Source organism: Phoxinus phoxinus (genome assembly GCF_949152265.1).
Source record: "Phoxinus phoxinus genome assembly, chromosome: 5".
NCBI lineage: Eukaryota > Metazoa > Chordata > Actinopteri > Cypriniformes > Leuciscidae > Phoxinus > Phoxinus phoxinus.
Window position 1 is genome coordinate 11196924 of NC_136880.1, and position 69520 is coordinate 11266443.

General features: G+C 41.2%; 2 protein-coding genes and 1 long non-coding RNA gene across 3 annotated transcripts; 1 reads left to right on the top strand and 2 right to left on the bottom strand.

The window, feature by feature from the left end:
• Positions 1 to 19232: 19232 nt before the first annotated feature.
• Positions 19233 to 25962, bottom strand: LOC306998816 (uncharacterized protein). Its single transcript, XM_079613161.1, has 3 exons — positions 25601 to 25962; positions 23649 to 24919; positions 19233 to 19688 (listed from the first exon to the last, which is right to left on the bottom strand). Exon 2 carries the CDS (start codon positions 24693 to 24695, stop codon positions 23667 to 23669), a length of 1029 nt encoding a protein of 342 aa, XP_079469287.1. The 5' UTR covers positions 24696 to 24919; positions 25601 to 25962; the 3' UTR covers positions 19233 to 19688; positions 23649 to 23666.
• A 38541-nt stretch (positions 25963 to 64503) lies between these two features.
• On the top strand, positions 64504 to 65559 carry LOC306998948 (uncharacterized protein; the record flags this gene model as incomplete). Its single annotated transcript, XM_079613347.1, has 1 exon — positions 64504 to 65559. One exon carries the CDS (start codon positions 64504 to 64506, stop codon positions 65557 to 65559), a length of 1056 nt encoding a protein of 351 aa, XP_079469473.1.
• A 1129-nt stretch (positions 65560 to 66688) lies between these two features.
• On the bottom strand, positions 66689 to 67707 carry LOC306999157. The gene is made up of 3 exons (XR_013797752.1): positions 67565 to 67707; positions 67246 to 67357; positions 66689 to 66801 (listed from the first exon to the last, which is right to left on the bottom strand). It is a non-coding gene; the product is annotated as an uncharacterized lncRNA (long non-coding RNA).
• Between the last annotated feature and the right edge of the window lie 1813 nt (positions 67708 to 69520).

The following is a 69520-nucleotide window of genomic DNA, read 5'->3' on the forward strand; positions in this document are numbered from 1 at the left end:
TAAGATCCTGAACCCCTGCACTGCTTTGTGAGCATACACCAAATGAAGCAGCCTCATTAATGTCCACAATTTCATCTACATCTCTTTCAGACTCAGTTGCCCCAGATGTAGATACTACGCCAAACTTAAAGTCACTTAATGAATGAGGGGTGTGTTTTCTGTTTTTGTGGGACCTAAAGGTACCATAAACATTTGTCTGAAAATCACAGCTAGAGAACATACACCCAATGACCTCATTTTTCTTTAAATGTGTACCTATGCTTGTCTGAGGGGACAAGCATATGACGGTGCCAGAACCATGTCAGGGCAGTTAACGGGGCTGCAAGCCAGAGTCAAGCAAAATTTCTCAGACAAGGCATTTTATGTCCACTGCTGCGCACACAACCTCAATCTGATTATTATGGATGCTGCGTGTTGCTTGTGTAGCGCAAAAGTTTTTTCGGCACACTTGAGACCTTGTACTGCTTTTTAACTTCAAGCCTTCCGAGATTTAAAATACTGGAGGAGGAGCAGGAAAACATGCAACTGGAAAGAACTATTCTTACGCTTAAAACCCTTTCTGACACAAGGTGGGCCTCCAGGAAGCAGGCCACAGAAGCGGTGATACAAAGCCTCCCAGCTATTCTCAAAGCTCTGAACCGTATCCAACAGCACCACAACAGCACACCCAAGGCGGCCTCTGAAGCTGATGGCCTGCTGTCAAAACTCAGCACATTTGAATTCATTTTCATGTTGGTGTTTTGGAACGATTTGTTGAAGAGGATATACATCCTGTCGAATTACCTCCAAAAAGAATCACTGGATGTCAACACTGCAGTGGATCTTCTTGACAGTACTGTGGCTCAGATCAGGGAGTTACGCACGGAGAAGGCCTTTGACAGTATGGAGAACACAGCAAGAAATATGGCCAAAGAAAGCAGAGGGTTCACAAAAGAAAAAGGCATTTTGACGAGGACGCAGAGGATGACCAGATCGAGGACAGCAGACGCCGCTTCAAAGCGGATATTTATATTTACATTCTCGATGTTTTTGTGGGGCAGTTTGAAAGTCGATTTTCAGACTTAAAAAAAATGGCCAAACTGTTCGCAGTACTCTGCCCAAAGCGATTTGAGCACCCTGATGCTGAGGAGAAAATGCTTGAGCTGGCCCGGTTTTACTCAGAAGACATGCCCAAGCCAGAAGACGCAGTGGAGGAGTTTCGCTCTTTTCGCGCATTGTATTCTGACGCCGTCCTGCCATTCCTCATTGCCAACGACATGGATAGAGCCTACCCACACCTGACCATTCTCCACAAGATTTATAAAACCCTTCCCATCAGCAGTGCCAGTGCCGAACGAAGTTTCAGCCGTCTGCGGCTCATTAAGACATACTTGCGTTCGTGCATGGATGAGGCTAGACTGTCAAATCTCACCTTGCTGTGTGTGGAGCAGGACATATTGACAAGGACAAAGTGGTTGGCAGATTTGCCACCATGAAGGAGAGGAGGATGAAGATTTAATAATAAGGGACCATGATATGTATATAGTTTTGTTAGATTTAAGGATTGTTAAAAACAAAATGGTAAGAAAAAAAATCGTCTTTAAAAATGTATATTTTAGTTATGAATAAGTCTGTGTTATAATGTTATAAATCAGTTGTTTTTCTCAAAGTTTTCATGCCGCTGTCCGTGGTGCTGTGGTGCAAAACAATTTTTTACTTGACTGGCAAACTGTTTTCTTTGTTCGTCAATACAAATTTGTCAAAAAATGTGGCTTTTCTTTGTGTTTTATTTAACATATAAGCTTACTTGGCTCAACAAGTGCCACATTATTACATATGCATTCATCAGATATTTTACGTTTTTTTAACGGTTTTAATTAGGGGTGTAACAATATATCGTGCCACAATATATCGCAATACAAAAATGCAACAATACGTATCGTGGATAGTGACAATATGTATCGTGGATAGTTCACCCAAAATAGAAATGACTGTATAAGAAAAAAATCATGTTTTCAGAGTTTTAGTGTCAGTACTACATTAAACTACTATATAATGTTGATTATAATGTATAATAATGCAATGGTCAGCTTCAGAATCATGAATATTTTTATTCTGGTGTCACCATTGTCCTTGAATTACAAGCACCAAGTCCAAACCTGTTCATTTAAACCCACAATGTAATATCAAAGTTAGCATTTTAATCAACAGTACATTTTTTGTTAACCTTTTATCATATGTCTTGGTAGTATCGCAATAATATCGTATCGTGAGTTCAGTATCGTGATATATATCGAATCGTGAAATGAAGGTATCGTTACACCCCTAGTTTTAATTTTAAAATGACTTGGTAGCAGAAGGCCCCATGATGAAGCTCCGCCCCCACTGTACTGAGAGACTAGCTCCGCCCCTGCGAATAACGTTAACGTTAGCTTTACCTTACACAACCCTGTAACGGTAACTTGAACGAAAGCATGGCTACGACAGTACTCACAAAATTACTCCATAAAGTGTTAATGCACAAGACAGGATTAATATTTAATTAACTCTTACTAGCTGGACACTTACCACGGTTTGTAGTTTCCCAGGTGCTGCTTATGTCGGTGTGTTCTCCTTCTACGGCAGGCTGCCACTTGTTGCCAAGCAGAGACGAGGCAGATTTCCCATGAGGCCGCACGATTAGCGTCAATTTGGCGCGTAACTTACTCAACATCTTAAGTAGTTGATTAAGTTGAAATAATATTAAATTGGAATGAGTAATAATTGTAGTTCTTGAAACTAATAAGTATAATTAATCCATTCTCAAATATTTTAATTGAAATTTACCAAATATATTAACAATATCTAAAAAAAATAATTTGTTAGGCAAATACTAATTTATTTTGTGAAATAAACCTAAATGATAATTGTAAATTGAACACAAAATTAACTGTTGAATTTCTAGGCATTTATTTTGATATGTACAACTCAAACAATCACTTAAATGATATTCAGAGATTTTATTAAGTTAGTATGGCTATTTATTACTATGATATTTACTAAGCCTGTGAATCATTTTTTAGAGTGTACAGTTCTGGACGATTACATGTACCGTTACACCCCTATTGTGACACATTAGCTGGATTTCTAATTAGATCTAATTAGTTTCCTATTTGTCAGCTGACATTTTCCCCCTATTTTCTTCCCCAGACTGCCTGACAATTTGGGAGTTTTGTTTTGACTGGAGCAAATCTTAAATGTGCCTTTGGGTCATTAAGGTATGTGGAAGTGTAAGACCTGTGAGTTTTCAGCATCTACTAGATCTGAGTTGTTGAAACATTACAAATTGAAACACAAACATTTTGGCTGTAGCCACTTATACCCATGCATGTATTCAAGTTGTCCTTGTACATATAAGACATGGAATGCTCTATTGATCCACTTAAGTAGAGTGCATGCATCTCACCTGCAATATCCTCAGCAACCAAAACTGACTACCTTCTGTTGTCATTTGTGTACAAACAACATTATTGGTTGTGAGAAGGATTATTTAATATCTTTCACATCTACTGCAGTCAGATTCACTCGTGTTCACTCTGAAGGAATCACTCAACATGGCTGGGCACTTGTATGCCACATCAAGGATGATAAGAGAAATAAAAGCAGGTTTAAAATTAGACCCCATTGAAGTCAATAGGGTGCAAATTTTAAAAAGAGGATAACACAGTGTAGGCAACACCGGTTTTTGTCGTTGTTCTCTGTATTGACAGCACTCCAAATTTACTAAAAATTGAGCTCAATGTTAAAATTGACCGGAGTTCTCCTTTAAGGTTGGTGTTATTCAAGAGTCTTTTCACCTAAAACTGGCAAACAATGTGACGTTTCAGTGTCACCATGTGTTTGCCTCCCACAAAATATGCTGTCATGGGATATGTGTCACCAAGTTCATTATGCTGCACCAGGGTCATTTTTCCAGTGTGGTTCAACACAAATGCCCTGAAATGTTCGTCATACCAGCTGTTAAGTAATTTCACAATAAAACCAATATTACTGTCAACAATTACAATCTGTGAAATCTCAACAAAATCAGGAAGACCACCAGTTGACCCATAAGGCAAAACCATCCCAGCAGCATATTTATTTCCATGGTATATCACTACATTGGTTCACAGAGGTTTGTGTTGGATAAAAAGACTGCTGTATTTCCATATCAAGTAGCTCTAATGGAAGATATGTTATTTTAGTGACACATATTTTCGATTTTAAAGCATTTGCTTGTGAATGGTATGCCATCATCATTTGGTGCTTTGAAGCAAGTGACATCAATACATTTCTGAAGCTGTGTGTGTATCGAATAACTCTCTTAAAGAAGCTATGTTTTGCCTCAAACCGCATAGTCCAGAGGCTAACTAAAGGACCAAACTCTCTTAAAAAAAATGGTGTTTTGGAATTAATTTTTGCTCTGGGAAAACTTCCAACAGCCTGTGGCGATGTTCTGAAATCAGTGTGTCTAGGTAGCAAGTACTTTCCTCAGTATGAATAGGAGATACTACAAGCTCAGTAATATCTTTTAAACTCATGAGAACTTGCCATGCTGGATCATTCAATGGTATCTTCACCCCAATGATAAATGATAATAATCTTAATAATGTCCAGTTCTCATGTGCGTTCCCACCTATACTTTTGCGAGAGGCAAAATTTGTTGGGATTGGTTGGGGTTGATCACTTTTTTCAGTCCATCTGTATGGAAACTGTGTTATGGACTTGTTAAGTTCGGTCAAAGTAAAATATTTTTTGTGGATGAACACATTAAGACACAGTGCCAATTCCAAAGGAATTATGCCTTCAAAAAGATCATGTAGAACATCTGGTGGGTACCCCGTTACAAAATGAAAATAACTTAATTTTCTGGTTATGGGACAACCTTACTTAACACCATAACAGTGTACCAGCGCAGGATTTTCCTTTATAGACTGAACATGTAAATTATAGTTCTCTTTTGTTCTTGGTGGAAAAGCTCCTGAACGCACTTCCTTTTGCTGATAGTCCGAATGGTGTCCAATACAAAATCTACATATGTAATGTCCAGAAAAGGTTTCTACAAGCCCACCCAAAGAATGAGCACCAAGATTGTCTGCTGAAATGCAAAAAACAGTGCCTTTGATATTTGTACCAACCTGAGGCAAAAAAATACCTTTCTTCTCAAATATTGTGAGATCTTTTAAAAGAGGCTCCAGAACAGCTTCATAGCCACATTTTTTTTACATCATTTGCCTTACAAAGGAAAGTCAACTGAATAGATGTTAGCTGTGATCTCAGATCAGACGGTACATCTGCAAGTACCCAGTACACTGCTGTGACTTTATGTTTTTTGCGTGAAGTTCCAAGAGGATTGCAGATTTCAAAATCATCTATGTAGAGTATAAGTGAAATACTGAACTCTTCATTAGCATGAAGTTCATTTTGCTTGAAATATTGACCATCATGGAAGGATGCCAAATATGAAACATTTGAATGTTTAGTCAAAACATTGTTAACGATGTCTTCATTATTCAACAATTGCTGTAAGGACTCTAGAACCGGCACATACTGAAAGCTGCAATTCCCCTCTGGATCTAAAATATACTCTACCGGCTCAATTACACTGAAGTTTTCTTTAAAATATTTTCCCCTCTTATACCTTATCTGATATATCTTATATCAGATAAGGTTATATCTTATCTGATATAACATCATTAAAAATGATGTTATATCAGCCAGCGCACATACCTGTATTTAGTTCCTGTTTTCGGTCGAAGTCCAAAGTAGTCGATTGTCGAGTTCACGCGCATAGGTTTAGTTACCAATGATCACGAGCGTGAACTCGACAATCGACTACTTTGGACTTCGACCGAAAACAGGAACTAAATACAGGTATGTGCACTGGCTGATATAACATCATTTTTATTAATATCTTTCACATCTACTGCAGTCAGATTCACTCGTGTTCACTCTGAAGGAATCACTCAACATGGCTGGGCACTTGTATGCCACATCAAGGATGATAAGAGAAATAAAAGCAGGTTTAAAATTAGACCCCATTGAAGTCAATAGGGTGCAAATTTTAAAAAGAGGATAACACGGTGTAGGCAAAACCTATTTTTGTCGTTGTTCTCTGTATTGACAGCACTCCAAATTTACTAAAAATTGAGCTCAATGTTAAAATTGACCGGAGTTCTCTTTTAATTTAGGTTGTTTATTTTTCTGTTTTGGTCCAGATGGATTTCATTGCCTTGAAAGTTATTATAGAACACCAGAGTGAGAAGCTTACACTATCCTCAGGAATACCCAGCACTGTGGAGCAGTTACATGACACTGTGAAGGATACATTTGGAATCATTGAGGATTTTACCCTCCATTACTTGGATGAGGACTTTGGTGATTACTTCACACTCCATTCTACCAACCAGATTAAACACAAGGGGACAATAAAAGTCGTGATCATTCCCTCACTCGTGCTTACATTTACTCCGACTGAAAACCAGACTGATGTAAGCAATCAGAATGACAGTTCAAGCACTGCTACTGATACAAGGGCAGATTACCAGACTAGTGGCACATCATTTTCTTCCCAAGACACTGTTATACTAACCTCTCCTGGAAGCCCTCATTGATCATTGTGGCCTGATTATATTATCATTCCACTTTTCTCTGTGGCAACAGAGGCAGTGCTGAATAATGCCAATGAAGAATTTGACAAAAATGGCACTTTGTTGAACAATCATCGGATCAAGTCTGAGATTCTGGAAAAATTAGCAGACTACATGTACGGCTACACAGCCTACCCTACAGGCCTTCAGATCGGTGAGGTGGCCGAGGCTTTAGTCAAAAGGTACCCATGTCTGACTGAACCAGGGAGTCGTAATGGCTGGAATGGATGGATGTATTGTCTCAAATACAAAATGGGAAATTATAGGACAAAGCTCAGAAGTCTTGGATTTCCTGATGTTACCTGCAATTCCCTTAAAAACAAGCACCCTGATGACAGGGCACCTGCAAAGAATATAAAGAAAGCAAGAAAAGGAGAAGTGGCGTTTCTCCCACTCTATCCTGCAGGAGACAGCAGGGAACAACAAGAGCTAGACCGACAACTGCTAATTGCCGAGTCACAGAAGAAAGATAGCACCGCCATCAAGAACTTGAAGTGCAAAACCTTTGCACATAGAAGACAAGATATCATCAGCTTACAGATTAGCATCAAAGATCTCATGGACAGATGGCCTGCCTTGTTTGACATCTCGCAAGTGAGTAAATCGAATTTGTGTAGCGGTTAACAAAGAAAATACAGACAGAAAACCTGCATGTGTTACTTTTTGCTGAATTGAAAAGACAATAGATTGTTACCAGTTCTGTCTTTGTCTTTTCTCACCTTTGTGTTTCAGGTCAGCGCAGAGTTCCAAAGGATCACCACACGGAATCTTGAGCCAAAATTCATGTCAATGTTGGACTTGTATTCCTCCAAATTGCTGTCCCTGTTCCAAGCAAAGAAAGGTGCTGCAGGCCAGCGACATCGGGCACAAATGAGTATTCCACTTCAGGTATCCTAGCATTAACATTTCTTGCTTTTTCTGTACTTCACTCTCTCATCTTTTAGACACCCCACAATCACATCCATTTATAGTTGTGCATCTGTCTGTTCTTCTGCACCATGACTGAGTTTACCATGTTTTGTTTTATTCTTGCTACTTGCATCTACTTAGCATCCCTCCACAAATACTAGCTATTCTATTCTACCAATGTTATAAGTATTTGTTGATTTGATTGAAATTTAAGTACAGGTTTTATTTGTTATTTAAAGATTTTCTGTTCTGCAGAGTGGAGTATCCATTCAGCAAAAACGAGAGGTCATCATTCGATGTCTTATTGACCATCTGGGAGAAGATGCAAGATCCTTGATGAAGGACTTTAAGGTTAGTAAAATAGTTTTTAGGATTTTTAAGTGCTGCTTTGGAAGTTTTAACTAATGTATTCATTGATGACTGAGATGAGATTACAAACATGCAAATTAGAAGCATAGTGAGTTAGCAGGGAGCGATTGCTCTTTGTGTGTCCCTTTCTTGTAACATGCAGTTTGAAAGTTATGGAATCAGATCAGCCTGCAAATCACCCACCCAAACAAGCAGTGGAGGGAGGCTTCAGCAGACTACTTGGATGTTTTTTTATTTTTGGGTGAACTATCCCTTTAAGGACAAGCGGCCGCAAGCTTACTATTTGGGCTACTGTCTCTTTAAGACCTGCGGGCGCCGCGCGTCTAATATACACGCATTTAACAAACTTGAAAGATAACTTAGTCCAGTAACCAGGTGCCTTTAGTGCATGTACGCGTCGAGTGTTCGCGCTCAGATAAGCGCATGTTAGAACAGCACATCAGCAGCGAATGACGTGTTTAACCGGCAAGGCTTTAAAGCACATGCAAATAATTAACTTTCGAGAACTGCAGTGTCCCGTTCCCCTGCGTTAACATTTGATGTGAGTATTTGTCGCGTTGTACACTAGGCTGTTGCTTGGAGCAAGGATCACAGCGCAAATTTTAACTGTATCGATATATGCGATATTGTCTAATTCCATATCCCATTAAAAAATATATATCAATATATTTTTTATATCAATATATCGCCCAGCCCTACCTGATAGGCCTTCATATAGTTTTGCGGAGATGGTCTGCCATGCGAATTCCCTCCTGTTGATGTCCTATTTAGTAAACGGTAATAGATTCTGGAAACTCACAAACAGCTAGATCAGTCTCTCTTCCAATGACACGTACAAAAAGTTCAAGATAATTAAATTTGGCAGCGCAAGAAAATTAATGTGATTAATCACGATTAAAAAATGTAATCGTTGCGCAGCACTAGTGTGTGTGTATATATTAGGGCTGTCAAAAGATTAATCGCGATTAATCGCATCCAAAATAAAAGTTTGTGTTTACATAATATACGTGTGTGTACTGTGTATAATTATTTATATATGTAAAAACACACACAATCATGTATACATTTAAGAAAAATTGGTTATATTTATATATAATATAAATTATATAAATGTATATACAGTATATAAATGCAAATATTTCTTAAATATATACACGAATTTGTGTGTATTTATACATAATAATTATACACAGTACACACACATACAGTCATGGCCAAAATTGTTGGCCCCCTGGTAAATATGATCAAAACTGGCTGTAAAAAATAAATCTGCATTGTTTATATTATTTATATTTCAAAAAATTGCCAAAATTCTAACCTTTCATTGAAGCAAGAGAATTGAAAGTGGGGCTAAATCACATTATGAAATAAAAGTTTTTCTCCAAAACACGTTGGCCACAATTATTGGCACCCTTTTATTAAATACTTTTTGCAACCTCCTTTTGCCAAGATAACAGCTCTGAGTTTTCTCCTATCATGCCGGATGAGTTTGGAGAACACCTGACAAGAGATCAGAGCCCATTCCTCCATACAGAATCTCTCCAGATCCTGCAGATTCCCAGATCCATGTTGGCTTCAGTTCAGCCCACTCATTTTCTATAGGGTTCAGGCCAGGGACTGGGATGGCCATTGCAGATCTTGGTTTTGTGCTCAGTGACCCATTTTTGTTTTGATTTTGATATTTGTTTTTGGATCACTGTCCTGTTGGAAGATCCAAACATGGCCCGTTATAAGATTTCTAGCCCCGGCTGTTAGGTTTCGATTTTTTATCTGTTGGTATTTGATCCAATCCATGATGCCATGTATCTGAACAAGATGTCCAGGACCTCAGGCAGAAAATTAGGCCCACAGCAGTAAAGATACAGCAGAGTATTTCATTTTACACATGGGGTACTTTTTTATCCCTGTGTGCACCAAACCCATCTTAAGTGTTTGCTGCCAAAAAAAGCAATTTTTTTGTTTCATCTGACCATAGAACCCGTCCCGTTTGAAGTGCCAGTAGTATCAGGTACTTTTCAAACGTTCTATGGACATTTCCGGGGGGGATGCGTGTGATTTCCCCCTTTCTGGTCAATGGATCCCTGCCTCTGCTTAATTATTTTTATCCCCGGCGGGGATAAATTTATCCTCCCCTCAAAGTGATCATAGAGCTACTACATAGTGGCGAGACGGATCACAAAACTTATCACGGATCCGTAGTTTGATTAAGTCTATTTTATTTTAAAATGATTACTCACTCACTCTTGAGCGTCTGGCGGGAGTGATTTCAATGTTAAGTCAATGTAACGCGCGTCTAGAGGTCCTGCGGTGCGGTGTTTAGCGCGGCAGACGCGAGCCTAATTCGCGCGTCCAGTTTGCGCGAATGAGACGAATTGCTATCACAGATAATGTCTTTTCTATCATTTCACTGTAGCTCAGCATCGCGATGTAAAGTTAACGTTATTGCATGATCACAGTTTATATGTGTGGGGAAAGATAAGCTATTAGAGTAAAAATATTGTATTAGGCTACTTCAGTTAATAAGAAAAAAGATTTTACAATTCCTGCAAATGCAGTGATGATCATCATTCGATGATTCACTTCGAAGTTCATGTTCTCATGATTTATTTTTATGAATAAAAATGTTTCAAAACATCCCCCCCGCTGTTTTTTTCACAAATCGCACCCTCCTACCTAACATCCATGATGGGAGCAGAATATTAGACGCCTCCGAATATAATGTAGTCCAGTACAACACCATCACCAATGACCTTAATGCTAAAAACATGTTAACATCTGTGTGACAGTTAACAAATCATTAACATGAAATGCATCACAAAAGTAGATTTTATAGCAGAGCAGCTGTATTAAATTGCAATCGAGAATTTGAGGTGTGCCTAATGAATTTGTCTGTCAGTGTACATCTACAGAATTGTGGACATTGTTACATATGTCATTTAAACATATTTTGACAAATAAATGTCTAATTAAAATGTAATATTTGTGCAGTTGCTTTATTTAGGCTATCTAGATATATTGATGTCAAGTGTTTTCTAGTCTTGAAGATAAAGTGTAAATGTAGTTAAAAAAATTAAGTACATGTAACATATTTATTTTGATAATTGATAGTAAAATATAATTCAGGTAAAACATTAAGTAAATATAACACATTTCTTTTGTTAAATTATAGTATTGTTTCCAGTTATATCTTCTTAGCATTTTGGTAATATTTACACAATTTTATTATTGTTTTTCACCAAGGGTTAGCCTACTTTTACATTGACTTAAGATTTTAATTAGATCTACTCAATTTTATTATTGGTTTTCACCAAGGGTTAGCCTACTATTACATTGACTTAAGATTTTAATTAGATCTACTCAATTTTATTATTGGTTTTCACCAAGGGTTACTATTACATTGACTTAAGATTTTAATTAGATCTACTCAATTTTATCTGTCAGGATACTAAATTTAGTTATTCAGATCTACTCAATTTTATCTGTCAGGATACTAAATTTAGTTATTCAGATCTACTTAATTTTTTTTACCTATATTTACTAAATTCATGAGTTATATTTACTTAATTTTATTGGTGAAACATTTTTACACTTAAACATATTGAGTAAATTTAAAAGCTGTGAAATCAAGTTTATCCCAGTACTAGTTTTTAGAGTGTACGGAAGTCATGGTTCGGCGGACACAATCAGACGACGAATATAGTCAGTCACGGGCGATCGAAACTTCTCACATAGCACGCGCAAGTTCTCTTGCGCTTGATTACTTTTATTGGCAAGAATTTAATATATTATACTGTACAAGAGTAATATATTTCTATTGCAGTTTCTTCAAGTTAAAACCAAACTTTTATTTTTGACGGGTTGCCGTTTAGACCTTTTTTCTCTCAGATCAAAGTGAGAACATTAAAGCGCAAAGGGACTATTTAAATCCTGTAACAATATAGGGAATCATTCGTTATAAATCAGGTAACAGTTCATGTTTTACTTTGTTTTCTGGGTCCTGGAGGTGTTCTGACATGCTCTAACATTTGTGCTTATTTCTGTTACTTGTGACATTTTCATGACTAAAGTCTTATTACACTGCATTCATCACAAACTCTGCTACAATAATATGTCAGCAGCATGTATGTAAAAGTTTGTAGTTTTGAGATAATAACATTTATGCGTGGTTTGTGAAAATGACCAAAAAAAAAGTCACTGAAATAATGTCATGAAACACAAACTAATTATTTCTTCGCAAGGCTTTTGAAAATTGTATCACGTAGCCTAGAATATTTGCTCCAAAACTATGTGAAAATCATCCTGAATACTCATTCAGATAAGACAATATATTGATTTAAAATTTGTATGACATGTTTTGTGTAAGAAAGCTTTATGCGAGGAGGCGTTGACCACCATGAATATTGAGTGTTTCACACCTGAGAGAGACAAAGAGCCTCCCATAATGGCCCTATTAGGAGCTCTCAGGCACTATCATTACATTACCTTGCACAAAGAATGAGGAGATTTAAAAAAGAATGGCTTTTTGATTGTTTGAATTTATTTACAACACAACATCATCCAAAGATACACAACAAATGGCAAAAAAGCACATTATTTAACACACTGAACTAAAGACAGAGACTTATCCAGTCACACACCTTTCCTTTCCTGAAACATAGTGCATACCTGTCATTTCCAAGGTGTTTGATTTTTCACTTTACCTCCTCATGCTAATGTTGAAGTCAGCAGGACGGGTAGCTACCTAAAAAAAATATATATATATATATAAAAAAAAGCTGTGAACATGCTGATATCAAGAAGAAACCAGGGATGCATGATTGTGGGAATACATTTTAGATTTCTGGTGAAAATTCCTTTTTAAAATTTACAAAATACACACACACACACACACACACACATATACATACATATATATATATATATATATATATATATATATATATATATATATATATATATACATATATATATATATATATATATATATTTGTTGTGCCTTGTAGGCATATACCTGCAGGGCTGAATCAAATAATAAGAACAATAGTATAGCAGGCATAGTTAAAAAGGAACACTTCAGTAACACTACACTTGAGAAAAACATATTGATTACAATATGTTACTTCAAATGTTTACATCGATATGACGTTATGAAATGAGATTGGAGTAAAATCATGGTGCGTTTTGCTTTTCAAACGCACGTCGCGCGACTGCGTTTTCAAACTCTCACAGCGCGTGCAGGGAACATTCACTGAAGCATCGAGCAACAGTTCAATGGCAATATGAAGTTTATGCAAAAATAACACTAACTAATATAATTCAGGATTATTTCTTACCTTAAAATCGTTCTTGTCTTCAAATCGCGATCTTCTTCTTCAGATGTAAACCCAATAATCTCACAGCATGTCTTCCAAACTCGACGACTGCAGAGAGGACTGATAAAGTTTGCCGCTTTGTTGTTGAGGTAATGGGGGCGTTCGCGCGACACATGGACGATTTGTATGTCTATATGTTTTGCGCGTGTGGGTGTGGTCACATTAAAACTAATGAGGAAGGGTTAGAGAACTTGGATATCTTGTTGGTTTTATACAAATTACTTAAACAGAGAATATTTGTTTTCGTTTTGAATCAGATAATTTAAAACTACACACTTAAATGATTATAAATATATAGAGCTCACAAATGTGTGACAAGTATTCGCTGAGTTTTTTTTATGTTTAGAGACGTGCACGCCGGCGTGATTGCCGACCCCAGGGGGTTAAATCCAAATTACACGCACATTGAATACTGAATTGAATTCTCTTTCACATCTTGTGTTTGTACGGACGAATGCACACAAAATTATGTAAAAACTCCCGTCTTGGCGAGTATCCTAGTAAACAAAGTTATATCTCAAGTAAATGTAGACAGTATATTCAAATGGAATCCATGCATTCGGTCTTAAAGGCCGCAGCAGTCTAATAGAACTGCTGCTGTTTTAATGTTAATCAAACAAAGGACTAAGAAATCATTCACTGCTCTTGACTAAATAGGCTACCTTTCGTAACTTTACAAAAATTCATCTACATTTACATTTATTCATTTAGCAGACGCTTTTATCCAAAGCGACTTACAAATGAGAAACAATAGAAGCAATTAAACTAGCAGTTGGACAACAGTATGTAAGTGCTATAACTGTTAACTGTGTCAAAGGCAGCAGACAGATCCAGCAGGATGAGAACTGAGGACTTGGAAGCTGCCCGTGCCAATCTCAGAGCTTCAATTACTGAGAGCAGAGCAGTCTCAGTTGAGTGTCCGCTTTTGAAGCCAGACTGATTGTTGTCCAAGAGGTTGTTCTGCGTAAGAAAAGAGGAGATCTGGTTGAAAACAACTCGTTCAAGTGTTTTTGCGACGAATGGAAGAAGGGATACCGGTCTGTAATTCTCTAGGTGTGCTGGATTTAGAGTGGGTTTCTTAAGCAGTGGGGTTACCCGAGCCTGCTTGAATGCTGTGGGAAATGTACCAGTGTGAAGAGATGTGTTTATGATGTGTGTGAGTGTGGGTATAACAGAAGAAGAAATAGCTTGAAGTAGGTTAGTGGGAATAGGATCAAGCGGACAGGTAGTAGGGCGATTGGAAAGGAGGAGTTTGGAGACTTCGGTCTCTGAAAGCAAGGAGAAAGATGGTAGAATGTGTGTGTTAGCTGGTAAAATGTGTGTGTTAATTTGTGGATTAGTAAATTGGGCGCTGATTGTGGTAGTTTTGTTTATGAAGAATGTGGCAAAATCATCAGCTGTTTGGGTTGATGAAGGAGGAGGAGGGGGAGGGTTAAGAAGTGAGGAGAAGGTTTTGAAAAGCATGCGAGAGTCAGAAGAATTGTTAATTTTGTTGTGATAGTAAGTCATTTTAGCAGTAGATATGTTAGCAGAGAAGGAAGAGAGGAGGGATTGATAAAGACCAAGGTCAGTATGATTCCTTGGATTTGCACCACTTCCTCTCTGCACCCCTGAGTTTAGCACGATGTTCACGGAGAACATCAGATAACCAGGGGGCAGAGGGAGTGGTGCGGGCTGGCCTGGAGGAAAGGGGGCAGAAGTTGTCCAAGCAGGATGTTAAAGTGGAGAAAAGAGTATCAGTTGCACTGTTAGTATCTATGGCTGAGAGCTGGTCTGGTGGAGGAAGTGTGGACGAGACCAAAGAGGATAGGCAAGAGGGTGAGAGTGAGCGTAGGTGAAGCGTACGCCGAAAGGTGACCTGTGGAGGAGTGTGTGCTGTGTTCTGAGGCAGATTGAGGTTGAGAGTGAGGAGGAAGTGATCTGAGGTGTGCAGTGGAGTGACAAGAGTATGGTCAGTGGAGCAGTAGCGTGTGTAAATAAGGTCCAGTTTGTTACCCGATTTGTGAGTAGCCGAAGTCGATACTCGTTTGAGATCGAATGAGGCAAGCAGAGTGTGGAAATCAGCAGCTTGAGGTTTATCAAGGTGGATGTTGAAGTCTCCAAGAACTATGAGAGGAGTGCCATCCTCTGGGAAGGATGAGAGTAGCACATCAAGCTCCTCTAAGAAACTGCCAAGCTGACCTGGGGGACGATATACAACTACACAATGAATTTTAATAGGACTAGTGATGGTAATAGAATGTGATTCAAATGAGTTGTTGTTACACAGAGGTGGTAAATTATTAAATTTCCAATCGTTTGAGATGAGCAGACCGGTACCTCCACCCCTTCCAGTCAGACGAGGGGTGTGTGAGAAAGTGAAGTTAGTGGAGAGCGCAGCTGGTGTGGCAGTGTCCTCAGGTCTGATCCAGGTCTCAGTCAGGGCCAGAAGGCTGAGACCTGAATGACTAGAAATAGATGTAATGAAATCAGCTTTGTTAACTGCAGACTGGCAATTCCAGAGACCAATAGGAAAAAAGAAGATAGTACTAGAAGACATGGGAAGGGTACGCAGGTTGTTAGGATTGTGCCGCCTCCGACGTGTGACATTGGATTTACGAATGTTAGTAATAGTAGGGATTATAAAACACATGGTGTAAGAGCTCACGAACAGAAAGATCTGTTGACAGTTGAGTAGAAAAGAGAGGAAATTACAATAAGATAAAACAGAGATATAAATTAATACTCAAGTGCCTTGTCGGTGTCCTTGCCATCTATATTTGATTTATACAGTTATGAATATGTAAGGAATAATTGATGACAGGCCGTTGAATTATTAGAAAAATAATGCACACCAGAGGTGGTAATGCGGTCACGACACGAAGTGGAGTCAATTATTCTGCTTATACTAGTTACCACACCTTGAAACATTGTTCAGATTATGTATTTCAAGATGTTTGTCATTAAAACACTCTTGTATGTAGGTCTAATTTCTTACGCATCTAATCGCATGCCTCCGTTGCTAATTCCAAACCGTCATTTTAGAGTTAGTAATGGAGGTTTGAGCCACTGATAACAGACTAATGCAGTTACAATATCCGATACAATATCGGATCCAAATCTGATATTGTGCGTGCGTATACTATTCTGTCATTGTTAAGCCTCACAAAAGGCACAAATACATTATAAACACCATAAAGTTTTCGTGCACTCTATTAAGTGTTCAGAAGCCATTCTATAGTCTAATAGAGCTCGGGCGTAGATGTTATGGAACGCTGTATTGTGGGTAATGGCGACCATTTTAGAGGTAACGCAAAGGCCGGTTTGGAATAAGATACTAGCGTAATATCGTAGCCGCCCGGTCTCCGCCGGGAAAGAGTTATGGACCGTGACAAAAAAAAGTTGGCTATACCCTATACAGACAAACTTAACAGTGAAGCAAAACAACGCTACTTAAAAAAAATAGAGGTTATAGGTGGAATCGATCCCTATGAACATGGAGTATGGTGTAATAATTATGAAAGTTTACCAAGCCTCAGTTTCCCTGATATTTTCTCATACCTGGTCTGTGGAGTGAGCGCTTACACCTCCGATCAATTTAAAAACTTCAAATCACTGGAGGCTCACCTGCAGTTCACAAACGGATGGGTGCAAGATCTGCAGATCTACAAAGTAAACGCAGAAAAAACAATCGTGGTGATGCACACTTGTCAGATTCTGTGAGCTATGAAGCTTTTCTATTCGGGTTTGAAACACTTCAGGAGTAATTACTCACCTATCATATGTGCAATAATCCACTGTTTTCGTCCGGTAGTTCTGTAATCCGCAATAATATTGACGAACGTTCACCAAAACAAGCGCTTCACGTCGACCTCGCCTGATTGGTGGACGGCGGTGAACTAATTTAAAGGGAAATTAATTAATTAAAATCAATTTAAAACCTAGTGGAATATCAATGTAGTAAAATATATTCCTGATTCCTGATTTTGTAAATGGCTTTAGTTAAAATCATGTGCTAAATTAATTAATTTAAAGGAGGGAGTGTGGCAGCAGTTGTGTCATCACCCCATCCATCCTGCAGCCAATCTTTAAGATGTTTAGAGTAGAATTTGATTGTTTTGTCTTCACTGAAATTGGTAAAAAATTAAAATATTTTGATGTAATTTTTGGAGCCCCTGTTACCAATTGATGCCACACTTTGTTTTTTAATATTGTATGCTATGCTATATTTGTTACTTGTTCTGTCTTCAATAAAAAAATTTTTTTAAAACCACTTGTGTGCTGTAATTGTCCAACATCTGGAGGATACATTCCCTCTCACTCTTATCGAATGCGCTGCTTCAATTCTTTTTTAGGTTATGCACTCCCAGCGGCTGAATGAACCTCCACTTCAGCCATGGGTTATCCTCAGCTCTTGTGGCAAGGTCGATAATGGGCATTGCACATGCATGGCTGGCATTGCTGAGTCTTGCACCCACGTTGGGGCTTTGCTGTTCAAAATTGAGGCAGCAGTGAGGATACAGGGGACCAAGACAGTAACAGATGTTCCAGCATACTGGATGATGCCCTCTAATGTGGACAAGGTTCGAGCGCAGGTGGCCCACAAAATTGATTTCTCATCTGGTGCTGCTCAACGGAAAGAACTGGACCGGCGCATCAGTGGAGAAAAGGGCAGGCCGGGTATTCGTACGCGTGCTGGTAACATGAGTTCATGTGAACACAACCCCACACTTTCTGACCTGTCACCTCTTTTAAGCATTTTGCACACACACAGCAAGGCTGTTTGTCTGACGGGAATGGAGGACTATTATCAACATTATAAAGACCCTGTCTCCCCTCGCATACTGCCAAAGTCCTTGCTGCGGCTTCATGATACAGGCAAGTATGGATGTGAGTTGTCTCTCCTCCAACAGCACTGTGAAGGCCTTGCTGACATGACTGCAGTAAATGATGCACAGGCTGCTCTGGTGGAAACAAAACGGCAATACCTATCACCGGCCTGGTACGCCCTGAGAGCAGGTAGGATAACCGCATCTAACATCCATGCCATTGTGTCCACCAGTGTTTCCAAACCTGCCATCTCCACTGTGAGGAAGGTCTGCTACCCAAATAAATCAGCCACCACAGCTGCCATCAGATGGGGGATAGAACATGAGGAAGAGGCAAGACAGGCCTATGTCACTGTTATGGCACCGCAGCATGAAAACCTGAAGGTGGAGCAATGTGGGTTCATATTAAATCCATCCTTTCCAGAAGTTGGGGCCTCACCTGATGGGCTTATCCACTGCACTTGTTGTGGAAAAGGCTGTCTGGAAGTCAAGTGCACGTTTAAGCACTGCAACACCACCATCCTACAAGCCTGTGCGGATGACATGAATTTCTACCTCCAGGTAACTGATGGTAAAATTAGCTTGAAGAAGACACATCAATACTACAGTCAAGTGCAAACACAAATCTTTGTGACCGAGTCAAAGTTCTGTGACTTTGTAGTGTGGACTGTGATGGACTGTGTTGTAGTTAGAATTTTACCTGATGCGGGTTTTTGGAGCATGTGTTTAGCTAAAGCCCGGGAGTTCTTTCTTATAGTGTGTCTGCCGGAGCTTGTGGCTCACCATTACACTAGGGCAGCCTCCACAACACCACATGCCAAGCCTTTAACAGGAGTCTCGGAGACATCTCGCACAGATCCCCCTATGACATCTAGGCCAAGGAAACAGGCTCTACAGAAGAAAAAACAAACTATGGTGCCTCTGTAGAGGTGCTGAAGGACTGGATGACATGGTAGCGTGTGACAATGAGAACTGTGTAGTTCAGTGGTTCCATCTCCAGTGTGTGGGGCTTAGTGAGGCACCTTCAGTCAGCGAACCGTGGCTCTGTGCTACCTTCACACAGACAGGCTAACATAAACACACTATGATGAGTTTTTATTCATTTGGTTTTATATTATTTATGTTTTACTTGTTTACTTACATGTTCTGCACTTGTTCTTATTGTTAACTAATCCATGTTTTGTACACATGTTCTTATTGTGTATGTATACATCAATTTCATATTGCACAATATATTGTTACTGTGAATTTTTATAAAATAACTGATGAAATTTTATTCATTGATTTAATATTTATGTTATACTTGTTTACTTGCATGTTCTGCACTTGTTCTTATTGTTTACTAATCCATGTTTTGTAAACATGTTCTTATTGTGTATGTATATACATCAATTTCATATTGCACAATATATTGTTACTGTGAATTTTAATAAAATAACTGATGAAATTTTATTAATTTGATTCAATATTATTTATTTTTATCTAAACAACTGCCATAATATATTCACCAAACTTCTAACAACAATATGAACAGCAGTCTTCATAAAGCAATATAGCAGTAACAATGACAATAATAAATATAGCTGCAAGCAGCAATCACCGGGGCCAAGCGCAAGCAAGACGACAAGACGTGCCAAAGTGGCTGGGAGTGAGAGACCAACTGCAGCAAGGAGCAATTGAAGACATTTAAAGATGAATTTTGGCAAAATGGTTGAAAAATCACATACAATAACTAAAAATATGATTATCACTTTCGACCGATAGGTGGCGCAGTTACGAAACTGATGTGATGTGGTCAGAGTGAAGTGACAATGACACATACAAAGTTTGGTGTCAATATGTCAAGGCATTGCATATATAAAGCCTGAATAGTCATTTTGGCATCATGCCTCAACTTTGCCACTGCGGTATACGAAAACGGTTTCGTCTATCGACACGAAATCCATAACTTTTACTTGGCACGGTCTGGAGATGACACGATCCAATTTTGGTGAAAATCGGACGTTCGGTCTAGGAGGAGTTCGAAAAAGTAGGTTTTAAAAGAAAATAAAGATGGCGGAATGGAAGTTTGACTGACTATGGCAAAAATGGTATCTATGTTTTCAGCATAACCCAAGGAATCTATTGAGATCAGTGTCATTACTATAGGCAAATGTATTCAAAAGTTATTAGCATTTTTGGAAATTTCATTTTAACTTTTGACCAAAAGGTGGCGCTGTCTCATAATCTTTTGAGTACCTTTAGGGCCTTGTACTGATGACCCATACTGAGTTTCGTAACGATACGTTCATGCGTTCGTAAAATACAGCATTTTAGCACATAATTCAAAATGGCCAGTATGGGAAAATTGGATATCAGTCAACTCAGCACGACGCCCTGAATCTAACGAGACCACTTTTGTGATTTTTGGACAAACTGTTTTGAAGTTATAAGCAAAAACATAAATTATTCATATCTCTGGACCAGTAGGTGGCGCTGCGCCGAAACGCAGCATGTAGCCTCAGGTCATGCTTGTGATGACATGTACCAAATTTGGTCTGAATCCGATAAAGCGTTGCGGAGATACAGCCTTACGTCTGTTTTCGCAAGCGCTACGTAAAATTTATTTGCGCGGTATTCGAGAACGGTAATTCGAATCAACTTGAATTCCATAACTTTTGGTCGTCAAGGTCTGGAGATGATCTGGTTCATTTTTCGTGAAATTCAGAGCAACGGCCTAGGAGGAGTTCGAAAAAGTAGGAAAATTATGACGGAAAATGACATCATATGGTGCAGTCGAATCGTCATGAGCTCAGGAATCAGAGGAAAAAATCATTTTGTTTCTAGCCCTTGTGGTTATTAGCATAAACATGAGTGAAACTTTGGACAGCTGGTGGCGCTAGAGGGAATGAGTTGGAGACTCCAAATTTGCTATGGTGATAGATCAGGCTGTCCTCTATCACTGTGCCAATTTTCATAAGTTTCCCGCAAACGGTTCTATAGGCTGCCATAGACGCCCAGTCGGAAGAAAAAGAAAAAGAAGAATAAGAACCGGAACAGATACAATAGGTGCCCGCACCTTCAGTGCTTGGCCCCTAATAATAGTTCAGGGGCCTGTTTCAGAAAGGAGGTTAAGTGAAATCTCTGAGTATGTTAACCCTGAAATGAGGGAAACTCTGGGTTTTCCATTTCAGAATGGGAGGTATATCAAACCCGAGAAAGCAGAGTAAGTCAAGCCTGTTTCTGAAAGAGAGGTAACTTATACTCAGAGTCAGTTACCATGGCAACTTACTCTGTGAACCTAACCTGGGGTGCGTTTCCCGTACAACTATATAGCTCACTGCTTAACTACCGTAGTACGATGCATCGTTGGAGAAATCAACTAGCTAGTCACGACTGTTTCCCGAAACCGTATGTCGCAAAGTATCGTTCAACCACGTTGGTTTATGACGTCTCGCACGTGGTGGACTAATAACTTATTTTAATTCATCTGTTTGAGATCGAATTAACGCTAGATTTTGTCATATAAGTTACAGACATGGCATCTGAAGACCATTTCTGATTGTTCTCAGTTATTTTGCTTTATTACCAGACTCAATATTTGGCTCGTTCTTACATAGTAGAGCACGTTCTCACATGCGCAGTCTTCAAAAACGGTGCTTTAAATCTCTTGACAAACTAAAAGACGTAAATTACATTTGTATGTATTCTAAATAAATAACACGGGTTGTACTGAATGTCAGCTTGCTTATTTTGCTAAAGATAAGGATTTATTCAGTCTACATCTCATGTAAACTAGAAACTATGCTTCTAACCACAGCTCGAGAGGGAAACACCAAATCGTTTAACTATGCTGATAACGACGGAACTTGCGACCATAGTTGGCTAACGATGCTTTCGGGAAACGCACCCCTGGTCGGGAGCAGGTTTTCTTCAGTAAACCCAGAGTTTCTTGCGGTCTCCTCCCCTTTTTTAAAGAGGAAGCGGTGTTTAAACACTTCATTCATTCTTTCTGTACATTTATTTATTGCTGTTTTTTCCGCTGTTTTAAAAAAGAAATTTATAAGATGAAGTATATTTAACGTTAACTCCTTAACTGGCAACTGAAAATACAGTACATTAGAGTTACATCATGTAGTTCTAAACAAATTCTACAGAATTAAACTGTGGCATTTACTGAAAATCACTTGGGGGATAAGAATGTCCTTTTATACTTAGATATAAACTTCGATTCTATAGGCTACGCCACATACAAATGTGAATGTGTAGATTGTCTGATGTGTAGACACATAATATTAACATTACCCTGTAGGCCTCTCTGTGGCGCAGAAACTGTTTCTTCATACCCATCATCCAGTGAAGATGAGCATTTGTACACTTTATAACACTATTTGTCATCATTTCTGGTGTATTGAGTAGGCAGCTTACAACTGTCTGGGGTTCTGTTGGGACAGGAGGCTCAAAAAGACAGATATTAGTCTCTAGATAGATATTAGTCCCAATAGATATCAGAATCTATAGGGAGTGGGACCAACGAAAAACCCAACCCAAAGTAAAATAAATGGACCTCTTACATTTTATGAAGGCCCTTGGATCTCCGGGAGTGACTGGCTCTGATGAAGGAATTCCCTTAGCCAAAAATGCTGCTGCACTGCTAGACACTGGATGCTATTTAGTTATGTAATATGTCAAATGTTTGTAAAGTCAGATAGCCTACACCCATGATATGCTCAAGCCTTACCTGATTGAATTATGTTTTTATATATTTTTTATTTTCAGCTGCTGCCACATTCTTTTAATGCCTGCAGTCATGAAAATTAAAATTAGGTTGAATAACTGTTCTTCCAGTTTCACCTGATATTATAACAGTTACTCTAAAATAGTTATTAATTACTACCTACAAATGACATCTTCAACAGTGTAATTAGATTAATGTAATAATTACTATCTTTAGAAAGTATTGGTCTACTTATTATTAATTCTCATATCAACCTCAACCACTTGAACAATACAAGGAGGAGAGACAAGAAACTGCACTTTTAATGCTTTCAAAATGAACAATATGCAAGTGCATAAATTATTTTTGAATTGACCAAAGTGTGTAGATGGAGAAGGTTACATTCAAAATATACCTTTTAAAAATGTATGTTAAATCCACTGTTGTTTTATACAGAATTGTTCTATAGTCTATGCAGTAGCCTATTTAATGTAATTACATCATATTTTATTTTAAATTACAGAAGAATTAAGAGTAATCCCTTTAATTAAATTACAATATCTAGATTACATGGTAATTAATTACACCAAACACTGTATAACAGGTAATTCCTCTTTGTGTCTGGCGCTGTTGCCATGGTGACTCATAATATCTGCGCTCCATTGATAATGGCTTTTTATAGTTGTGGTGCACGCGCTTAACTCAGAGTCAGTCAACTTAGAGTTGATTGAACTAACTAATTTCAGCTGATCTGAAACCGAAAACTCAGAGTTCCCATCTCAGGGTAAGTCAACTCAGAGTTCAAGTTTTAACTCAGAGTTGGTTGAACCTCCTTATTGAAACAGGCCTCTGCTTTCCTGTTACATTATGGTTTCATAACAACACTGGGGCACATATTAATCAAAGCACAGCACACGCACACAATTTTGTCTAGTAAGACCATGTTTTCGCCTTCACAGGGAACCACCATGCTTAGTGGAATTGTGTCGTTCAATATGCTGTACTTTCCGCGAACACAACCAATTACCCTCTCCACGTGAACCCTAAGGTGCGCTATCTTCCTGGTGTCTTTCACGTCTTTCGCATCCAACTGACAGCGGCCTGGTGTGAAGGCGGGCGTTTTCACTTCAGCACACATCAGTCCAACGCTGTCCCTGATGTCAAACCCACGATCTGCGAGCACCAAGTCTCCAGGGAGCAGATGATTAAGAACACCACAGTCCTCTGTCACCTGTTTGTCACTCACGCGACCACCCCACCCTTTTGAAATGAAAGATATTGCTCCCTGTGGTGTAATGCCGATTAGGTATTTCAGTGTGTGTTTGTGCTTGTAGTGGGAAAATGTTTGTGCCCTAGCTTTAAGATTGGATGCCCTTTCTATGCCAATCTCGAAACAGTCCACAATAACTGCTACACGATCCCCGAAAGCCTCCACAAACTGATGTGGCATGGTACCTCGCAGACAATGCCTCTCTGGCCAGTGCACCAGTGGCTTGAAATGTGAAAACATTACTGCTATGGTGTCCCTGAAAGAAACTGAGACTGTCTTCCTGTCTAAGCCAAATAGATGTGCTACATGTTGAATTGGCAGGTTCAGTCTCAGCCGCATCAAAGTTAAAAGGACCATCTGAAAAGGTGAAAGTTTTCGACTCGTTTGTAGGCATGGAAGGAGCTGTGTCAGCACACCCATCAAAACAGCGAAGCAAGGCAGACCAGTGTAGTACTTCACCTTAATTTCATTGCCTTCAAAGAAGCGCTCATCAAAATTTTTCTTGGAGATCTCTTCCTTCAGTTGCCTGTTCTCCTCTAGCAAACGGTTGATCTCATCTTGCCTTTGCCCACAAAAGCTGCACTCTTGTTGTTCCCCAGAGTCAGAGGGTGTGTCATCGGCCATCGGTGTGTCAACAGGTGGGTCATTGGATGTGTCAACAGGTGTGACACAACAAGTATCATCAGATGTGGTGGCAGAATGTGTGATAAAGGGTGACACAACCGCAGCTTGCTGCCGTTAAATCCTTCGCTGATATCTGTCAGAATTTCCACTGATCCCTTTGTGGCCAAGGTGTAGAGACGGTGCCCAATCAGGGTCGCACTGCAACATTTCATATGCTGGCTTGCCTGAAAACAACAACAAAAAAACAGAATTTCTGTTATGTAGCTGGCAGCAATTGTGTGATTTACATGTATTCATTTGGCAGAGATGTTTAAATCCAAAGATACTTACAACAATGTAATAACTTTAAGCTATTAACAATTAAACTACAGAGCTCCAGCAATAGAATAATATGTAAGCTATTAATAATAATAAAGCATTTTAGCATTTTCACATTTAAGCTACAGATCTACAGCTTCAGCAACATAATACCTAATGAGGTCCAGTGCAAAAGATACTATAGCTAGGAATTAACACTGCATTTGTGTCTATTGGCTGATGCTTTCTAGGCATGTAAGGTACAAATTATGCCATAGCCTGTCAGTATTACACTAACCTAGTCTATCCATCAAAATCTAGATGAATAAACGAGGTGACATTGCAAATTGCAAACATTTTAATATTTAACAGCTTGCTCCCAAAACACAGCAACGTACTTACTGCTTTAATCTGAACAGCATAACTTTAGTTAACTGCTAAATGAATACACTCAATGTAAATGTAGCTAGCTAGTTAACTCTGGCAGCTGAAGACCATGTCATAAAAATATCAGTTAGCCTAACGGCAAATCGCAATTAGCCGCGATGCTTACGGAGTTGACTAGAAAACAAAGCAAAAAGACCACAGCTTTGATAATAATATCTTACCTTTGTGAAAGTGCCGTGAGCACAACAAGCATGTGTTTGGAAACATTATCGAAAGTGATGGTTTTCCTCCGTACAGCGGCAACCCAAGCCATCCGACGCCTCTTAGTAACGTCAGACACCAAATCTCCTTGTGTTTTTTTTCCAAGTAGGAAAATGGTGAAAACTAAGCTTATTTGTAAGGCGTTTGCCCTGTCAATCGTGAGACCGATTACGGCAGCCCACAATGCAACAACACTGAACCATTGTTAATAAAATAACTTACAAATTTCAAATGACCAACGTTACAACCTACTGTTTACTATCTGTCTATGTGTTTACTATACAGTGCATCTACTTCCGTACCGTGATTCCCACAATGCATTGCGACGTGACGACACGATCCCGAGCTCTATTTATTCCTGTGATCAAAGCTACATTTTCAGCATCATTAACTTACTTCAGTCTTTTCAATGTCATATGATCCTTCAGAAATCATTATAATATTATGATTTGATGCTCAAAAAACATTTCTATTACATTCTAACATATCCAGTCATTCTAGATCAGTGGCTCCGTGTAACGTTAAGTGACGTCATCGATAAACAGCAAATACTAATTTATATATTGGATAATTTATCAGTTGGTTAAATTAGCCATTTTCCACTCACCCATTCAACTGCCAGCAAATCCTTTACAAAACAAACAAAAAAATCTCACCTACACATAAAGTTGTGATTAAAAGCCTAAACTTTTATAAACAAGAGCTTAGGTTAGCCTAACAGAGCTAAGAGCTCTTCTGAAAACGGTTGAGATGCTAACGGACTTTTTCGAAGACACTAAACTATTTCTATGAAGTAAATATTCAACAGATGTGTGTCAATAACACGTAAGAAAAATGTTAGGAACAGTTGTGTGTATTATTTGTGTGATTTTAGACTTAACTCACCTGAAAGTAGTGAAAACAACAGCGAAAGATGGATGTAGCAGCCCTTGGAGCCAAAGAAGAGAGTCTCGACTGATGCATAGGATGTTCTTTATTTTTGTTCGCCAAACCAGCATGACGTTTAAATTCATCATCACCTTAGCACCTTGAAAACTGCATTGAAAACATAAATACAACAAACATTTCACACACTTGGTTTCACGGCTACCAACGTCATTACATGAACATACATTTTAAAGGACAAACATTAATTACACAGCAAAATACACCATACACGTACAAACAATTTTATAAATTATTTATGAATGAAAACATATCATACCTCGCTGCGCTCACCAAGGAATGCAAACAATATAATACAATAGTCCTTTCTTCCGTCATGAAACGTGCGTCAAGTTCTTTAAAGTCTCAGAATAAAAATCATGTAGGCTCAAACCCGGCTGTGTACCATTCACCCGCACCAGCTACCTCTTAAAGCTCATCTTCCCTTGTGCAAAACTACGGTGCCACCAAAGGGACAAATTTCAATATCACAGGTGCACAGAATTTCCGGTCAATCACATACAATCAACGTTAAAGCACATACAAAAGATAAAATGATTAAATAAGTTATGAACATTTATACAAATATTTTACCAATAACCCAACTCATACTTAATTTAATCAACAGCATACATAAACTCTAAAGTGGTCATTTACACTCCCACCAATCATGTCATGATAATTGCAACACCAAATAAATCATACATGATTCTTAAGGTCATATAAACCACTCACTATCCCAATATTGGATGATTGTAGAAATAAGCAGAGTTATGTTAATATGGGTTATATCTGTATATATGTGGACGTATACTTTATGACTACTCACTTTCAAGAAGCAGCACTAACTTTTGAATGGGTCTCTCTAAAACAGAAGGTTTAAATGGGAACTGATGCTTTCCTGATTTCTGTTCACCAACTCGTATTTTGACTCGTCGCACTAAGCCATCACTATCCATAAAGGTTTCCACTACTCGCCCCAACTGCCACTGGTTTCTCGGGAGGATGTCTTCCTTTACAATGACCACATCATTCACTTTGAGATTGCGCCGGGCCACGTGCCACTTCTGTCGTGTGGCAATATTCTGAAGGTATTCCCTCTTCCATCGACTCCAGAACTGCTCGATCAAATATTGGACTCGGCGCCATCGCTTTGTACAGTATACATCCTCCTTCTCAAATTTCCCAGGAGGTGGGAGAGCAATTTTTGATTTCATTAGGATTAGATGATTAGGTGTTAAAGGTTCAAGAGAATTGGGATCATTTATTCCATCCACTGTCAGTGGACGGCTATTAACGATGGCCATGGCCTCATAAAAAAGTGTCCTAAGGGAGGAATCATCAAGTCTACCCAAACTTTGAGCCAAAGTAGCATCCAAAACACCTCGAACAGTGCGTATCTGACGCTCCCAAACTCCACCAGCATGGCTTGCTGATGGGGCATTGAAGACAAACTCACACTGATGCTCAGCCAGAAACATTTCCAAAGCCTGGTTGTCACACTGTTTAAGTGCCTCTTTCAATTCATTCCTTGCTCCTATGAAATTCCTGCCCTGGTCACTATACAGTTGCCGCACTACTCCTCTAAGGCTTATGAGACACCGTAAGGCATTGATAAAGGAGTCAGTGGATAGATCTTCCAACATTTCAATGTGGACAGCTCGGGAATAGAAACAGGTAAATATCAAGCCGTACCTTTTGTACTCCTTCCTACACCTTTTAATGACAAATGGTCCAAAGCAGTCCATTCCACAGTATGTGAATGGGGCAGATGCTTCAACACGCTCTTTAGGAAGCTCAGCCATACGCTGCTCTTCTACCGGACGCCTCAGTTTCCTGCACCGAACACACATGTGTATCAGTTTCGCAACCAACTTGCTGCCACTGATGATCCAGAATCCATTTGCTTTAAGCTCCATTTGAGTTTGACTTCGACCTTGATGGCATACTTGTGAATGATAGTGTGACAATACAAGCTGGGTGATATGACTGTCTTTGGGTAGAATGCACGGATGCTTAAATTCTTCACTAAGCGATGAATGTTTCAATCTTCCCCCAACACAAAGTATACCCTCTTTAAGAATGGGATCAAGACTAAAAAGGGGGCTAGAACATGGAAGACTTTCCCCTACTTCAAGCATCTTCATCTCTCGACTGAATGCTTGCTGTTGGACAAGCTTTATCACTGCCTTGGCAGCACTCTCACGCTCTTTGACAGTCACAACGTCGGTTTGACACTTTCGTCCAAACACTAACCTCTTAATTCTGGCCACTACCTTAAGGAGTGTTGTCCACGAGGATAACCTAGACAGGCGATCAAGCATGTCCGTGGAATCGGACACTCTTATTGCAAATGTCTGAATGGTTTTAACCTCCGGGTCACCAACCAACAGGTCGGGTGACAAAGTAGGTTCAAGATGGACTTCTTTCTTCCACAAGAAGTCAGGACCTGATAGCCAGGTTGTTGATAAGATGTCTGATGCACGGAGCCCCCTAGAGGCATGATCCGCTGGGTTTTCCGTTGTATCAACATAATGCCACTGGCTCGGATTGGTGTACTCTCGTATAAGCTGAACACGATTTGCCACAAAAATATGAAATCTCCGTGCTTCGTTGTTGATATATGCTAGAGTGACTTGAGAATCTGTCCAGAAAAATTCCTCATCAATCTTCATATTTAGCTCTGATTTCAGCGAAACGCTCAATCTGGCTGCGACCACAGCAGCTGAAAGTTCTAAACGGGGAATGCTTGTGATCTTTGATGGTGCCACTCTAGCCTTTGCCATGACGAAACTGCAGTGGACTTTGTTCCCGACGTCCTTATATCGAAGGTAAGAACATGCACCATAGCCTACACTACTAGCGTCTGCAAAGTGGTGCAGTTCCACACTCACAATCTTGCCAAAGTCTTGTGGGTGATAACATCTTGGGATCCAGACTACTTGAAGGCCTTGAAGACCAACCTTCCATTCCTCCCACCGTGGGAGCAAATCCTCAGGAAGCAGGTCATCCCATCCAATGCTCCGACGGCATAGTTCCTGCAGAATGCACTTTCCACTTAGCACAAATGGAGCCACAAAGCCCAGAGGATCATACAAGGAAGCTATGACTGATAGAATGCCCCGGCGTGTATCTGGTCTGTCTCTCATGTTTATGTTAAAACTGAAACTGTCACTTTCAATTAGCCACTGGATACCCAATGCATATTCTATTGAGGCTGAATCAGGATTGAGGTCAAGACGTTTGACCCTTGATGCTCTTTCAGATGCCTCAACACAGTTGAGAACTTCACTTTCATTCGAATTGAATTTGTGGAGTCGTAGGCCTCCTCTTTTACACAACTCTTGCGCTTCAACTATCAGTTCACAGGCCTCCTTAACTGTAGGGACACTCACTAGCCCATCATCAACATAGAAACTATTTTCAACAAATGCCGCTGCAGAAGGAAAATGTGCTTTATATTGCTGTGCAAGATATTTCAGGCCAAAGTTAGCGCACCATGGAGAGGAAGCAGCACCGAAGAGATGGACTGCCCTCTGGTATTCCTTAGGCTCACGATCAAGGTCTCCATGCTCCCACCATAGAAACCTCAGGTAACTGCGATTGTCAGGTGTGACGAAGAACTGATGGAACATCCTTTCAATATCGCAGATGATGGCCACCTTCTCCTTTCTAAATCGACAGAGAACTCCCACCAAGGAATTTATCATATCAGGGCCCGTCAGCAAAGTATCGTTCAACGAGATGCTACAGAATTTAGCTGAACAATCAAAGACAACTCTCAGTTTGTCAGGCTTCTTCGGGTGGTACACGCCGTGGTGGGGTATGTACCAAACAACATCTCCGACAGACACCTCTGGGGCTGGCTCTGCATCGCCTTTGTTGATCACATCCTCCATGAATGTGGTGTAATGACCATAAAGCTGCTGATTGGCCTTTAACTTCCTCTTTAAGTGCTGCAAGCGAATTATAGCCAGCTTCTTATTGTTAGGTAATGATGGGGGAGTTTGGCCTTTAAATGGGAGTGGCATCTCCAAATGACCGTCCTTAATCTGCTGAATGTTTTCACTAAGAATCTGTATGAAGCGAACATCATCTTGAGAGACACATTTACCCTCAGAATTCCTCTCATTGAAGTCAGACTCCAGAACCTTCAAGATGTCTACGGCTGATGGAACTGGCATTTCTCTCACTGCAACCCTATGTACGAATCTCTGACTTCCCTGCCTATCCAAGTGGGGATTAGCTGCTCCTATGATACTCCATCCCAGCTCGGTCTTCTGAGCGAATGGTTCATTCTCGCCACCAGTGATGACCTCAAGGGGAGCTAAAGCTGAAGGACAATCATAGCCAATCAGCAGTCCCACTGCGCAGTCTTGAAGAGATGGCAAGTTATTTGCAAGATGTTTGAGATGAGGCCACTGCGACGCTGTGCTTCTGGTTGGTATGCAAGACTTATCAACAGGAATAAAGTCACGTGTGTATGCTTGCCGTAACTGTATGTGATTTTCAGAATGAAAGCTTCGAACTAGCAAACCACACACACTTTGACTGGCTATAATGGTGTCTACAGCAGTCATTGTGCTAAGCTTCAACTGTATTGGTTGAGAAACTACATCCAGCTCTCTGACAAGATCTTCCAAGACGAAAGATGAATCACTCTGTGTGTCAAGAAGAGCATAGGTAAGAATTTCCTTCTGAGGTTCTTTCATAGATGACAAGAAAACCGGAACAATACTTGAGGTAGCAGAAGAATTCTGAGTTACTGCATGGGACAAGACTTTGCGGATTTGCTTGTCCTTCTGTTGAATCAGAAGTGGAATCAGAAGTGGAACTTATCTTTATTTCACTGGATCTCTTCTCTCTCTCTTCATGCAAACAGGTTGGATGACGCCGGCTACATACTCCACAGACATGCCGGGTTTTACAATCTTTAGTTATATGTCCCTTACGCAAACATCCAAAGCATAGATAATTTTGATGTATGAACACCCTTTTATCTCCCATAGACTTGGCAGCAAAAACTGGGCACTTAGCAATGCCATGCAGCTCATCCTTACAGACAGGACAAGGCAGCTTTGGCTTGAAGGGAGACAAACTTTCTGACTTAAATGCATGATATTTTGTTTGGGCACTTGTACTGAGGGCTTTTGCCCTCTTAGGAAACCTTTCATCTACTGAGCTGGAGCTCAGGAAAGAAGAAGTGATGGGATTACAGGCTATACGGGCTTCCTTCAGCACAAACTTCGTAAAGTGTTCAAAGATTGGATATTCTCCAGATGCATCAAGCTGCTCCACTACGATTCGGCTCCATTTGCGGACAATCCAGTCTGGTAATTTTCTCAAGAGCTTATGATTTTCCTCACAATCATTTAAAATGGCCAATCCTTTGACATGAGGTATAGCTTCTACACAGCTCTTTAAAAAGTCTGCAAAATCCCTAAGTGCCAGAAAGTCATTAGGACTAATTTTAGGCCATTTCATCAGCTTATCTCGAAACGCTTTCTGCACAATGAATGGATTTCCGTACCTGTCCTTTAAGACTGCCCAAGCACCTTCATATGCATCCTCAGAGCTCCGGTAAAAGAATCCTTCCACAGCCTTTCGTGCATCTCCTGAAAGGTAGCTTTTCAAGTAGAGCATTTTTTCACTAGCAGAGATAGGTTTCCTGTCGATTAAAGTTGTGAACGACATCCAAAAGTCAACAAATTTCAAAGGATCACCAGCAAACATGGTTGGTTCAGGAACAGGCAGACGATTTAGACTTAACGAGCTTGCAATTGCTTCAGCTAAGTTAGCTGTTTCACTCTGAGATGACGGTTGTGATTGGGACAGAGAGACTCCTGTATCTAGTTGTCTGTTTGAATATGTAACCGGAGTAGGTCTGACAACAGAGGCTGTATTAGGTTCTCCCACCATATTCTCCACATCACCTTCCAGTTTATTGTATGTTCTAACTCGAGCTGCAGCCACTTTCACATCCACGCTCGCTTGCAACATTTTTAGCTTTGTTTTCTCCTCTTCTAACTTCAACTCCACTTCTGCTTGTTTCTGCTTCATTTCTATCAATATTTGTGACTCATGGAGTTTCCATTCACTTTCCAGCTTAATAAGTTTGGCCTGTTGAGCTTGTATCTCTTCAATAGACTTTGCTTGTTCTAATTTGGCAGCGAGATCTGCTTCCGCATCTACTCGCTTGCTAGAAGCCTTGGAGCTTATGATTGACAGGTTACCCAATTTTATGGATTCTTCTGAAATAACACTTTCAGTGCTTGTCCCACCAAAAACAGACTTATATTCATCACGACTTAAAATCATTCGCACTCTTTCCTTTTCAGATTCCTCTTTAAAGGTCTCTTGAACTAGACTTACATCAAGCCGTTTACTCACAAGGTCACATATTTCTGTAGTCAGTGTGTTACAAGCATCCAGTTTCCGCACGATCTCTGATGTGCTAAGAGAATTGCGCTGAAGTGGCTCATAATTTTGATTTACACGATCGTATCCATTCTGAATGTGTTGATTCATTTGATCAAGATCCTCCTTCAAACAGAATTTCTTAAGCTTAGTTCTAACTTCTCGTGCTATATGCTTCCAAGATTCATAGGCTCTCAAAAATGCCTTTACGTGCCTTTCAGCTTCCTCTTCACGCATTTGTTTGCCCTTTTCTGTAAGCTTTCGTTCACGAGATACTCTTTCTTCTAGGCTTCTAGACGTCTCTTCTGTTGAAGGTTCATCAGAATTTGGATCTTTCTCATCAATGGATTTTTCCTTTTCTCCTGACATATTTGTATCACTAATTGATGTATTTCTAAATTAAAGTGATTCAGGAATTTATAAAATGGTGATGCAATCTAACACTGATCACTTCAAATATTAAGATAGGCCTACCCAAAATGTCAATTAAATACAAAAAAAAACACTTTAGATATTCAACTCAATAAGAATCAGAACGGCTTATAATCAGCTTTTGGGATGTAAAGCTCACCGTACGATTTCATCACATTTCACAAGTTTTCGGAAAAAAAAATAAACCATCAAACATTTCATGTGTAACCTTTCAGATATTTCGTAATTCATTCACAAACAAGAGTCTGTTATTTAATCAATCGAGATATGACCATGTAAACAGTTCAGTTTTTTTTTTTTTTTTTTTTTTTTTTTTTTTGAGTCTCTCACCGCATCCGTAGTCTCTGCTAGACGTGATGTCAATTTACGACCTTGTTTATGTGGAAACCTCCGGGACGAAGACGAAGTGCAGCATAGCAGATGACTCAGATGTAGCGTCGAGTTTTCACTGTAGCAGCCCTTGGATCCAAAGAAGAGAGTCTCGACTGATGCATAGGATGTTCTTTATTTTTGTTCGCCAAACCAGCATGATGTTTTAATTCATCATCACCTTAGCACCGTGAAAACTGCATTGAAAACATAAATACAACAAACATTTCACACACTTGGTTTCACGGCTACCAACGTCATTACATGAACATACATTTTAAAGGACAAACATTAATTACACAGCAAAATACACCATACACGTACAAACGATTTTATAAATTATTTATGAATGAAAACATATCATACCTCGCTGCGCTCACCAAGGAATGCAAACAATATAATACAATAGTCCTTTCTTCCGTCATGAAACGTGCGTCAAGTTCTTTAAAGTCTCAGAATAAAAATCATGTAGGCTCAAACCCGGCTGTGTACCATTCACCCGCACCAGCTACCTCTTAAAGCTCATCTTCCCTTGTGCAAAACTACGGTGCCACCAAAGGGACAAATTTCAATATCACAGGTGCACAGAATTTCCGGTCAATCACATACAATCAACGTTAAAGCACATACAAAAGATAAAATGATTAAATAAGTTATGAACATTTATACAAATATTTTACCAATAACCCAACTCATACTTAATTTAATCAACAGCATACATAAACTCTAAAGTGGTCATTTACAATGGAGTTTTGCTTTTTGTCAGTTGCAGTGGTCAGCGCCGTATCCATGGCAACCACTCCAGTGTTTGAAAGCGACGCACACGCCCATAGTCAGCCAAGCAACATTTACATAAATAAAAATCTAGAATTAACACATTAGGCTACATTAATAAAAATCTCATGAATTTAAAACTCATTTTGAAGCTCGACCCGCTCATATGTGCAAAATGCCGCCACTCCACGTGAAGTGTCATTTTTATCATTTATTGTTTTTTTAAATAATTAAAAATACATATAATATATTTTAATATATATATAACGTTATAACGTTTCAGAAACGTTGTGGGAACTTCCTCAAAATACGTCTATCCCGAGGAGAACGTTAGAGTGGTCCACTGGTTCACTGATAACGCAATAAAATCTAAATATTAAATAAATAAAAATTATAAAACTATAAAATTACAAAAAAGTAAATGTCCCATATATCCAAATGGCACCACTAATACTTGTAATGCAATTTTCTGGAAAGTTATCTGTGGACCAGCTAGTGGACCACGTCTCTACAACGTTCTCTATGGGATAAACTAGCGACATCTTTTGAGGACGTGCCCACGACGTTTCTGGAACGTTAGCCAAGATTATAAAAAATTTAACTTTATCACGACGTCCTCACAACGTTCTCCATGGGATAAACTAGCGACGTATTTTGAGAATGTGCCCACGACGTTTCTGGAACGTTAGCCAAGATTATAAAAAAATGGAACTTTACCACGACGTCCTCACAACGTTCTCCATGGAATAAACTAGCGACGTCTTTTGAGGACGTGCCCATGACGTTTCTGGAACGTTAGCCAAGATTATAAAAAATGGAACTTTACCACGACGTCCTCACAACGTTCTCAATGGGATAAACTAGCGACGTCTTTTGAGGACGTGCCCACGACGTTTCTGGAACGTTAGCCAAGATTATAAAAAATGGAACTTTACCACGACGTCCTCACAACGTTGTCATAAAGTAATGTCACGCTGACCAAATGACGACTAACTGACGACGTCGTCACAACGTACTGTGTTAGCTGGGCAGAGACCGCTTGTGTGAACTTCATTTCTTATTGTGTTTTTTGGGTCCATTTCGTTTTTTTTGTGATTTATGATTGTGAACATGTGTGGAAAAATAAATATCCCTTGCGAACTGACCTTTTTTTGGGGATTATTATTATAATTTGAATTATTATTATAAAACAATAAAAAACAATAAAAAAACAACAACAACAATCGGATTGCTTTGATATCGCTAGTTATATCCAACTTTCCGATCTTCCGTTACTATCTCTAACGTTAAGTTAGCCCGCTAGCATTTGCACGCGTGGTCTCTCCTATCGACCGTCTTATTTACACTCGAATCACTGGAAGGATACGGGTTCTATCCATGATTTCAGTCCTAAATTAGTAGTGATATTGGTAGCATCACTGCTAATTTATTGTTCATCTGTCATAATGGCGAATACATCGTATGTGTGTCTACCTCTGAGTGCAGGTGAGGACACGTTTGAGCTGCATTCGGTGCGGTTGGAGCTGCAGTCCGTGGAGAAGCAGATCCGGGATCTGCTGGGGAGGCAGGCCGAGCTGCGAGACCGACGATCAGCGCTTGAAGCATCACGCGCCGATGCTCACAAGTCAGTGGTTAGTAACTTTTCGACTCCGACCTCCTCTACTCCGTGTATTTCTCTGCACAGGACCCGAGCACCCCTGGTTTCGTTTACCCCGACACCGACACAGCACCATGGACCCTGGATGATGCCACAGCGGAAGACACGAGCCAGGACCAGAGCAAGGACCTCTCCGCCCCTCCCGGTCTTCGAGATCTCCACCCGGAACCGCTTCTCCCCTCTTCGCGAGACGGAACGCGACGACGCTGTGATCATCGGCAGTTCCATGGTCCGGCATGTCCGCGCTACCTCAGGTAAAGGTATGGTGCGCACTCACTGCTTTCCTGGTGCTCGTGTTCTCGATGTCGCTGCGCAGGTCCCCGAGATCCTGAACGGTGACGAGCGCGTCGGAGCTGTCGTGCTGCACGCGGGGGTGAACGACATCAGGCTGCGGCAGACGGAGGTTCTGAAGAGGGACTACAGGAGCTTGATCGAGACGGTACGCAGAACATCGCCTGAAGCAAAGATCGTCGTGTCTGGACCGCTTCCCACGTACCGACAAGGACAAGAAAGGTTCAGTAGATTGTTTGCACTAAATGAATGGTTGATGTCATGGTGTAATGAACAGAGACTGCTCTTTGTAAATAATTGGAATCTGTTTTGGGAGCGACCTAGGCTCTACCGTGCTGATGGCCTGCACCCCAGCAGAATCGGAGCGGCTGTTCTGTCGGACAACATCTCCAAGACGTTACACACCATATGACTAGTAAGTCAAAGTCCAAATCACATTCTTTGCTGTCCCAAATTAATTGACATAAGTACCAGTGTAGAACACTATATAGAAACAGTGTCTATTCCTCGTTTAGTGAGGCCAAACAATAAATCTACTGTAGGATCTAAGAAAAATCTAATTGTGATTAAACCAGAAAATCTCAATATTAGTGAACAAAAACAATTTCTAAAGCTAGGTCTTCTAAACATTAGATCGCTTACACCTAAGGCGGTTATTGTAAATGAAATGGTCACTGATAATAGCTTCGATGTACTCTGCCTTACTGAAACCTGGCTTAAACCAAATGATTATTTCGGTCTTAATGAGTCCACTCCACCAGGATACGGTTATAAGCATGAGCCCCGTCTGATTGGTCGTGGCGGCGGTGTTGCAACAATCTATAGAGATATTCTTAATGTTACTCAGAAAACAGGTCACAGGTTTAATTCGTTTGAAGTACTTGTTCTAAATGTTACGCTCCTAGATGTAAGAAAGAAATCCCTATTATCTCTAGCCTTGGCTACCGTATATAGACCGCCAGGGCCTTACGCTGATTTCCTAAAAGAGTTTGCAGATTTTCTCTCAGATCTATTGGTCAATGACGATAAGGCAATAATTGTTGGAGATTTCAACATACACGTTGATAACACAAATGATGCGTTAGGAGCTGCGTTTACAGATTTATTAAACTCCTTTGGGGTCAAGCAAAACGTTAGTGGTCCCACTCATCGTCTTAATCATACACTCGATTTAATTATATCATATGGAACCGATCCAACCGATATAGATATTATACCGCAAAGTGATGATGTCACTGATCATTACATGGTAACTTGCATACTACGTACGGCTGAAATGTGTCATGTTGCGCCACGCTATCGACCAGGCAGAACAATCCTTCCAACCACTATAGATAGATTCTTGAATAGCTTACCTGATCTATCTCCGCTCCTCAGTGAACCCAAACAAACAGATGAGCTAGAGGAAATGACTAGCAGTATGAGCACCATTTTCTCTAGTACATTAGAAACTGTTGCACCAATTAGACTAAAAAAGGTTAGAGAGAAAACTAAAGCACCATGGTACAACAGTGCTACGCATGTTATCAAGAGAGAAACTCGTAACTTAGAGCGCAAATGGAAACAAACTAATTTAGAGGTCTTTAGAATCGCGTGGAAAGACAGTATGTCACGTTATAAAAAGGCTCTAAAAGCAGCCAGGGCTGAGCATCTCCGCAAACTAATAGAAAATAACCAAAACAATCCAAGGTTTTTATTTAACACCGTGGCTAGATTAACAAATAAACAGACATCACCTGAACAAAATATTCCGTTACATTTTAATAGTAATGATTTCATGAATTTCTTCACTGAGAAAATAGAAAGCATCAGAAACACAATTGTAAATGTACAATCTTTGACAGCGTCTTATGATTCAGCCTCAATTATCGCCCCTCAAGAACAACTACAGCGCTTTACAACTATAGGACAGGAAGAGCTAAATAAACTTATCACTGCATCTAAACCAACAACATGTTTATTAGATCCAATACCCACTAAACTACTGAAAGAAGTGTTACCTGTAGTGGAAGAGCCTCTTCTCAATATTATTAACTCGTCTTTATCTTTAGGACATGTTCCAAAAACATTCAAGCTAGCAGTTATAAAACCTCTTATTAAGAAACCACAATTAGATCCAAATAACCTAGCAAATTACAGACCCATTTCAAATCTTCCATTTATGTCTAAAATACTTGAAAAAGTTGTGTCCGCTCAATTGTGCTCTTTCTTGCAAGAAAACGATATCTATGAAAAGTTTCAGTCTGGATTCAGGCCACATCATAGCACAGAAACTGCGCTGGTTAAAATTACAAATGATTTACTTTTAGCTTCTGACCAAGGCTGTATCTCAATACTAGTTTTACTCGATCTTAGTGCTGCGTTTGACACTATAGATCATAAAATACTCTTAGATCGACTTCAAAATTACACTGGTGTTCAGGGACAGGCATTAAGCTGGTTTAGATCGTACCTATCAGACCGTTACCATTTTGTCCATTTAAATGGGGAAAAATCAGAGATAACGTCAGTAAATTATGGAGTGCCGCAAGGATCTGTGTTAGGCCCCCTGCTATTCTCAATTTATATGCTGCCACTTGGTAATATTATAAGAAAACATGGAATAAGTTTCCACTGTTATGCTGATGACACTCAATTATATATTTCATCTAGACCAGATGATAACACTAAATTATCTAAAATGACAGAGTGTGTTAAAGATATAAAATATTGGATGACGTGTAATTTTCTTCTATTAAATTCAGATAAAACGGAGGTATTACTGATTGGTCCAAAAAACTGCCCTCAAAACCTCTTACAATACAACCTTAATCTAGATGGACGTCCTGTTACTTTATCCTCTACAGTAAAAGACCTGGGTGTTATACTAGACCGCAACTTGTCTTTTGAAAATCATATTTCAAATGTCACAAGAACAGCCTTTTTCCACCTTAGAAACATTGCTAAGCTACGTAACATGCTATCAGTTTCTGATGCAGAAAAGTTAGTTCATGCATTCATGACCTCGAGACTAGATTACTGTAATGCTTTATTAGCTGGTTGTCCTGCATCCTCCGTAAACAAGCTACAGTTAGTCCAAAATGCAGCCGCTAGAGTTCTTACCAGATCAAGAAAATATGATCATATAACACCAATTTTATCATCTCTACACTGGTTACCTATTAAGTTCCGTATCAATTACAAAGTATTGCTACTGACCTATAAAGCCCTAAATGGTTTAGCTCCTGTGTATTTAAGAGATCTTCTATCGCCATATAATCCATCGCGCTCTTTAAGATCACTAAATTCGAGGCTTCTGGTCGTACCTATGATAACTAAGTCCACTAAAGGAGGGAGGGCGTTTTCACATCTAGCTCCTAAACTCTGGAATAGCCTTCCTGATATTGTCCGAGGCTCAGACTCGCTCTACCAGTTTAAAACTAGATTAAAGACGCATCTCTTTAGCCAAGCATTCACATGATGCATCTCATACCTTTTATACTACAGTTAAATCAGATCAAATGCATTCATATTATGAACAGCAGCTACGCTAATTATTTCCCATCTGCCTTTTTTGTTGTTATCTCGGGACGCCTGTCCCGAGATAACTCAAATAGAGTTCGTCAGCTCCAGTTATGTATCCAGCCTCTCATGGAGACTTCAGATGCCCCAACTCCTGTGATGAGACGACTCGACGCCTGTGAAGAGACGACCCAACGCCGGCGATATGTTATGCCCTAAATTTCATGATTAACTAACTGTATTTTTGTATGTATATTTTTGAAATGCATTTTCTGTAAAGCTGCTTTGAAACAATGTGTATTGTGAAAAGCGCTATACAAATAAACTTGAATTGAATTGAATTGAATAATTTGTTGTGTAACAGGTGGTTACCTTTTCTGCTATCCTGGGTTAAGTTAATTTTTTGACAGGTTTAATACTGTCTGGCGCCCGAAGGTTTTTCTTTAAAATAATTTATTTACGGTCGGGCCACCACCACAGTGTCTTCATCATTTGGTTCACCCTAATAAATAAAAGGCAAATATAAAGCATAGCTGTTATAAAGCAGGTTATGTTCATGGTGTTCTGTCTGCTGCATATACTGACCTCTGTGTGGGAGACTGTGTGTGTGTGCTGGCTTCAACAGGGACACTGTATTTCCCTCTACTGCAGAACAGAGTCAGCCATATTTAACACTTTTTAAAACATTAGTAATGCATTGCACACACATAACCAGTGTCACTTGCTTAGAGGAGCCAGCACCAGGGTCAGACTGTACAGCACTTGCAATGCCATCCATAATCGGCCGTCCCTTATTATTACTCAGTCCCAACTCCTCCGCCACAGTGTAATTTTGAGGAGGTGGCCCTCCCCCAGTTTTCCTGATGTCACACTTTTTTCTGTTTGCTGCAAACAAGTTTTTATGATTAAATGTTCACAAAAATAATAAAAGGTTGTGGTAAATACTCACCACTTTGAATGATATTTTTATATTTTGTCTTGATCTGCTGCCAAGAACGTTTGGAGTTGGGGTTGCATCTAAAAATCAATGAATATCAATCTTTCTTAGGATGTAATAGCCATATACATTCACATTTTACATACATCTACACACACGTATGTACAGTATGCATGCATGCATGTATATCAACACGAATACACACATGTTTATTTTAGCATTTAATACATTTTTAATATGATTACATCTTTTTATATTAATTGTTTAACTTACGCATTAACGCAATCAGCAATCTTCCTCCAAGATTCTTCTCTTGCTTTGGCAGCAGACACAGTATTACTGCGTGCTTGAAAAACACTTTTATATTCGTCATATTTTTGAATAATAATTTCTTGCTCCTGCGCGGAAAAATATATAGCTCTCGCTCTATCCATTTCAAATGCGATTGGTTGTTCAGTGCCGACGTCACTCTTTTATGTGCACGCGCGCGTGGAGTAATTATAGCTTAAGATCAAAGCCTGAGTTGACAGAGAAAGTTGATGAGCTGCGTCATGGTACCAATAAAGCCTGATTGCATCGGTTCGGTTTTGTCAACTCAAAACTAATCCTGTAACCCCGAGTTTGTTCAGCTACCTTCATGGTACAGGCCCCAGATCTAAAAAGTAAACACAGAAAAAACAATCGTTCGCACTAAGGTAACATTAACCAAGCATCAGTGGTGACACACACTTGTCAGATTCTGTGAGCTATGAAGCTTTTCTATTCGGGTTTGAAACACTTCAGGAGTAATTACTCACCTATCATATGTGCAATAATCCACTGTTTTTGTCCGGTAGTTCTGTAATCCGCAATAATATTGACGAACGTTCACAAAAACAAGCGCTTCACGTCGACCTCGCCTGATTGGTGGACGGCGGTGAACTAATTTACAGGGAAATTAATTAATTTAAATTAATTTATAACCTAGTGGAATATCAATGTAGTAAAATATATTCCTGATTCCTGATTTTGTAAATGGCTTTAGTTAAAATCATGTGCTAAATTAATTAATTTAAAGGAGGGAGTGTGGCAGCAGTTGTGTCATCACCCCATCCATCCTGCAGCCAATCTTTAAGATGTTTAGAGTAGAATTTGATTGTTTTGTCTTCACTGAAATTGGTAAAAAATTAAAATATTTTTGGATCCCCTGTTACCAATTGATGCCACACTTTGTTTTTTAATATTGTATGCTATGCTATATTTGTTACTTGTTCTGTCTTCAATAAAAATAAAAAATAAATATAGCTGCAAGCAGCGATTACGGGCCCAAGCCGGTGGCACCGCCACCCTGGTGCCTTTAGTTACACTAAAGGCACCGGGCTGGCGCTGCCACCGGCTTGGGCCCTCCATCGCTGCTTGCAGCTATATTTATTTATATATATATATATATATATATATATATATATATATATATATATATAAAAAGCCGCCACCCCGTTGCCTTTCGGGTTCCTGTGCACGACGGGCAATAACGTAACCCCGCTTTGACTGTCGAGAAGAAGTCTGCTTTAGAGCTTGCATCAGTGTGAGTTAGAGGATGGATACCCGACCCGAGCCCGACGAGACCCGCCGGTACCCGACGGGCCGGGCCGGGTTCGGACAGATATTTAGAAATGATGTTCGGGTTCGGGTCGGGCTCGGTCACATCAGCGCGATAAGGCATTGAACATTTTAAATTTAAAACAGCTTATTATGTAGGTAGCCGATGTGCCTGATGCTTTCACTTGATGCAAACGTTCGTTTTTGTGATTAAAAGACATGTAAAATATTACCATAACATCCGTCTTCCTGTGTGCGGACATTTGTTTATGTAGCCGTGACAACGAAACGCGTGCATAATGTGCGCGCGCCAGGTGTTAAGAGCGCTTGTTGCTCCGCGCGCTGATGCGCTTGTCCTGTTGACATTTCCGATTGCCTTCCTACAGTTGCTTAATAAAAGCGGGCTTTCCACACAAAAAAACGTACAATTGTCATTAGTATGAGAAAAAAATGGGATTTTAACTGTCGGGCTCGGGTCGGGCTCGAACATAAATATCTTTATGCCTGTCGGGCTCGGGTCGGGTTCGGTTACTGCTCTGTCGGACGCGGGCCGGGCTCGGACTGAAAAATTTGGCCCGATCCGCACTCTAGTGTGAGTCTTTCTGCTCCCCTCCAAACACACACAGAAAAGGGGGGGGCTGTCTGTGTGTGTGCCCTCCCTCCCTCCCTCCCTCCCTCCCCACACACACACACACACACACACACACACACACACAGAGAATGGCAGGGGGAACTCTGTCAGAGAGAGACAAAACCACATTCAAACCAAAATATCTGACTTCCTGTTGGTCGGAGCTAATGACTGTAAATGAGAAAGTTGTCCGGATCGATAAGCACAATATACAGACCGAGTTTTGTGACTGTAGGTAAAAATAACCCACCCACTTTAGTCAAAAGTATCTTAAAAGTAACACACTTCCTGCTGCCAGTTGGTGGCGCTATAACTTTGACTCACAATAGTCACATCCATGTGATCGCCCTCTTACAACAAACGCACTGCTGAAGTTTCATCAAGATCAATAAATGTATGAAGACGTTATAACACATTGTGTTTTTCTTTTCTCGCCATAACTTCGTTTCCTCGCCACGGCCAAACCGTTCGAGATATCAAAAATCCGTCCGCAATTTAGCGTCCTCAATGTCTTGACTTCATGCTGACCGAGTTTGGTGGCGATAGGATAATTTTTCTTGGAGGAGTATATCAAATTCCAGGGGCTTGCATTTTCATACAGCCCATAATAGCCGACTTCCTGTTGGACTGGCGTAAAACTTAGAGCACGAAAGTTGTTCGGCCCGATTAAATCTATATGTGTACCGAGTTTCATATTATTACATGCAAACGTGTTTGATATATGGACCAAGTTTTTCGGACCACGTTCAAGGGGGCGCTGTTGAGCTCCCCTGCCACGCCCGGGTACCAGCTTCAGCCCAGCCCTGATGGCCGCAGGTTCTGACCTGTGTGCAAAGTTTCAAGAGTTTTCGAGCACGTTAAGGGCCCCAAAAGTGCCCGAGAAGTCCCACACAGCAGAGAAAGGGTTAAAATAAAGCCCCCCCTCCTCTCTCACACACACAGACACTGAGAGAGACTGGCAAAATTCCCATCAAATCACATTCAAACCAAAATATCTGACTTCCTGTTGGTCGGAGCTAATGACTGTCAATTAGAAAGTTGTCCGGCTCGGGGAGATAAATATAAATACCGATTTTTGTTACTGTAGGTAAAACTAATACCCCATTTTTGACTAAAGGTGGCGCTACTGAGCCCCTCCACCGCGCCCGTTTCTGAAACTTCACACATGCCTAGTACCTAATAAATCTGATATGCATGTTGAGTTTCATGCAATTTGAAGCATGTTAAGAGCCTCAAATGCACCCAAAAAGAATATTAAAGTTTGATGCGTTGCCATGGCAACAGTATTTAAGATATCAATAATCCTTTCACAGGTCTACATCTGCCGTGTGTTTACATTATACAGATGAAGTTTGAAGCAAATCGGGTAAAAATAAGAGGGTGATTTCAAAGCATTTTGAAAGTGACACACTTCCTGCTGCCAGTTGGTGGCGCTATAACTTTGACTCACAATAGTCACATCCATGTGATCGGCCTCTTACAACAAACACACTGCTGAAGTTTCATCAAGATCAGTTAATGTATGAGGATGTTATAACACACTTCCTGTTTCCAATATTCGCCATAAATTTGTTTCCTCGCCACGGCCAAACCGTTCGAGATATCAAAAATCCCCTCGCAATTTAGCATCCTCCATGTCTTGACTTCATGCACACCGAGTTTCGTGGTCATCCGATGAATTCTCTAGGACAAGTGTTTCAAATGCCAGAACATGCGTTTCCATACAGCCCATAATAACCGACTTCCTGTTGGACTGGCGTAAAACTTAGAGCACGAAAGTTGTTCGGCCCGATGAGATCTATATGTGTATCGAGTTTCATATTATTACATGCAAGCGTGTTTGAGATATGGACATGTTTTTGAATCCCATTCCAGGGGGCGCTGGCGAGCCCCCCTGCCACGCCCGGGTCCCAGCTTCAGTCGGGCCCTGATGGCCGCAGGTTCTGACATTTGTGCAAAGTTTCAAGAGTTTTTGAGCACGTTAAGGCCCCCAAAAGTGCCCAAAAGGTAGTAATATAATAATAATAATAATAATAAATAATAAATAATAAATATAGCTGCAAGCAGCGATTACGGGCCCAAGCCGGTGGCACCGCCACCCCGGTGCCTTTAGTTGCACTAAAGGCACCAGGGTGGAGGTGCCACCGGCTTGGGCCCTCCATCGCTGCTTGCAGCTATATTTATTTATTTATATATATATATATATATATATATATATATATATATATATAAAAAACGCCACCCCGGTGCCTTTAGGGTTCTTGTGCACAACGGGCAATAACGTATCTCCGCTTTAGAGCTTGCATCAGTGTGGGTTCTGCAAAAGTGCGCATCGAGGGCGTGAGCACCGTTCTGAAAACTAAAATGAAAAATTAGACACCCTACAGTTTCATGGACTTAACGGACACATGAAATCAGCAGCCATTGTAAGTACACAAGACCAAAAATTCATATGAAGTGTGGTATATATATATATTAATTTTTTTAAGGGACAAGACAGATCATTTGACTTGCCTGACCTGATTAGAACAGTGAAAAAAAAAAAGAAAAAAAAATGGGTTGTGCAAAAAGGCGCATTTTTTGCTAGATTTTTAAAAAAGTTTAAATATATCAAAACAGAAAGATTTTTTTACATTTAAAAGCGTGCAATGAAAAACAGGAATAGGGGAGGGGAATGACCGACAGAGACAGAGAACTTTTGAAACTAAAAAAATAACATCCTAACTTTGACAGAAAGTAGTCTTTGATAATGTTTAAATATACATAAAAATGCAGCATTGAATTAATTGAAATTAGTGTACTTTAAAACACTTGTTTAAAAGAAAAAACACATTTATACATAGTATAAAACACTAGATGGCACAATATACCTATTTTTAATAGTCTTTCTGCCCCCCTCCCCACACAGACAAACACAGGAGGGGCTGTCTGTGTGTGTGGCTGCGATGTCAAGATTGCAGTGTGTGTGTGTGTGTGTGTGTGTGTGTGTGTGTGTGTGTGTGTGTGTGTGTGTGTGTGTGTGTGTGTACGAGGATCGATCGAAAAATGGAGACATAAAAACATACTCTGTCATTTTGTTCATACAGGACATCATTCAAACTGCAAAGTGTTTCCTTATATTTGTGTGCACTTGCAATAAAACACAACATTGTGCTTTTGTTAAACTATAAACTCTTGTCAAACTGTAACATACAAATGTCACCCAACCAAAATCACACACACACACAACAATGTTGACTGTTTTTGTTCTGTTTCAGCAGCGAAAATAGTTAAACAAAGATCACAGCAGAACCATCGCGCATCTCTCAGTGTTTTTTCATTAGTGAATGATTCCGCATTTTGAAATAATCGCTTGACTCAAAGATTCAATGATCAATCCATAAAGATCTGTGTCATTCATGAATGATTCAGTCGTTCGAACGAATGAATCAATGACTCGCTCATTAAGACGGTCGTGTTTTTTCATTAGTGAATGATTCCGCATTCTGAAAGAATCGCTTGACTCAAAGATTCAATGATCAATCCATAAAGATCTGTGTCATTCATGAATGACTCAGTCGTTCGAACGACTCGTTTGAACGAATGAATCAATGACTCGCTCATTAAGACGGTCGCCTGGCGACACCTATAGGAGGTTTAGTGTTATGTTTAAAAGTAGCCTTTCATTCTTTGCAACGATCGTTAATTAACTTATATTTAAAACAATCTTAAAACATTATTTAATGCATTGTTATTTTTCAGTGTAAAATATTTAATTTGATCAGCCACAGGGTAGGCTAACAGTCCTATAGTGTCTTATTATTCTAAATAATTTAATTTATTGATCAAATTTAGAAATTAAAAATGAACTATGAAGCATACATTTAATAAGAGTAGGGTGTGACTAGGTATAGATATTACAATATACAGATATTCAAATATAGGGGGCACTAGCCTATTAAAACCTGAACGTGTCCGCTTAATAAATCGTGAGCTGAATGAGTCGCAGCAAACATCAGCACAAGGAGTCCAATTTCATTAATCATGAGTGAAGAGCTGACTGAAAAGATTAAGAATAATAGGCTATTGAACACGCAATTCAAGCAATCCCACCCCCGAAATGGCGCTATGTTTAAAATTAAACTAAATGCTCACGGCTGCACGGGCAATAACGCGTTCACGGCGAGGAACGAGCATAACAGAGTGAATGTGTTTTAGTTCATTCATACTGGACGTCCAGTACTACTTTGGCTTTTAAGTTAGCGATTTAAAAGCCCCCGCTTTAATTGCACATCGATTAACCGGTAGGAAAATATTCTAACAGTCACTATTTATATAGATACAATATACAATGGGCCTACCCGATTTTGACCACAAGAGGGCAGTATTGCCCTATGTATGACTTATTTTTTGACTTAAAAAGTGCATTCTGGCTGTTTTTTAACTTATACATAATTCTTAAATTGAAATAAAAGAACAAAATGGGTTTAGTTCTGATATTTGTATACTTTTATATAGAAATAAATGGTGTATAATAAATTTTTTAGAAGATATGAGGCTTTTAGTGTTTCCTTTTTTGGACATTACTTTAATCCCTCGCCATAGCAAAACCGTTTGAGATATTTAATATCCGTTCACAATTTAGCATCTTTAATGTATTTTCATCATGTTGAAAAAGTTTGGTGTGAATAAAATAAACCACCGCTAAAAACTCGGAGTCTAAAATATACCAAAACTCACATTCAAACCAAAATATCTGACTTCTTGTTGGTCGGAGCTAATGACTGTAAATTAGAAAGTTGTCCGGATCGAAGAGAAGAATATACGTACCGAGTTTGGTTACTGTAGGTAAAACTAATACCCCATTTTTGACTAAAGGTGGCGCTACTGAGCCCCTTACCACGCCCGTTTCTGAAACTTCGCACAAGTGTACTAGGCATTAAATGTCAAATGCATGTTGAGTTTCATGCAATTTGAAGCATGTTAAGAGCCTCAAATGCATCCAAAAAGAATATAAAAGTTTAAAGCGTTGCCATGGCGACAGTATTAAAGATATCAATAATCCTTTCACAGGTCTACATCTGTCGTGTGTTTACATTATACAGATGAAGTTTGAAGCAAATCGGGTAAAAATAAGAGGGTGAATTCAAAGCATTTTGAAAGTGACACACTTCCTGCTGCCAGTTGGTGGCGCTATAACTTTGACTCACAATAGTCACATCCATGTGATCGGCCTCTTACAGCGAACACACTGCTGAAGTTTCATCAAGATCAATTAATGTATGAGGATGTTATAACACACTTCCTGTTTCCAATATTCGCCATAAATTCGTTTCCTCGCCACGGCCAAACCGTTCGAGATATCAAAAATCCCCTCGCAATTTATCATCCTCCATGTCTTGACTTCATGCACACCGAGTTTCGTGTTCATCCGATGAATTCTCTAGGACAAGTGTTTCAAATGCCAGAACATGCGTTTCCATACAGCCCATAATAACCGACTTCCTGTTGGACTGGCGTAAAACTTAGAGCACGAAAGTTGTTCGGACCGATGAGATCTATACGTGTACCGAGTTTCATATTATTACATGCAAGCGTGTTTGAGATATGGACATGTTTTTGAATCCCATTCCAGGGGGCGCTGGCGAGCCCCCCTGCCACGCCCGGGTCCCAGCTTCAGTCGGGCCCTAATGGCCGCGGGTTCTGACATTTGTGCAAAGTTTCAAGAGTTTTTGAGCACGTTAAGGCCCCCAAAAGTGCCCAAAAGGTAGTAATATAATAATAATAATAATAATAAAGAAGAAGAATAATAATCCGAAGGAAAACAATAGGGCCTTCGCCTTTTCAAGGCTTGGGCCCTAATAAAGAAGAATAATCCGAAGGAAAACAATAGGGCCTTCGCCTTTTCAAGGCTTGGGCCCTAAAAACCCACTTGTGTGCTGTAATTGTCCAACATCTGGAGGATACATTCCCTCTCACTCTTATCGAATACGCAGCTTCAATTTGTGGACTTTCTATCAGAATTAGTATTGGCTGCAGATAAAGTACTAATTGTTGGTGATTTTAATATACACATAGATAATGAAAAAGATGCATTGGGATTGGCATTTAAAAACATTGTAAACTCAATTGGAGTTAGACAACACGTGTCAGGACCGACTCATTGCCGTAATCATACTCTAGATCTAATACTATCACATGGAATAGATGTTGATCCCGTTGAAATACTGCAGCAGAGCGATGACATCTCAGATCATTATCTAGTCTCGTGTAAATTACATTTAGCCAAGGCTGCAAAGCCAACTCCGTGTTATAAATATGTTAGAACGATCACTCCTGCCACTAAAGATTGCTTTATCAATAATCTTCCTAATCAGTTTCATAGCTTAGACGAACTTGATATTGCAACAGAAACTTTTAACTCTCTCTTTTCCAGCACTTTAGACACAGTTGCTCCGCTGCGCTTAAAGAAGATTAAAGAACATAGTCCAACGCCGTGGCACAACGAGCACACTCAGGCCCTTAAAGGATTAGTTCACTTTTAAAATGAAAATTCTGTCATCATATACTCACCCTTAAGTTGTTTCAAACCTGTATGAATTTCTTTCCTCTGCTGAACACAAAGGAAGATATTTAGAAGAATGTCGGTAACCAGACAGTTTTTGGTTCCCAATGACTGCCATAGTAGGAAAAAAATATACTATGGCAGTCATTGGGAACCAAAAACTGTCTGGTTACTGACATTCTTCTTAATATCATCCTTTGTGTTCAGCAGAGGAAAGAAATTCATACAGGTTTGAAACAACTTAAGGGTGAGTATATGATGACAGAATTTTCACTTTAAAAGTGAACTAATCCTTTAAGAGAGCAGCCAGAAAAATGGAGCGCAACTGAAAGAAAACAAAACTAGAGGTGTTTCGGATTTCATGGAAGGAGAGCTTGATTGCTTACAGAGAGGCTTTAAAAGCTGCTAGATCTGCTTATTTTTCAACCCTATTAGAAGAAAATAAACATAATCCTAGGTATTTATTTGAAACAGTACCTAAAGTAACGAAAAAGAAAGCTTCAAGCCCAGAAGTTTCCAAGAAACACAGCAGTAATGACTTTATGAACTTCTTCACTTATAAGATCGATAATATCAGGGACAAAATTATAACTATGCAACCGTCTAATACAGTATCGCATCAGGAAGTGCATTGTAGTCTCCCTGAGGGAAAATTTGATTCCTTCATTGCTATAGGAGAGGAAGAATTTTGCAAACTCGTCAAATCATCTAAATCGACAACGTGTATGTTAGACCCTATACCGACTAAGCTGCTGAAAGAGATCCTTCCAGATGTCATAGATCCTCTTCTTAATATCATTAATTCATCTTTGTCTTTAGGATATGTACCAAAAACCTTTAAGCTAGCTATGATTAAATCCTACAAAACTAGTCAATTACAGGCCGATCTCGAATCTGCCTTTTCTGTCAAAGATATTAGAAAAAGCAGTATCCTCACAACTGTGTTCTTTTCTTGAAAGAAATGATATCTGCGAGGATTTTCAGTCCGGATTTAGACCGTACCATAGTACCGAGACAGCTCTCGTTAGAGTCACAAATGATTTGCTCTTATCATCCGATCGTGGTTGTATCTCTCTATTAGTATTACCTGATCTTAGTGCTGCATTTGACACCATTGACCACAACATCCTTTTAAATAGACTCGAACATTATGTTGGCATTAGTGGAATTGCACTAGCATGGTTTAAATCATACTTATCTGACCGTTATCAGTTTGTAGCAGTAAATGAAGAGATGTCTTATCAATCACAAGTTCAGTATGGCGTACCACAAGGCTCAGTACTAGGACCGCTGCTGTTCACTCTGTACATGCTACCATTAGGAGATATCATTAGGAAACATGGAATTAGCTTTCACTGTTATGCCGACGATACTCAGCTGTATATTTCTTCAAAACCTAACGAAACCTACCAATTCACAAAATTAACGGAATGCATAGCTGATATAAAAAAATTGGATGACTAGTAATTTCCTACTACTAAATTCAGAAAAAACAGAGATTCTAATTATTGGACAAAAAACTTCCACACGTAATAACCTAGAGTACTGTCTAACACTTGATGGCTGCTCTGTTAAGTCTTCGTCGTCGGTTAGGAACCTGGGTGTGCTCTTTGATACCAATCTTTCATTTGAAAGTCATGTGTCTAGTATCTGTAAAACCGCTTTCTTCCATCTTAAAAATATATCTAAATTACGTCATATGCTCTCAATGAATAATGCAGAACAATTAGTTCATGTGTTTATGACCTCAAGGCTAGATTGTTGTAATGCTCTACTGGGTGGTTGCCCTGCACGCTTAATAAACAAACTACAGCTGGTCCAAAACGCAGCAGCTCGAGTTCTTACCAGAACCAGGAAGTATGACCATATTAGCCCCGTTCTGTCAACACTGCATTGGCTGCTAATTAAACATCGTATAAATTTTTAAATATTGCTGATCACTTACAAAGCACTAAATGGTTTAGCTCCGCAGTACTTGAGCGAGCTCTTAACGCATTATAGTCCTTCACGTCTACTGCGATCTCAAAATTCCGGCCAGTTAATAATACCTAGAATATCAAAATCGACTGCTGGCGGTAGATCCTTTTCCTATTTAGCACCAAAACTTTGGAACAGTCTTCCTAACATTGTCCGGGAAGCAGACACACTCTGTCAGTTCAAATCTAGACTAAAAACACATCTCTTCGGCCTAGCATACACATAACACATTATAGACTTCTATAATTCAATGTTAGGCTGCATAGTTTAGAACAGCCGGGACCGGGAACACTTCCCGTAAATCCTGATGTACTTGGTACATCATAAGAAGGATGGTGTCTACGCTAATATTAGTCTCTCTGTCTATCCCGAGGTTTACCGCTGTCCACCGGAACCAGGCCGGATCCAGATCTGATGAAGGACCAGCGCCAGGACACGGCGACGGCGCTGACCTGAAGTGTCAACCAGTCTCTCCTCCTCTCCACTCTGACTTCAACCAACTGGAACTGGACAAATACTCTGATTCATTCTGAACTTCTGACCTGTAATGCTCCTGAATCATAATCATACACTGTTCACTCATTGGCCAGAGGAGAACTGGCCCCCGACTGAGCCTGGGTTCTCCTAAGGTTTTTTTCTCCATTCTGTCACCTGATGGAGTTTTGGTTCCTTGCCGCTGTTGCCTTACCTTCTGGCTTGCTTAGTTGGGGACATTTAATATTCAACAATATTATAGATCTGCCTTAAGGTGGACGATGATGCAATTGTTTTTTGTATTATTTTCATGTTATCACTGTGAAGCTGCTTTGATACAATCTGTATTGTAAAAAGCGCTATATAAATAAAGGTGTCTTGACTTGACTTGACTTCAAATCTTTTTTAGGTTATGCACTCCCAGCGGCTGAATAAACCTACACTTCAGCCATGGGTTATCCTCAGCTCCTGTGGCAAGGTCGATAATGGGCATTGCACATGCATGGCTGGCATTGCTGAGTCTTGCACCCACGTTGGGGCTTTGCTGTTCAAAATTGAGGCAGCAGTGAGGATACAGGGGACCAAGACAGTTACAGATGTTCCAGCATACTGGATGATGCCCTCTAATGTCGTAAGAAGATTGAAAGAGAAAAGAAAGTTGATAGATGGTAAGAAGATTGAAAGAGAAAAGAAAGTTGATAGATGGAAGTCGTAAGAAGATTGAAAGAGAAAAGAAAGTTGATACATGTAAGTCGTAAGAAGATCCTTTTTAAAAGAAAGATCTATAATAGCTACCGGTTGATGTAAAATACGTCCGACTGTTTGCACTGTATTTTATCATTTTATTTTCCAAACTGTGATTCAGGAAGATTTTATTAATTTTTAGGGCTGTCTGATTGGAAGAGATTTTGAAGGGGAACGGGAGAGCTTCACTCCGACGAGGCGAGTGAAGATTAGCTATACTACGGAGAGTATAGAGGTTCGCTGTTTGTTTAAAACAGCAAAAGTGAAACGTGCTCTGTGGGGGCCCCACTGGGCAATACTGGTGTAAGACACCACCCCAGCAGAGGACGTCCCTGGATTGTAGGTCCAGTGGCACCGCAAACCTGCTCAATCACTTCCATCTCAGATAGGGTTTTAATTATTCTTATTTCTTTTGATTATTTTAATTTCCTCTATGTAAAGCACTTTGAATTACCACTGTTTAGCTTTGCATTTACTGAATGAGCACTGTGCCACTGTTCGTCCGACTGTTTGCACTGTATTTTATTTTCTAAACTGTTTTAATTATTCTTATTTCTTTTATTATTTATGTAATTATTTTAATTTCTTCTATGTAAAGCACTTTGAATTACCACTGTGTATGAAATGTGCTATATAAATAAACTTGCCTTGCCTTGCCTTGCCTAATGTGGACAAGGTTTGAGCGGAGGTGGCCCACAAAATTGATTTCTCATCTGGTGCTGCTCAACGGAAAGAACTGGACCGGCGCATCAGTGGAGAAAAAGGCAGGCCGGGTATTCGTACCGCTGGTAACATGAGTTCATGTGAACACAACCCCACACTTTCTGACCTGTCACCTTTTTTAAGCATTTTGCACACACACAGCAAGGCTGTTTGTCTGACGGGAATGGAGGACTATTATCAACATTATACATATCAAAAAAGTAAAACTGCCTCCGACACAGAGAGCAGCAAATGCAGCTGCCTGTAACAAACTGATGTGCAGTACAGTAAGGGACAGTGACACACACATGGCTACTGTTGTATTAATTAATATATCTCTTTTTGTATAATTTTTCTTGTAAACATGTTTTTTGTTGTTGTTACTGTTGCACTCTGTTCTCATACTTTTCCCAATTTTATCATTAATTAGCTATATTAATTACATATGCCTTGTGGATAAAGATGATCTGATTTGAGAGACAGACAGACACACGGAGAGAGATACCTGACGGATTCTCTCCACAGTCCTTCTGATGTGGTCACTGGATTTAACACCTTCCAATCTGGTTTAACATCTTCCAGTCAAGGATGTAATGCACTGTAACAGTGATGTAGTGTGTGTTGGTCCTTTCCTCTGTCCAAAGGTCTGTGGTTACAGCATGGTCTCTAGTCTGCATGAAAGGAGGAATTATATTTTTAATGGGCCACAAAATATCTTACATGTAAAAAAGATTACCAGTTTAGAATATGGAGATATTATGGCGTTTAAAAATTGTAAGGAAAATCTGGTGTATAGGGTTTAGAATCTATAGATCACAGACTACTGCGTGAGAGGTACAATTTATGTATAAAAATAGTGCAGAGTGACATAACGTTACCTGACGGAGCTCCTCCATGACCAGCAGTTTTATTTTATCATACTCCCCTTCTACGTGACGGGAAACTGTGCGTGTACATGGCAGTATGTCTTCCACCTGCACGTTATTTCCATATTTGGCTCCAATGTCGAGCAGCTCCTGTGCTACGTTGGTAAAGCCTTTCCCCTCTACCAACAGCAAAGGGTCTGAGATCTTGGCTGCACATGTGAACAATTTTGTCGGTCAGACGAGACTTGACACCTGACGGCAATTTTCACTTGATAAACGAAGCGATGCTTGGCTGATTCTTTCCCGAATTTGCCTTGCAAGTGTGCCTCTTCAGACCGCTCGTCCCTGAATCACTTCCGTACTTGACTAAGATTAAGCATGTCTTACAAGCATCGTACATCGTGCTATCACCGTCACATTCTACTCTCATAAACTTAATTAATATTTCAGACTTTCCGACCAGTTCTGTGAACTTAATAGACATGTCATTACTTCTGACTTTGCGCTGTAAATCATTTTTTGCCACATCGACTTCTCCGCGGCTGTTAGCTCCCTCCATCACTGCTCTTTGAATTAATTTCCGGCGGGAAGCTGTGACAAAAATCACTGATGGCTTCTGGGACGGCTGGGTCGTGTAGTTATTTTTTAATTGTGTTACATTGTAGGCGTATTAAAAGGAAACTACAAAATGATGCATTTACTTTTTTCTTTTTTTGTCGTCTTTGCTATTGGTGGATTCCCGCTCCCGTCTGCTCCCGTTAACCATTTATCCTGTAACGTCCAAATCCCGTGATTAATAGCAAAGATGACTCCCATCCTGCAGGAATCCCACGGGAATCCCGTGACCCATGGGATTCCCGAAAAAATGTCAGCCTCTACTGTCTAGGGAGGAATGTTTTGTGTTCTCTATAATAATGATGTGATAAGCAATAAAATGATGATACACATGGAAATGGATTATATAGTTAAACTTTATTTTTTAATAGATCGATTATCATTTCCTGGGATTTACTGATTTTTTTTTGTTCAACTCCAGATTTGCCAAATAAGTCTTCCATTTCCTTTGAGAAAACATGTAAAACAATGTAAATAGAGATGCTTTAGAAATAATTGTTTTATGTAAACCGAGTGATTTGCAGTTATTTCAATACAAAAAGCACACCAACCTTGTAATACTCCCATGTAACTTTTCCCTCTCCTGTTGATCGACACCGGTCTTTAGCCCTTTTGAAAGTAGTGATCATGTTGCCAAGTTTTTTGCGCAATTTTTCATTGGTGATGTTGTAACCTTTTTCTTTGAAGGCTTGCTCCAGCTTTTTGTAAAATGCTATTTTATTTCTGTAGTACAAATGCAGATGCAGATGCATTTGTGTGAGATCAAGCAGCAGCAGCGTGGTCCTGTGTGTGAATTCTATGAAAACAGCAGTTTAAAATTGTGAGAGATAAACTTTATACATAGTTAACTTTTTACATATTAGAAACAGTTCATACTTTGTTGGGTTTCTTGAAATTCTGACTGCATGGAAGGGGATTGAAGATTGTGTGTTTGTGTGACATTTATTTTCCTTGTTTCAACAGGGCACTTGACAAGGGATACTGGATTATCAATCGCTGGAGGGGGACACTGAGACAGAGATGCTGGACGTGGAGGGGGAAGTTGAGACAGAGTAACAGAAGGGCCACACTTACCCCTTTTCCACCAACAAGAACCAGGTGCTGGTTCAGAGCTAGAGCTAGTGCCGGTTCGGAGTTGGTTCGACTGACGAGCCTCCAAAGAACCGGTTTGCTTTTCCACAGGCTAGAGAGCCAGCATAGAGCCAGGTCTTACATCACTGTATACGTCTCATCTTTCCCAGCAACGTTAGCGCGGCGGCGCCAAACACAAACACTCCATCAACAATGGCGGACGGTGCTTTGCTATTGATGTTCATGGCTTTGCGGACCTACATCGGCATCCAAACACGGCGGATCCAACGTGTTCGCGCGGCTCGCTTTTATATGTACAGACGGAGATTACAAGCGAGAGTAACGGTATGTACATAACATTTATTTTTAACAATAAGATGCCGACTTTAGCCTGAGATTTATATTTTAGCCTCAGCATGTTGCTAACCTCCTAGCATCGACTTTTCTGATAATTGATCACACTGCAGTTAAATAAAAATGTATTAAGCATTGGTTGAATAAGTATTCCGACGCCGTTTTGTGAAAACTCATGAATGAAAAACATATGTATGTCTGAGTTATAAACAAAAACTACTCTGTGATAAAAAATAAAACGTACTCGGTTACCTAACGTAACCTCGGTTCTCTCTAGAAGAGGGAACGAGTACTGCGTACTGAAAGTACGCACCGGGTAAAGTCTCTTTGCTCGAGATATTGAAGCCAAAATTTATCCTTAAATTTGTATATATTGTAAACGCAGTGCAGCAGCAGTCAGACCTAGAGCGGGCTATCTAGCGCGCTCATTGGCTGCTCCGCGGCAACTGCTGCAGCCTACCACTGAGCCCCTGGCGTGACGTCACGCCCAATGAGGGCGCAAAGCCCGCCAAAATGGGAGTGGCTTAGCGTATATAAGGGGCAGTCAGGCTGCTAAACACTTGATTTTGATCGCTTGAAGCGAAATGAGCTCGTTGCGCGACACGGCAGGGAACGCAGTACTCGTTCCCTCTTCTAGAGAGAACCGAGGTTACGTTAGGTAACCGAGTACGTTCTCTTACGAGAGGTTCTCTCGTACTGCGTACTGAAAGTACGCACCGGGAACCCTTTGTCAACGCCGTGTGTGCTAAGCAGTCACCACATGAGTCCCAGGGGGGAACGCCCCGGAGGACATAGACAAGTGAAAAATAGACCGTTGTACATAAGCACTTTTATAAGGGGATACACATACAGAGCGGCATCGCCGGTCTTATATTGAATACATCTAGGTAACCGAGTACATTCTCTTACGAGAGGTTCTCTCGTACTGCGTACTGAAAGTACGCACCGGGAACCCTTTGTCAACGCCGTGTGCGCTAAGCAGTCACCACATGAGTCCCAGGGGGGAACGCCCCGGAGGACATAGACAAGTGAAAAACAGACCGTTGTACATAAGCACTTTTATAAGGTGATACACATACAGAGCGGCATCGCCGGTCTTATATTGAATACATCTACCCTTGTAGTGCAGTTCACCAAGTAGTCGTTAGGACTTTTTTAGACTGAAAGAAGTCTAGCCTGCAGGGCGGGGACTTCTAGGTTGTAAAACCTAACAAATGTAGACGGGGAGGCCCAGCCTGCCGCTGTACAAATGTCCTGAATAGAAATCCCGCTGGACCAAGCCCACGAAGAGGCCATGCCTCTGGTGGATTGAGCTCTAACGCCCAAAGGGCATTGCAGGTCTTTCGACGCGTAAGCCGCAGCAATAGCGTCCACTATCCATCTGGATAGGCTGTGTTTCGAGGCGGCGAGACCCTTGGTGCGCCCACCGAACGAAACGAAAAGCTGCTCCGATCGCCTGAAGGCGGCGGAGCGCGTGATGCAAATTCTCAGCGCTCTGACAGGGCAAAGGAGGTTCGCGTCGACCTCGCTGCCCGATGCCGGTAAGGCTGAGAGTGAAATGATCTGCGCTCTGAATGTGGTGTGGATCGCTTTGGGGACATAGCCATGTCTCGGTTTAAGGATGACTTTAGAGTCATTAGGTCCAAACTCGAGGCACGCAGCGCTCACAGAGAGCGCGTGTAAGTCACCCACCCGTTTAACTGATGCCAGAGCGATCAGAAACACGGTTTTGAACGCGAGGTACTTCAGATCCGCAGAGTGTAACGGTTCAAAGGGATAGGCTTTCAGGGCCCCTAAGACCAAGGAAAGATCCCAGATAGGAACCGAGGGGGGCCGTGGGGGATTCATCCTCCTGGCTCCTCTAAGGAAGCTAGGGGTGCAACGGATCATCATTGATCCGTGATCCGTTCGGATCAATATCTTCGGTTCGGCACACAAGTGATCCGCGGATTGATTTGTGAAAAAAAAAAGTTGCGCGCATGTTCAGTCCACACACAGCGCGGTCATGGCGAGCGGAGGAACGGAGGAGCTTGAATGCCCCGCGTCATTTAAATCCCCTGTATGGCAGTATTTTGGCTTCCCTGTCAAATATAATGATGAAGGAAAGAGGTTAGTGGATAAAACCGTGACGGTGTGTAGGAGCTGTGGCAAAAGAAAGCCATATGACAGTGGAAACACATCAAGCATGGCCACGCATTTGAAGCGACATCACGCCGGTGTTTCACTGACGGGAGTGAAAACGAAGGCTGCACAACAACCGCTTATCACCGCGGCATTAAAGCAGCCCCTTGTTGCACAATCAGACCGGGCTAAAGCCATCACAAACGCTATCGGTGTGTTTATAGCTGCAGATATGAGGCCATATTCGGTTGTGTAAAACGAGGGCTTTAAACACATGCTGAAAGTGCTTGAGCCGCGTTACAACATCCTGTCGCGCACCCACTATTATGCCTTGCCTTGTGGACTTTAAGTTGATTTTATATATTTTAATTTAATAATTCAAGTGTTAATAAACAAAAAGACAAAACTTATGTTTATTTGTCTTGTCTTGTCTTTTTTTTTTTTTTTTTTTTTGCTGATCCGAAAAATGATCCGATCCGTGACTCTGATCCGAACCGTGAGTTTTTCAATCCGTTGCACCCCTAAAGGAAGCGGATGATGAGCTCATTCCTTCCCATCGCCTGGCCGCGCGTCGACTCGGTGAACGCTGTGATAGCCGTGACGTATACTTTGAGCGTGGAGGGGGACCTGCCCATGTCCAACAGCTCTTGAAGGAAGCAAAGCACCCACGAAACTCCGCACGTTTGTGGCTGCAGGCCTTTGCCCGTGCACCATTTAGTAAACACAGACCATTTAGACACATAAAGCCGCCTGGTAGAGGGGGCTCTAGATTGCGTGATCGTGTTCACGACCCCTTCTGGCAAAGCAACGAGTACCCGTTGATTATCCATGCATGCAGAGACCATAGTTCTGGATGAGGATGCCAAATCGATCCGCCGGCTTGGGAAAGGAGGTCTTTCCTCACCGGGATTGGCCATGGGGCTGAGTCTGACAGCCGCACCAACTCCGAGAACCATGTCTGATTCTCCCATCGGGGGGCTATGAGGAGCACCGAGTGACGCATTTCCCTGATTCTCTTGATTACTTGTGGTAACATTGAGACCGGAGGGAACGCGTATAACGGGCATCTGGGCCATGTCTGGGCCAGAGCGTCCTCGTTCTTCGAAAAGAACCTTGGGCAATGGGCGTTGTCTGTTGACGCAAATAGGTCGACTTTCGCCCTGCCAAAGCGGTGCCACAATAATTGGACTGACTGAGGGTGCAAGGACCATTCCCCGGGGGGAATGTTGTTCCTGGACAGTCTGTCCGGTCCGTCGTTCAGGCGTCCTGGCACATGCGCGGCTCTGAGCGAGCGCAAGTGGTGCTGAGCCCAGACGAGGAGGCGTTCCGCCAGATCGCAGAGGGTCCTGGATCTGACACCTGCCCGCCCTGGCGGTTCACGTATGATACCACAGACATGTTGTCCGTTCGAACCAGTACGTGGTGGCCCCGCAGAAAAGGGAGGAAGTGTTTCACCGTGTACTCGACCGCTATCATCTCCAGACAGTTTATATGGAGGAGCTTCTCCGTGTCTGACCAGAGGCCAAAGACCTCGAATATCCCGCCCCAACCTAGGTTGGAGGCGTCCGTCGAGATAACTTTTCGGTACGAGACAGTTCCCATCGTAACTCCCCGCTGATACCAGTCGGTCACTAACCAGGGCTGCAGAGCTGAAACACAGCTCTGAGTCACTCTGATTCGGAAACCGCCGGAAGCCCAGGCTCGGTGATGTACACGAGCGTTGAGCCATTGTTGCAGGGGGCGCATACGCAATAGACCTAGCCGGAGCACTGCTGCGGCTGAAGCCATAAAGCCCAGCATTCTCTGAAACGTTTTCAGGGGAAACACTTTGTCTTTCTGGAAAGACGCGGCCAAACGCTGAACACGGCGCGCGCGCTGTGTTGACAAGCGAGCCGTCATTGCCACCGAGTCGAGCTGTATTCCCAGAAAGGAAGCTGACTGACGGGGCAGCAGTGAGCTCTTGGTCCAATTGACCCTGAGACCCAGGTTTTCCAGATGACTGAGTAGCACAGCTCTGTGAGACACGAGTTCCGCCTCTGATTGTGCTACAATCAGCCAGTCGTCCAGATAGTTCAATATCCGCATCCCCTGATGCCTCAGGGGAGCGAGTGCCGCGTCCATGCACTTCGTAAATGTACGGGGTGCTAAAGACAGGCCGAACGGCAGGATGGTGTACTGATATACCTGACCGTCGAAGGCGAATCTCAAGAATGGCCTGTGACGGGGTATGATCTGAATCTGAAAGTACGCGTTTTTCAGATCGAGAGAAATAAACCAGTCCCTCGGGCGAATCTGCGCGAGGATTTTTCTGGTCGTGATCATTTTAAACGGTCTTTTCATAAGAGCTTTGTTCAAATGTCTCAGATCTAATATAGGTCTGAGCGCTCCGTCCTTCTTGGGCACGAGAAAATAACGGCTGTAAAAGCCTGACTCGCTCATAGAAGGATGTATCGGCTCTATTGCCCCCTTGCATAACAGTTTTGCTATTTCTGCACGAAGTAGGTGTGCTACTTCTGGGTTCACGCTCGTCACTGTACGGGCTCGGAAGCGCGGGGGACGGCGAGCGAACTGCAGTGTATAGCCCTGTCTTACAACATTCAGCACCCATTCTGACACGCCCCGGGATCGCTTCCCATGCTTTCGCACGCATAGCTAGGGGCAGAATGGTCTCCGTGTTCTGAGCGCCGCACTGCGCGGGCTCGAGAAACTGAAACGGAGGTATCAGCGCAGCGCGCGCGCCCTCGTTTGCTGAGTAATGCTGCTCGCTGGTTACAGCAGCCTGCTGTTTCACATTCAGTAACTCGGTCGCTAGGGACGGAGAACAATTTGTGGGGCGAACAGCGGTGCTTGTGAGCGATATAGGGGAAACAGTGTTCGTCAGTAAGCGCGCGTGCTCGCGAGCACTTGCAGCGCTTACGTCTGAAACACAGCCGATGAGCTTTATTAGTTTCGCCCCCCGTGATAACTGTATAGCAGAGCGGGCATTTTGTAGGTGTGGGCACTGGGACGTGGGCACAAATCCTACATTTAACACTCGAGCGGTACGTGCCCGCTTTATGTGAGTGGGCTCTGTGACAAATATGGGGGACATGCTTGTGTGTAGGGGTGAACACATTGGAGTGGGCACATTTTCTACACATAGAACACAATCGGCGTGAGCCGCATGAACAGACATTACACTCTTTTTGTGATTTATCTGGGTCGCCGTGAAAACGGCGTTTGTGTGCAGGCGAGCGTGTGCTGTGACTGGCTCGTTGGCTGCTGAATACACAACTGCAGTAGCCTTGTTTAATAAGGGGACTGACAGAGCGGTTAACTTTGATGGCGGTCCGGCGGCGGCGGCGGGACTCGCGCATCTTTTCCTCTTTGCGGTTGCTATGAGGATTTCGCGGCCTCAGGCTTCAGCACGATCTTCTGCCGGGGTCCCTGGGGGGGAGGCGGTCTGTGACGGCTGTTTGAGCGCGATCGAGGACGGCCGCCCTGTCGCTGCTGCAAAGCTGGTTGAGGCTGCGATGGGCGCTGTTGCGATGAGCTTCGTGCAGGAGGCTGATTCTGGGAGCGGCCTGCAGCGGAGCTAACACGTCGTGGAAGGAACAGCTTCATGGCTTGAGACGTTTTCTGAACCTCCGAAAACCTGTCCACAATCCCGGTCACCGCAGGGCCAAAGAGGCCGGTGGGGGAGAGTGGGGCGTTGAGGAACACGGCGCGTTCAGACTCACTCATCTCGGCGAGAGCGTCAACCAAAGGTGCCTCTCCGTTACCGTGAGTGAAGCCATGCATCGTCCCATCGCCTGTGCTGCAGATTTCGTGGCGCGGAGGGAAAGGTCCGTCGCGCTGCGCAAGATCCGTCACGATGTCCTGAACCGGGCGTTTCACGTCCAAACGGCGGAGGAGTTCAGCCTGGAGGATCTGGAGGACAGCCATAGAATGCAGGGCGGAAGCGGCTTGTCCGGCGGCGGCGAAAGCGCGGCCGACAAGGGCTGAAGTGGTCCTGCAGGCTTTCGACGGGAGGGCAGACTTTGAGCGCCATTTTGGTGATGGCGGGCAAAGGTGCACTGTGACCGCCTCTTCCACTGGGGGAATCCGGCTGTAGCCTTTTTCGACGGCTCCGTCCACTTGGGAGAGAGTTGAAGAAGCAGGGGAGCGGAGTCTCGCGGAGAATGGAGCGTTCCACGATTTAGAGAGCTCGGTGTGGAGCTCTGGCAGGAAGGGTGCTGACCTAGAGGCAGGCGCTAGGGGGCGGCTAGAAAGAAAGCACCCGTCGAGCCTGTTGGGTGCGGGCGCCTCCGGTGGAGACCAGTCCAGGCCCAGTTGATCGACGGCCATGGTGAGGAGGCGGATAAGTTCAGCGTCCACGTTAGACCGGGCCTTGCCAGGTTCCTGAGTCGAAGAGGAGGTGGAGTGTGTGGATCCAGACCACTCTTCACTGTCCGACGCCAGGAGAGAACAGCTGTCGATGGCGTCGTCCCCCGCCTCGTACCCTGTGTCGACGGCAGTGAGGGCCGAAGCCGTCATCTGCGCGTCAGGAAGGGGGGGCGGTGAAGGGGAATGCGAAGCTCGAGGGGAAGGTTCCGGCGAGCGTTCGCGAGCGACGGGCTCCGGGAGTCTCTGGGCACGGCGCTTCTTCTTCCGCAGGCCACTAGAGAGAGGCGGAGCGACAGCTTCGACGTTGAAAAGGGCAAGTCGAGCCCGCAGGGTCGAAAACGCCATCTCGTCACACTCAATGCAGCCACCCGTCGAGAGAGCGATGGCTGCGTGGTCTCGGCCCAGGCAGAGAGCGCAATTCACGTGGCGGTCTCCGTCGCTGATCGCGGTTCGGCATGAACCGCAGGAAAGACGAGGCATTTTTGTACAAACGCCTGGCTCTTTTAGCACGTGAGTCGCGGCGGCGAGCTCACGGAGAGGTTGCTAGTAAAAAGGATACTTGTCGCCGGATAGCGTAGCTGGCACGGACGGCTGAAGGTGGCGAAGACGGCCGGCTTCCTCAGGCGCTGTCCTAAGCTGGCTGGTCGCTGGATTCGGCGGCGGCGGCTTCTCTCAGAGGTCAGCGTGGCCTAGAGCGTCGCTGAAGAGATTAAAATCAAGTGTTTAGCAGCCTGACTGCCCCTTATATACGCTAAGCCACTCCCATTTTGGTGGGCTTTGCCGCGTGAGGGCGCTTCGGGCGTGACGTCACGCCAGGGGCTCAGTGGTAGGCTGCAGCAGTTGCCGCGGAGCAGCCAATGAGCGCGCTAGATATCCCGCTCTAGGTCTGACTGCTGCTGCACTGCGTTTACAATATATACAAATTTAAGGATAAATTTTGGCTTCAATATCTCGAGCAAAGAGACTTTACCCGGTGCGTACTTTCAGTACGCAGTACGAGAGAACCTCTCGTAAGAGAACTAGATAATCTGCAGAAAAATGTGTACATTGTCAGTGTTGTTTTATTATAGGCTATATTATGTTTAGGCTATATTACTTATATTTATTATATTATATTACTTATATTACTATATTACTTACTGTCATTAAAATGTCCAAATTTAGATTTATACATGGTTTTCACTGGACAAAAAGGCTATGAAAATAAGTTGTCTGAAAAGACAATGTATGAACCTAAAAACTTTTTAGGTAAAGTATTTTTTAGTAAAAAGACTGAAAATATATATATAAAAAATAAATAAAGTAGCCCTGTCTTTTAAGTGGTTCTACTTATAGATGAATTAATAAACGCTTCACTGCTACAGCTCAACTGTTTTTATAGTATTTATGCTGCACTGTATACTTGATAGAAAATATACCTAAACCTTATTGCCCGTAAATATAACTTATATATATATATATATTTTTTTTATCTTTACAGGCAATCTTGCAGCTGAAGGCAAGGCGGAGGTCACCTGTAATGTGGGCATACCCACGATCTGACCACTGGTGGGACACAATTGTTCCGGATTTCACCCCGTTACAATTCATGCAGAATTTCCGTTTATCCCCAGAATCGTTTGAGTACATCTGCAGTCAGGTCAAGCATGCCATGGGGAGAAGGAACACAAACTACCGTTTGTGTGTCCCAATCCGAAAGCGTGTGGCAATTGCCATCTGGAAACTGGCCACGGGTGGTGAATACAGGACAATCAGCCATCTTTTTGGGATAGGCCTCAGCACTGTATTTAATTGTGTTCAGGAATTCTGCAACACAGTCATCACGGTGCTCCTTCCCGTCCACATAAGATTTCCTGATGCTGAAAAGTTGTTAGAAATGGCCACTTTCTTTAATAATCGTTGGAGAGTTCCACAGTGTGTGGGTGCAATTAATGGCAGCCACATTCCAATAATTGCACCAGAGGAGTATCCACAAGACTATTTCAATCGTAAAGGCTGGCATTCTATTGTTCTGCAAGCAGTTGTGGATGGCAAATGTCTTTTCTGGGATGTTTGTGTTGGCTATCCAGGGAGTGTGCATGACGCCAGAGTGCTACGACAGTCACATTTGTGGGAGGTCCTAAGTGACGGGGAATTACTAGGGCAAAACAAAGTGACCATCTCTGGCTGTGATGTTGGACATTACCTGATCGGTGATCCAGCATACCCCATGCAGAATTGGCTTATGAAGCCCTTTTCCGACACTGGTAGACTGACCCCTGAACAGCACACCTACAATTACAGGCTGAGCAGTGCACGATCGGTTGTGGAGATGTCTTTTGGGAGATTAAAAGGACGATGGAGGTGCCTCCTAAAAAGAAATGACTGCAAACTGGAGCTGAGCAAGAGGATTGCACTGACCTGCTGTGTGCTCCATAACATTTGTGAGGAACATGGTGATAATTTCACTGAAGAGCACCCAGACAGGACTCTAAACATTGAGCCTCCTGTTCAGACATTACCTGAGCGTGCGAACACAGAAGGGGCTGACATCAGAGCTGCATTAATGATGCATTTTAACGGAGGGAACGGGTGATTCTTTGAATACACCAATGCCATATTTTTGTAACACTGCCGTTTATGTTTGAGGACATCTGCACTTTCATAAATTGTATTATATTCTCATCCATTGAATAAACCCTATTGTCTCTGAAACTATGCATTTTGTGAATAATTTCATAAGCCATTTTATTGCCCTGTAACACCAATGCCATATTTTTGTAACACTGCCGTTTATGTTTGAGGACATCTGCACTTTCATAAATTGTATTATATTCTCATCCATTGAATAAACCCTATTGTCTCTGAAACTATGCATTTTGTGAATAATTTCATAAGCCATTTTATTGCCCTGTAAACACCTACTTGACTAATGTCTGGCCAGGAGAACTACTCAATTCTTGCTTTATGGTCCTCAATCAACGACCCTTTCACACTTCTGACCGGTAATGAGACATTCTTTTGTAAATATTCTTTTGTTTGAATTCAGCCATTATAGCCTTTATTCAGGCATTATGGCTTGCCGTCAACTCCACTTTAAGCCCACTATCCACCTATTATCTGAAGTCTTTCTAGAAAACAAACCAAATATTGTGAATTCTTGTAACAAAATATTTTGTGAAATAGGTATAGCTCCTGCACGACAGGTGAATTAGAACTACAATTAGCACCAAACTACTTAATTTAAAATATTAATTTTACACTTTTCCTCAATTTACTTTAAACCACCAACTTTTTATTAACTTCCAATCATGAACTTATTTGGATTTCAATCATATTTAATGTTTAAATGTTATATGCAGCTAATCGCTCACTTGATTAACATGTTTAATGTACACATTATTTATATGAAAATACACAATCGCATTAAAAACACAAACCATATACGATATTTGCCTGTTAAGTGTTAAAGAAGCTGAACCAGACATTTGTATTAATAAACATGTTTATTTAAACAAAAACAAAGAATACAAATCTTTATACAACTTTGAAAAATGTAAAGTGCATTAAGTGAAAACAAAAATTTTAAATAATTAAAATAAAAAATGTACATAAAAAGCAGCAACCAAAATACTGTGGTGATTTATTTGCAATCATTTTTGCACTTGTGCCTCCATTACGGCCACCATGCGCCCCATGAGTCCAAGCAGAGATTGTGTGTCTGCTCTCATGTCCTGACGCAAGGCATCGTCCATGTCTTTACTGTGCTGCAAAAACCTCTCATCTGCCCTTTCCAGATATTGCACCAAATCTGATGTACTGTCTCTCTTCCTTTTTCCTGTGTACAACAATAATAGCAGATGACAGATCATCATGTGTTGTCATAGCATTGCAAATAATTGTTTTCTGCAGGGAATTACGCATATGCATCTGCTATATTAATTATATATAGCATCATACTACATCACTGTCACTTCAGATTTTGCTCATGTCCCATAATTGTATTGTATATAGGAAGTTAATGTCAGATTGACTTTATATTATATTTTAAAGTTTTTTCTAGACGTTTGCTTTTTGTTTAAGGTAATAAAATGTAAGTGTTACATATCAAAGCATTTTGTATTGCTGTTCATTAAGTTAAATGAAGAAAAAATATAAACATTTCAGTACCTGATAATATACAAAAAGTGTAATTAATATATATATGTATCTATCTATAAATAAAACACACATCTCAATGTTTGCATAGTGTATGGTGTGACCATTTGAACACCAGTCTTACCCCGTTCTGAAGATGCTTCTCCAGAGCTGCTAGACGACGGCGCGGGAGCTGCAGCCCAGCGGTGGCGGCAACTCAACGTTGTCATCATCACGGTCGTTGATGACAGACAGTTCTATAAAAAAAAACAAGACGTCAGTGCTTTAAAAAAAATAGTCCATTACACTTTACATACTGTTCTGTGATACTTTATACAATGAAATCACAGATAATACAATCCTAGCTAGCCACATTGCAAACACTGATGTAAGAAATTAGAACCTCACTAAACAGCTAAGAAACATGCTAGGAACAAGTAAAATAATGTAAAAACAGAACTTACCAGGATCGGTGCAACTTTGCTGCAGCGAATCATCCACCATTGACTCGAGCATTATTGTTGCCGAGTTCAGTGCCCCGGTCACCTGGCATGCCGGCCTATCGCCGAGAACAGAGTCGAGAACGTCGAAATGTGGATTTCGACGTGGTCGAGGTTCCGGTCGAACCCCGCTACAGCCATCTCGCGCTGAATTTGCTGCAAGACCGGTTTCGTCCGTGAAGCCCCGTGTAACTTACTCTGGACTTCTGAAGAAGACCAGAGTGCAAGAAAGCAGCTTGTTTCCTCCTCTGACCACTGCTGTTTTAGTTTAATCGCGTACATCGTGTTTACCGGTATCTGCTAGTGCTAATTCAAAAATGGCGGTCACAAATTTCTGTTCGTCTTGTTGGTCACGGTAACCCCGCCCCCAGCCGCTGACGTAAGCGGTTCTTACTATTAGACCAGCAATGATTTGGTGCTACTTAAGAACCACTTTTACTGGTTCGGAGCTGGTGCTTTGGTGGTTGTTAGAAATGAATTGACTCCAACAAAAGTGCCCCAAGTCTCTGTCTTTATTCAGGCATGAATAAACAATTCGTCCAGCGCTGGAGGAGAGAAGATTCTCTAAACTCAGACAATGGTTTAGCACAGATATAGAAAAGTAGAAGGGGGAGTAAAACCCCTCCACCAATAAGACCATACACTACATCATATAGGATCATATAGCATAGTTATATAACACATTCTAAATATGGTCAGTTTCCTGTCAAAACCCCACACATACATGTGTATCCGAACGGGACCCTCCAATGGAAAGAATAGGGACCCTAGAACAAGCTCTCCACTCGAGCAAAAGAACCTTCTTAATGTATAACAGATGTGACCATTACATTAACATAAAGGAATGCTTATGCTGCATATGCAGGTCTGAGAGCATGCAGGGATATAGGAATATAAAACAGATATTTCTAACAGTGGTCGAAAAACAAAGAACCAATGTGAAACTAGGCTCTGGCTCCGAACCAGCACCAGCTCTGCCTTGGTGGAAAAGGGGTAACTGAGACAGAGATGCTGGACGTGGAGGGGGAAGTTGAGACAGAGTAACAGAAGGGCCACACTGAGACAGAGATGCTGGACGTGGAGGGGGAAGTTGAGACAGAGTAACAGAAGGGCCACACTGAGACAGAGATGCTGGACGTGGAGGGGGAAGTAGAGACAGAGTAACAGAAGGGCCACACTGAGACAGAGATGCTGGACGTGGAGGGGGAAGTTGAGACAGAGTAACAGAAGGGCCACACTGAGACAGAGATGCTGGACAGTGGGTAGTATCTGCTAAAGAGAACACAATAATAATAAAAAATCCCCATGATCATTTTAAATGTTATTATGGTTAAAAGAAAAATGCCTTACCTTGTTTCTGTGTTGCAGATCTCACTTGTTGCATTATATATGCTGCATATGTTTTGTCTATAAAAAACGATTTTCAATCAATAAAAATAAAATTCATTATTTTTACATCATCAAGCAACCAATTTTATATATTTTTACTTACCATTCTTTATTCTCTCAGCAATTTCTTTGCTTACGGTTAATGTGATTGCTCCCTGGGAGTCTGATAGTGATAGTAACATATTCTCCATCTTGCTACAATTGTTAACTTTGTGGATGCCTTTTATAATCAAAGCCATAATGAGAAATAATGAGCAAACAGATGCTGCATTAAATTTACATTGTTATCCCTAATTATGGGTTAAACATTTCAGAGTGGGACATGGCACAGCTGATTAACTTAATGATGTCTATCCGAAAGGATAGTTTACCCAAAGAAAAAAAAAAAATCTTTGGGTGGACTATCCCTTTTTTTAACGTGAAAAATAGTCCATCTAAATATATTACACAATTGTGTGTCACCTTAATGTAAATTTGGATTTCATGTTTAATGACAAATAAAAGTGTGTACAACTAATTAATATTCAAAAA

Bases quoted from the DNA above. Each gene is read 5' to 3' on its own strand.
- LOC306998816 (XM_079613161.1), bottom strand. From the start codon at position 24,695: ATGGCCGATGACACACCCTCTGACTCTGGGGAACAACAAGAGTGCAGC.